This window comes from Mirounga angustirostris, unplaced genomic scaffold (genome assembly GCF_029215605.1).
Source record: "Mirounga angustirostris isolate CCGP_5_RB_7025 unplaced genomic scaffold, mMirAng1.0.hap1 SCAF_5, whole genome shotgun sequence".
Classification (NCBI taxonomy): domain Eukaryota; kingdom Metazoa; phylum Chordata; class Mammalia; order Carnivora; family Phocidae; genus Mirounga; species Mirounga angustirostris.
In genome coordinates this window covers 173,692,595-173,764,683 of record NW_026991713.1, presented here as the reverse complement: position 1 = coordinate 173,764,683, position 72,089 = coordinate 173,692,595, and the positions used below count along the sequence as shown (strand labels likewise).

Sequence of the window (72,089 nt, the reverse complement as noted above, 5' to 3'; positions counted from 1 at the left end):
CTATTTCCTTCCCCAAATTAGGGAAGTTCTCTGCTATAATTTGCTCCATTATACCTTCTGCCCCTCTCTCTCTTTCTTCTTCTTCTGGGATCCCAATTATTCTAATGTTGTTTCATCTTATGGTATCGCTTATCTCTCGAATTCTGCCCTCGTGATCCAGTAGTTGTTTATCTTTTTCTCAGCTTCTTTATTTTTCATCATTTGGTCTTCTATATCACTGATTCTCTCTTCTGCCTCATTTATCCTAGCAGTTAGCGCCCCCATTTTTTATTGCACCTCATTAATAGCCTTTTTGATTTCTACTTGGTTGGATTTTAGTTCTTTTACTTCTCCAGAAAGGGTTTCTCTAATAACTTCCATATTTTTTTCAAGCCCAGCTAGTATCTTTAAAGTGATGATTCTGAACTCTAGATCTGACATCATACTAATGTCCGTATTGAGTAGGTCCCTGGCAGTCGGAACTACCTCTTGTTCTTTTTGTTGAGGTGATTTTTTCCGTCTTGTCATTTTGTGCAGAGGAGAATAGATTAATGCGAGAACAAAATGCTAGCAGAGTAACAACGTCCCCAGAAAATATACTCTAAACAAATCAGGAAAGACCTGAAGCAGTGGAAAAAGAAATGGAAAGAGAGAAAAAAGAAAAAGAAAAAGATAAAGATAAAGATAAAAACAAACAAAAACAAGCAAAACAAAACAACAACAACAAAAAAAAACCAGAATGTGATCAAATATGATCAGGCTGGTATATAGATCAGTGCCACACACTAGATTTGGGGTGTATTTTGGTCTTTTAGAAGAAAGTGCCTCCCAAAATTTTAAAGAAAGAAAAACTTATATATGTACAAAAATAAGGGTTGATATGATGAAGGGATGGAATATGACTGTAAAGATGGAAATTATAAAAAATTTTATAAAAGGAATTGATAAGAAGTTGTTTGAAAGAAGAAAGAAGAGGATTTAAAAAAAGAGAAAAAAGAAAAAAAAAAGGAGAGAATGTGATCAGGCAGGGGAGTAGAAAAAAACCATATACTAGAGATTTAGGGTATATTTTAATCTGTTAGAAGAAACTATCTCAAAATTTTAAAGAGAGAACAACTTATATATATATGCCAAAAATACGGGTAACTACTATGAAGGGATAGAATATGACTTTAAAAATGAAAAATAAAAATGTCTTTTAAAAAAAGGGATTGATAAGATGTTGGTTGAAAAAGGGAAAAGGAAAAATTCAAAAAGAAAAAAAGACAGTTAAAAAAAATTAACTTTGAAAGACTAAAGAATCATGGTAAAAAAGCCATGAATTCTATGTGCAGTATTCCCCTAGCGCTGGAGTTCTGCCATTCCCGTTGATCGGTAAACTTGGTCTTGGCTGGCTGTTCTCGCTGATCTTCTGGGGAGGGGCCTGTTGCCGTGGTTTCCAAATGTCTCTGCTGGAGGCGGAATTGCCCCGCCCTTGCCCCCTCCCGGCTAAGTCATCTGCTCAGGTTTGCTCTCCGGGGCTTTTGTTCCCTGTGAGCTTTCCGTACAGCTTTGGAGGCAGAGAGTGAAAATGGCGGCCTCCCAATCTCCACCCCGGAGGAGCCAAGAACTCAGGGCCCCGCTCCTCAGTGAGCCCCCAGAGAAAAGCCGTCAGTCACTCCCGTCTCCCCGGTCTCCGGCCGCACTCCATGCTCGCCCGGCCTGTGACCGCGCGTTTCTATCTCTGGCCCCCGACCCCGGGTGGAGTCTCCAAACCCAGCAGATCCCTGCGGTGCGCTCCCGCACCTCTCCTCCCGGGGGAAGAAGGTGAGTCTCCCCGGATCTGCCGCTTGTTGGGTCCCTGCTGGAGGAGCAGGGGCCCGACTGGGCCGTGGATCACGGTTTATGGCAACCCCGAGCTGAGAGCCCGCGCCTCGGCTCCGCCTCTGCAGCCGGCTTCCCTGCTCCGTTACCTGGGAGCTCTGCCACACTCAGGCACCCCCGGTCTTTCTGTGACCCCGAGGGTCCTGAGACCACACTGTCCCGGAGGGTTCCACCCCCGCTTAGCCACCAGAGTGACGTCGCTCAGCGGAGCAGACTTTTAAAAGTTCCGATTTTGTGCTCCGTCGTTCTATCACTTGCCAGAAGTGGCCGACGGAGGCCCCTCCCCCGCCATCTATCCTCCCGAATATCGCCTCGGATTCACTTTTCCACACGTCCTACCTTCCAGAAAGTGGTCGCTTTTCTGATGAGAGAGTTGTTGCTCTTCTTTTCTTCGATCTCCTGTTGAGTTTGTAGGTGTTCAGAATGGTTTGATCCCTATCCAGCTGAATTCCTGAGAGGAGACGAAATCCAGGTCTCCTACTCCTCCGCCATCTTGCTCCACCTCCCCGCCCCCTCCCCAAGATGACCATTTAAAGGTCGTTTGAAATTCCCTGTTGGCACTAATGCGTTATCTGCAGGATAGAAACCCTGCAAGTCCATCCCCCAGAATGAAGGTGTCCTGGCCTGAAGCAATGCTTTCTTTTCTCTCTGTGCTCTTTCTGCCCCACCCTCCTCCCTAGAAAACCCTGCATTTTGTACACCTCCTGGGAGCATCTGTCTAGCTGGCAGGTGGGATGGTGCCGATTCATGAATCACTTAATAAAACCAATTAGATGTTCAACTTGAGTTGCTGGAATTTTGTTTTTTAACAAAAGGCAGAGACAAACTAAGGAAGCGGTCCAGATTGAAGTAAAGAGACAAAGGAGGGGTGACATGTAACCTCAATGTGTGAGTGGGGTCCTTCTGCTATAAAGGACATTGTGGGGACAGATGGGGGAATTGAGCGCTCCGATTGTTACTTGGAGTAATGTGTCAGTGTCCACTTCCTGACTTTGTGGGAGAATGTCTTTGTAGGAGTTACAGGGGATTATGAAAAATAGCAGGTCAGCATTTACTCTGGGATGTGTCAGTAACATAGTTCTTGGAAGAGACCCTTCTAGAAGGTTGTGATTGTTTTTGGGAGAAGTGGGTCACAAAAGCAGCTTGAGCCTACACAGATCTTCCCGTCCCTTGCCTTAGTCTGACTTGTATTATTTAATACAACAAGGCAGCACCACACAGTGATTGAGAGATGGGGTGCTCTGAAGCTGAAGCTCCTGTGGTTTGAATCCCAGCTCAGTCCAGGGCTGAGTCTAGATCAATCAGTAGCTTTGGGTAAATGAGGAAAAGGTGTCCCCTTTGCATAGCTGGACCCACAGAACTTGGGCCACATTTCAGCACCTGTATGCCCCTTAGCTGAATGCCACTGTGCACAAATTAGCTTGGGCTTTGTCATTGTCTCAGGTCAGGTCCCTAAAAGTAGAGCCTGAGGTGGGGGCTCTGGAGCAAATGGTCTACTGCGAGAGTGCTCTCAGGAGAAAGGATTGAGGGGAGCTGGGTAGGGCAAGAGGACAAGCTGAGCAAAGCTGTGGTCAGGGTAGCCCGATCTCATGGGGAGCTCTGGAGCCAGAATTGTATTACAGAGTGGATATGACTGTGAGGCAGGGGCTGGCATTTTGTACCCCATCAGTGGATCATCATAGACTGCCCTCCCAACCCCAGGAGGCACAAACTCCTAGGTGAAGTGGATTCAGTTTGGCTAAGAGTGATTCTCCAGAGAGTGGGGCAGCTGTGAACTCGTAAGAGTGAATACTGCCAGCAACTGGGGATGAGTATGCTGCCCAGCGACAGGAGTCTGGTACCTTCCTCCTCTACGTGGGACCTCGAGCTAATTAGTTAACACTTCCCGCCTTGGTACTTAGTGCCTCAGGTTGTGTAAAATAGGGGCATAATGCCAGTGCCTATCTGACATGACAATGAAACCAGATGATGTATGTGTGAGGTGTTTAGGACACAGACCTCGGAGCATGCGGCGAGCACGTAATCAATGTCAGCTATTACTTTCATAGCTGTATTATCCTCTGTCCTCAGGAGGCCATGTTCGTTTGGACATTTGGGTTCCATCCCTGTCGAGTCCAGCTTCAATCTGCCATTTGAGAAAGTAATTGCAGACATCTTTCACAAAGGTTTAACTATGAAGATATGAATGTCTCAGCTGATGTTGTCCAGGAGTTTTCCAAGAACAATATAAACATCCCCCTTTTAGAAGGGCCTTTGTCAGATGATAATCAATATGTGAACCTCACTGAGATGGAGTGGGGAGGTTTCAGCAGGGGGCGCCCTCACGCCCTACCAGCCAGACCCAACAGGAAGTGATGGACTTGACCTCACAGGGATTTGACCTGGCTCTACCTTACTATCCCAGCTGGAGGAAGAAGGGCTCTCCTTGTCAGCACAATCCACCCCCTCTTCTCCCCAAGAAGAACTCTGCCAATGAGAAGCCACCACACTTCTCACTCCCGTGTTCTCCAATGGACTCCAGTTTGTAACAGCCTTCCCAGCTTCCCCTTTTCTCCTGAAAAACATACCTCCCCTTTGTTCTTTAGACTTGGCTGTGGTTGCTGCAGCCTGTTTGTTCTGGATTGCAATTCTCATTTATTCCTGATTAACCCCCTTTTGGCTGGTAAAACAACGGGCAGTTTTTAGTTTTATGGTTCATAGTCATCACAACTAGGAGTGGGCAGTCTTGGGGGCAGGGATGCACTGCAGTAAAAGCTCCGCTGTGTTCAGATGGGCTCTCTCCAGCCCTGACTTAGAATTGTTTTTCTGGTGCCAGAGTTCTGCTCAGTGTGTCTGGTCATGTCCAGGCTGCGCAGTGTCCAGGATGCATGAAATGCTCGATGAAAGCTGCTTAAATCTTTGGGGGTCAAACATAGGCAGGACCAGAGAAATGTCGAGTCAAAATTAGCTAACCCAGGGGTTTGTTTCCTCTCCTGTGACAGACTGGCTTCTGCAGAGTAGGTGACTGTCCATGGGGCTGGAAGGCCCTGTTGGGTATGTGAACTTCCATATTCACTTCTTTTGGCCAAGAATTGCCCTCTCCGTGGAATCTTGTTTGAAGATGCAAATTCTTGTTTGTAAGTGTTGTACTGTAAGTTTGTATGTAAGTGTATAGGATTCTATTTATCATCTACTTACCTGTCTCTGTCTCTTTATCATCTAATCATATTTACCTATTTACCTACCTGTCATCTATATCTATCTCTATCTCTCTGTCTATGTATCTATCTATCTATGTTTCTATCTACTATCATTCTATCTATCTATCTATCATCATGGTATGTATCTACAAAGGCAGAAGTGCCTCAGGAGCCCCAGGCATTCCAAGCCCAGCTGTTTGAGTGTCTCCAACCCCGACATATGAAGAGAGCCTTCAGGATGACCCCTGTCTGCAACCACATGAGACTCCAAACAAGGGCTGGCCATCTGAGTCCAGTCCATTATTTCATGGGTAAAATAAAAGATTGTCCAAACCTTTTGGGTGGTCTGTCATGCCACATTAAATCAGTGGAGTCAGATGTATAGGATCCAGAAGAGAGGTGGTAATTGGGGTAAACTGGAGGAAGCCATCAGCTTTCAGTTCCTGTGAATCAAGGAGGCAGCAGTGTGGTTGTGGGTGAGCGCAGAGAAAGGAGTGTTGGTGTCTAAGAAGTTGGTGTCCAAGTAGGTGTCTTGGAGTCCCATGGATCAGGACAAAATGGAAGAAGGGAGAGGACTGATTTTATTGAAACCTGTCACATGCCGGGCCTCCTTGACACCAAGGCTTTGTGCCCCTAGCATGCTGTAGCTGGAGGGGTAGCCAACTTTGAAGAGCACCCCAGTGTCTCTCCTCCTGGTATGTAGTCTCCACCCCATGAACAGGGCTGGCCTGGGAAGCCAGAAGGATATTGTGGACATGTCGGTGTGTGACTCTCAGCCGAGTCATAAGAGAAAAACATGCCTCCACCTTGCCCCTCTTGGTCACTTGACTGGGGAAAGTCGGCTGCTATGTTGTGAAGACAGTTAAGTGGCCACGTGGCATGCACCTGAGACCTCCTGCTACAGTTGGTGCTGACCTGCCAGGTCCACGAGTGAGCTACCTGTGATGTAGCTTCCAGCTCAGTCCAGCATGCAGATGATGGCAGCCCCAGCCAGTAGCTTGGCCACAGCCTCATGAGAGTAAGGTCAGAGCCACTCAGCTGAGTCACTTCTGAATTGCTCACCCACAGATTCTGAGATAATAAAATCATTGTTTTATGCCACTGTGTTCTAGGGTAATTTGTTACAGAGTAATAACTAATCCAGAGACAGAGGAGCTGGGCTATCTTGGATGCTACAGCAGGGAACTCAGCAGACTGTCCAGGGGTTGACTGTCAGCTGGGCTTGCCAGGTAGGGAGGGAAGTGGTGGTGGTGGTGGTGGTGGTGTGTCTGTGTCCAGGGGTGTGTGTGTCTAGGGGTGTGTGTGTGTGTGTGTGTGTGTGTGTGTCTGTTTCTGTACAAGGGTGTGTGTGTTTAGATATGTGTTTGAATGTACAGGGGAGTGTGTGTGTCTAGAAGTTGTGTGTTTGTGTGTACAGGATGTGTGTACATGGGGGCATGTGTGTTTGTGTGTAGGGGTTTGGGTACAAGGGAGTGTGTGTGTGGGGTAGGTATACACATATGTAGAGAGGTAGGGTCCCAGCAATTGCTCTGTTAGAAGGCTGAATATTACTGCCACCACTAGGCTGTGCTGATTGAGGGGTGGACTTTGCCTGGATCCCAAACCCCCTGTGCCAAAAAGAGATGGGGGATCTAGTTATTCAACCCTAAGGGCCTCAGTTTCCCCATCTGTGATGCAGGGATGATAATAGTGGGCCTGCACATGCCTGTCAGAGGTGGGCTGGAGAACACACAGCAGTGACCTTACACTCTCAGCAAAGTGGGGGGACGGTGAGGCTGGGACCCGGAGACCAGTGAGAAAGGCCCAGGTCAGTAGGGGCAATTCCCAGTCCTTATAGAGCCATGAACACAGCCACAGACCATCAAGGGCCTCTGTAGAACCAGGGCAGAGAGCAGGTGTCACTTGTAAGGTCCAGGGCAGAGAGAGGGTCTGAGGCCCACTTCCCCAGCCCAGAAGTCACATCCCCAGACATCCTGAGCTCATTCTGGGAGGAGCAGGGAAAGAGAAATGGCAGGTGAGGATCAGAGAGACTGAACTCAGAGATGCTTGTTACCTAAGTGAGACCAAGAAGTTGTTTTATGATAATAAGAAATCCTCGTCATACAAAGAAATGGAAAAATGTTCCATGCTCATGGATTGGAAGAACAAATATTGTAAAAATGTCTATGCTACCTAGAGCAATCTACACATTTAAAGCAATCCCTATCAAAATACCATCAACTTTTCTCAATGAAATGGAACAAATAATCCTAAAATTTGATGGAACCAGAAAAGACCCCGAATAGCCAGAGGAATGTTGAAAAAGAAAAGCAAAGCTGGTGGCATCACAATTCCAGACTTCCAGCTCTATTACAAAGCTGTATCATCAAGACAGTATGGTAATGGCACAAAAACAGACGCATAGATCAATGAAACAGAATAGAGAGCCCAGAAATGGACCCTCAACTCTATGGTCAACTAATCTTCAACAAAGCAAAAAATGTCCAGTGGAAAAAAGACAGTCGCTTCAACAAATGGTGTTGGGAAAATTGACAGCCACATGCAGAAGAATGAAACTGGACCATTTCCTTACACCACAAACAAAAACAGACTCCAAATGGATGAAAGACCTAAATGTGAAACAGGAATCCATCAAAATCCTTGAGGAGAACACAGGCAGCAACCTCTTCAACCTCAGCCACACAACTTCTTCCTAGACACATTGCCAAAGGCAAGGGAAGCAAGGGCAAAAATGAACTATTGGGACTTCATCAAGATAAAAAGCTTTTGCACAGCAAAGGAAACAGTCAACAAAACCAAAAGACAACTGACAGAATGGTAGAAGATATTTACAAATGACATATCAGATAAAGGGCTAGTATCCAAAATCTATAAAGAACTTATCAAACTCAACACCCCAAAGAACAACTAATCCATCAAGAAATGGGCAGAAGACATGAACAGACATTTCTGCAAAGGAGACATCCAAATGGCCAACAGACACATGAAAAAGTGCTCAACATCACTCGGCATCAGGGAAATCCAAAACCTCAATGAGATACCACCTCACACCAGTCAGAATGGCTAAAATTAACAAGTCAGGAAATGACAGATGTTGGCAGGGATGCGGAGAAAGGGGAACCCTCCTACACTGTTGGTGGGAATGCAAGCTGGTGCAGCCACTCTGGAAAACAGTATGGAGGTTCCTCAAAAAGTTGAAAATAGAGCTACCATACGACCCAGGAATTGTACTACTGGGTATTTCCCCAAAGATACAAATGTAGTGATCTGAAGGGGTACATGCACCCCAATGTTTATAGCAGCAATGTTCACAATGGCCAAACTATGGAAAGAGCCAAGATGTCCATCAACAGATGAATGGATAAAGAAGATGTGGTATATATGTACAATAGAATATTATGCAGCCATCAAAAAAATGAAATCTTGCCATTTGCAATGACGTGAATGGAACTAGAGGGTATTATGCTAAGTGAAATAAGTCAATCAGAGAAAGACAAGTATCATATGATCTCACTGATATGAGGAATTTGAGAAACAAGGCAGAGGATCATAGGGGAAGGGAGGAATAAATGAAACAAGAGGAAACCAGAGAGGGAGACAAACCATAAGAGATTCTTAATCTCAGGAAACAAATTGAGGGTTGCTGGAGTAGTGGGGGGTGGGAGGGATCGGGTGGCTGCGTGATGGACATTGGGAAGGGTAGGTGCTATGGTGAGCGCTGTGAATTGTGTAAGACTGGTGAATCACAGATCTGTACCTCTGAAACAAATAATACATTATATGTCAAAAAGAAGAAGAAGAAGGAGGAGGAGGAGGAGGGGAAGGAGAAGCAGAAGAAGAAGAAGCAGAAAGAAGAAGAAGAAGCAGAGGAAGAGGAGGAGGAGGAGGAGGAGGAGGAAGAAGAAGGAGAGGAGGAGGTGGGGCGCCTGGGTGGCTCAGTTGTTAAGCGTCTGCCTTCGGCTCAGGTCATGGTCCCAGGGTCCTGGGATCGAGCCCCGCATCGGGCTCCCCACTCAGCGGGAAGCCTGCCTCTCCCCCCTCCACTCCCCCTGCCTGTGCTCCTCTCTCAATGTGTCTCTCTCTGTCAAATAAATAAAAAAATCTTTAAAAAAAAAAAAAGGAGAGGAGGATAGTAGGAAGGGAAAAATGAAGTGGGGGAAATCGGAGGGGGAGAAAAACCATGAGAGACTATGGACTCTGAGAAACAAACTGAGGGTTTTAGAGGGGAGGGGGTGGGGGGATGGGTTAGCCTGGTGATGGATATTAAGCAGGGCACATATTGCATGGAGTACTGGGTGTTATACGTAAACAAGGAATCATGGAACACTACATCAAAAACTAATGATGAGGGGCACCTGGGTGGCTCAGTCGGTTGGGTGGCTGCCTTCAGCTCAGGTCATGATCCCAGGGTCCTGGGATCGAGCCCCACATCAGGCTCCCTGCTCCGCAGGAAGCCTGCTTCTCCCTCTCCCACTCCACCTGCTCATGTTCCCTCTCTCGCTCTGTCTCTCTCCGTCAAATAAATAAAATCTTTAAAAAAAAAAACCCCAAACTAATGATGTAATGTATGGTGACTAACATAACATAATTAAAAAAAAAAAAAAGAAATCCTCGTCGTGTTCCTGATCTTTTCCCCATTCAGAATGATATTTGCTGTGGGCTTTTCATAGATGGTTTTTATGATTTTGAAGAATGTTCCTTTTATCCCTACACTCTGAAGAGTTTTAATCAGGAAAGAATGCAGTATTTTGTCAAATGCTTTTTCTGCATCAATTGAGAGGATCATATGGTTCTTGTCTCTTCTCTCATTAATGTGTTCTATCACATTGATTGATTTGCAAATGTTGAACCACCCTTGCATCCCAGGAATAAATCCCACCTGGTCGTGATGGATAATCCTTTTATTTAATGTACTGTTGGATCCTCTTGGCTGGGATCTTGTTGACTATTTTGGCATCCATATTCATCAGGGATATTGGTCTGTAATTCTCCTTTTTGATGGGATCTTTGCCTGGTTTTGGGATCAAGATAGTGCTGGCCTCATAGAAGGAGTTTAGAAGTTTCCCTTCTGTTTCTGTTTTTTGAAACTGCTTCAGAAGAAAAGGTATTATTTCTTCTTTGAATGTTTGGAAAATTCCCCTGGGAATCTGTGAGGCCCTGGACTCCTGTTTTTTGGGAGGTTTTTGATCACTGCTTCACTCTTGTTACTGGTTATTGGTCTATTCAGATTGTCAATTACTTCTTGTTTCAGTCTTGGAAGTTTATAGGTTTCCAGGAAGGCATCCATTTCTTCCAGGTTGCTTAATTTGTTGGCATATAGTTGTTGATAATAATTTCTAATAATTGTTTCTATTTCCTTGGTGTTAGTTGTGATCTCTCCCCTTTCACTCATAATTTTATTAATTTGGGTCCTTTCTCTTTTCTTTTGGATAAGTCTGGCCAATGGTTTATCGATCTTATTAATTCTTACAAAGAACCAGCTTCTAGTTTCATTGACCTGCTCTACTGTATTTCTTGTTTCTAATTCACTGATATCTGCTCTAATCTTTATGATTTCTCTTCTCCTGCTTGGCTTAGGCTTTATTTGTCGTTCTTTCTCCAGTTCTTTAAGGTGTAAAGTTAGCTTGTGTTTTCAAGGTTTTTCTATTTTTTTGAGTGAGGCTTGGATGGCTATGTATTTCCCCCTTAGGACCGCCTTTGCAGTATCCCATAGGTTTTGGACCAATGTGTTTTCATTCTCCTTGGTTTCCATGAATTGTTTAAGTTCTTCTTTAATTTCCTGGTTGACCCAAACATTTTTAAGCAGGATGGTCTTTAGCTTCCAAGTGTTTGAATTCCTTCCAAATTTTTTCTTGTGATTGAGTTCTACTTTCAAAGCATTGTGGTCTGAGATTATTCAGGGGATAATCTCAATCTTTTGGTATCTGCTGAGACCTGATTTATAGCCCAGTATGTGGTCTATTCTGGAGAAAGTTCCAGGTGCGTTCGAGAAGAATGAGTATTCTGTTGTTTTAGGGTGGAATGTTCTGTATATATCTACAAAGTCCATCTGGTCCAGTGTGTCATTCAAAGCTCTTGTTTCTTTGTTGATCTTCTGCTTAGATGATCTGTCTATTGCTGAGAGTAGAGTGTTGAGGTCTCCTACTATTAAAGTATTATTATCAATATGTCTATTTTGGCTAACAGTTGGCTTACGTAGTGGTCTGCCCCCATGTTGAGGGCATCGATATTTACAATTGTTAGATCTTCTTGTTGGATAGACCCTTTAAGAATGATATAGTGTCCCTCTGTACCTCTTACTACAGTCTTTAGTTTAAAATCTAATTTGTCTGATGTGAGAATTGCTACCCCAGCTTTCTTTTGAGGTCTGTTGGCATGAAAAATGTTCTCCATCCCCTCACTTTCAGTCTGGGTGCATCTTTAGGTTCTCTTGTGTGTGAGTCTCTTGTAGACAGCATATGGATGGGTCATGTCTTCCTCTCCAATCTGCAACCCTGTGCCATTTCGTGGGAGCATTTAGGCCATTCATATTGAGAGTGACTATTGAAAGATATGATTTTAGTGCTACCATGTTGCCTGTGAAGTCCCTCTTTCTATAGATTGTCTCTGTAAATTTCTGGTCTATATTACTCTTGGGGTCTTTCTTCTTTTATAGAATCTCCCTCAATATTTCTTGCATGGCCAGCTTGGTGGTCACATATATTTTCAGTTTCTGCCAGTCCTGGAAGCTCCTTGTCTCTCTGTCAATTCTGAGTGACAGCCTTGCTGGATAAAGTATCCTTGGCTGCATGTTCTTCTCATTTAGTACCCTGAATATGTCTTGCCAGTCCTTTCTGGCTTGCCAGGTCTCTGTGGACAGGTCTGACGTTATTCTGATGTTCCTCCCTCTGTATGTAAATCTCTTCCCCCAGCAGCTCTCAGGATAGCTTCCTTGGCTCTTAGATTTGCAAGTTTTACTATTATATGCTGGGGCATTGGTCTATTCTCATTGATCTTGGGAGGGGTCCTCTCTGCCTCTTGGACATGAACGCTTGTTTCCTTCCCCAGATTAGTGTAGTTCTCAGCTACGATTTGCTCAAATATACCTTCTAGTCCTCTCTCTCTCTCCACCCCCTTAGGGATCCCAATAATTCTGACATTGGAATGTTTCATGGCATCATCGATCTCTCTTAGTCTGATCTCATGGGCTTTTAGCTGTTTATCCCAGGCCTCCTCAGCTTCCTTCTTTTCTCACATCTTATCTTCTAGCTCACTAATTCATTCTTCTGCCTCATTTACCCTGGCTGTCAGGGTATCCAGTTTAGACGGCATCTCATTCATAGCAGAAGTCTGCTGAGTGCAGAGCTTGACCCTGAGATCATGACCCTGAGATCATGACTGAGCTGAAACCAAGAGTCAGACAGTCAACTGACTCTGCCACCCAGGTGCCCGTAAGAGACCTTTCTGCTGTGATGCAAATGTTCTGTATCTGTGTTGTGCAATATGGTTGCCTCCAGCCACATGAAACTATCACACACTTGAAATGTGGCTGGTGTGGCTGAGGAATTCCATTTCTAATTTTATCTATTTTTAATAAATGTATATTTAAATGTAACTTGCCACATGTGTGTCCAGGGGCTGTATATTGGACGGTGCAGTGTATTGGCTTTTCACTCTGGAGACCGTGGTTCTTCAGTCCTGGGAAATTTTTTTGTATTATTTCTCTTAGTTTTAATTTTTTTTTTGTTTTTTTTTTGAGAGAGAGAGAGAGCGCACATATGAATGGTGGGGGGAGGGCCAGAGGGAGGGAGAAAGATAATCCCAAGCAGGGTCCATGCCCAGTGTGGAGCCTGATGCAGGGCTCGATCTCACAACCCTGAGATCATGACCTAAGCCAAAATCGAGTCTGACAGTTAACCAACCAAGTCACCCAGGTGCCCCATGTGTCTCATTTTTTTTCTATTCTTTCTTTGGAAACCCCTGTTAGTCAAATGATGGAACTCCTGGAATTATTCTCTAGTTTTCTCCTTCCCATTGTTTTTTGTAGCGATACATATATCTATATCTATATAGATACAGATATAGATATATAGAGAGAGGGAGAGAAAGAGAGAGAGAGGTTGTAAATGGTCAGAGACTTTGTGTCTTTATTTATTTATTTTTTAGTTTATTTATTTAGTTTTTTTAATTATGTTTAGTTAGCCAGCATATAGTACATCATAAGTTTTTGATGTAGTGTTCAGTGATTCATTAGTTGCATATAACACCCACTGCTCATCATAACACATGCCCTCCTTAATACCCATCACCCGGTTATCCCATTCCCCACTCCCCTCCCTCTGTAACCCTCATTTTGTTTCCTGGAGTCCAGAGTCTCTCATGGTTTGTCTTGCTCTCTGACTTCTTCCCATTCAGTTTTCCCTCCCTTCCCCTGTGGTCCTCCATGCTATTGGTAATGTTCCACATATGAGTGAAACCATATGATAAATGTATTTCTCTGCTTCACTTATTTCACTTAGCATAATCACCTCTAGTTCCATCCACGTCAAAGCAAATGATGGGTATTCATCCTTTCTGATGGCCGAGTAATATTCCATTGTATATAAGGACCACATCTTCTGTATCCATTCATCTGTTGAAGGGCATCTTGGTTTCTTTCACAGTTTGGCTATTGTGGACATTGCTGCTATGAACATTGGGGTGCATGTGCCCCTTCTTTTCACTACATCTGTATCTTTGGGGTAAATTCCTAGTAGTGTAATTTCTGTGTTGTAGGGTAGCTCTATTTTTAACAGCTTGAGGAACCTCCATACTGTTTTCCAGAGTGGCTGTACCAACTTGCATTCCCACCAAAAGTGTAAGAGGGTTTTTTATTTAAAATTTTGATATTTTATCCCTTATTGTTTTAATATTGACTTTTAAAAATATTATATTCAAATAAAGTATATCATTTATATGATTACTGAGATTTTGGCAATTTTGCCCTCAAGTGAAATGTTTCACTCTCCTCTCTGGTCCCAGCTCTGCCTAGAAATCCTAATTGAATTTTATAAAAACACTGTATTGGTAAAGAGAGAATGAGCTCTCCTTACTCCTGTGGTTGGTTCTTTTGGGTTTTAGCTATTATTGACCCACAAGGTACTCTACTTGGGGAACTGTTTAGAGACAAATTCTGCCCACTAGGAGGAGGAGGAGAAGTGCATTCTCATCCTATAGGTGGTTTAAGTCCTAGGGGAGTGGGGAGAAGTGAGGTGTCATGGTCCTGCTCCCCACCATGTATTTACGCTGCTGGACAGACATGGCAGGCTCCAATTAGAATCCACGATGAAGTCTCTGATCATGTATAACCTTAGTGCCTCCTCATAGAGCAAGAGGTAGAAAGAGCCATTTAAACATAATCCATAAGAAGAAAAAAAGTAAGCAGTCCACATCCAGCAAACTCCAAACATTTACATGTGTTTGAACTAAAACTTGAATTTATGTCTCCTCCCCCTGCTAAAAGAAACTACATTGCATCATTTGGGGTTACTCTATAACTCTTGTCCTCTCTTAGCCACCAGTTGAACTGTTTATGAGTTCATATTGAGTGAACATTTCTAAAAGGCTTGTAAGGGTCAGCTATCTGGCTGGGCAAAGTCACCAGATATACCAAAACCATTACTTTATAGATTTTTTTTTAAAGATTTTATTTGAGAGAGAGCACAAGTGGGTGAGGGCAGAGGGAGAAGCAGACTCCCTGCTGAGCAGGGAGCCTGATGCAGGGCTCCATCCCAGGACTCAATCCCGGGATTCTGGAATCATGACCTGAGCCAAAGGCAGAGGCTTAGCCGACTGAGCCACCCAGGCGCCCCTATAGCAGGTCTTGATTTATAGCTCCATAGTTGTGTGGTTATTTGTTTAGTGTCTCTCATCCCTTTAGAGTGTCAGGTTCATAACACAAGGATTTTGACTTTTTAATATTTAGTGCTTGGCCCATGGACTGAATGCAGGAGGTAGAGAGACCAAACAATACCGAATGACAATGGGAGAGGGGCCCACCTTCTCCAATGGCAGGAATGTCACTTACCTCACCACTGCCACACCAACCACAGGACCCAGCCACCAACACTTAGATACCACCTGGTTATCCAGAATTGGCAAGATTAAGTTTGGCCTTACTGAGAAGAATAGGAGCTTGACAGCTTAGGAACAGACACATAATCTTCCTTTCATTTTTGCACACTTGAGATTGTGACCTGTGAAAGTTGAATGAGATGCACAAATCATTCCAGAACAACACTGGCTCTCCTACTGTGAGCAGTTCTCTTGGCCAGTAGAAATCAGGCCCAGCTTCTGAGAAGGGGTGCCATGTGGGCTCACGATACAAAGAGATGGAACTATTAGACAGCCAGGGCTCCTTGCATCACTGAGTTTTGGCCAACCTGTCCACCTACACTGATATCTGAGCCTAAGGCTTCCCTGAATGGTATTTGAGATTCAGTTTTGACCGGTAGCTAGGGAGACTGAGAAAGCAGATAAATCCTTCACTGTTGAGGAGGAAGCAGTTACTTTTCCTTGGCTGTGCTATAATTATGTTAGATTCCTCTATCTTCAACCGGAATGATGTCTGGGTCTTAGTTATATTTTTATCCCACATATTTAGAGTAGAGTATGGAAAGTACATGATGAGCATGTTAGTACAGGAAGGAGTAGATGAGAGCCATGGGGTGTTTGACACAGTATCTTCCTTCACACCTTCTGTACAACTCTGAGGATGTGAGTCTCCTTGTGTCAGGTGTTCCTTCTGGGGAAGGATGGGGAGCAAAGTTCATGCCTCTATTACTTCCCCTTGCAGACAAGGCCATCTGTATTGGTCTGGTGCCAGCTGCATTTTAGTCCCCAGCAATGACTAGCCTGTCACTGTTAGAATAGATTCTAACCAGCTGGAGTAGATCCTCAGGTGAATAGGGCAGGTGGATGCTCATATTAGACTTAGTTATGAAATCATCATAGCTGAGCAAGCATTTTGGAGAAGGATGAAACCACATTAGTTCCCACAGAGGCCTGATTTCCAAGTAAAATAAGAAAAGCTTTGTGTTTAGGTGAGAGAATAAAATTGTCCAGATTATCAGATGACAGGAATCTTCCTTGTTTGTTTGTATTCTGTGTACTTCTCTGCTGGGAAACATAGGGAGGCAATCCCATACAATACCCTTACTATCATCTTGACTAGCATCTGTCTTCCCTGCTGAGATGAGGTGGAGTCTTTGTTCTGGAAGACCCACAGGGAAGCTGCTGTGCAGATCGCCATGGAGTTAGGGACAGAATTTTAACCAGTTTGCTGTTGCAGCTTGGGTCTCACTATTTCCTGTAGGGACCCTTATCAGGGAAGGGCAAGCATTGAATACTGGTGTTGTCGAGCACAGACTTTTCAGTCTCTCTTCATGTTTGCTTATTTACAATTTGTTCTTGTGATCAGTGGCTGTTGGAAACCCAATGCAGTCACTGAGTATCAGTTTCCACATCTGTAAACAGGGATAATAGCATGACCCCACTGAATGGTGCCCAGTGAAGGCACCAAAAGGGGGCAGAAATATTTCAGAATTCCTGGTCTCTCTCTCCTACTTTACCTGGGGGTCATCTTCCTGCTTCCTATGTCTGTCCATTGTTGCTATCCAAGATTGCAGCCACTTCTTTCTTAATTATCTATTTTTTAAAAGATTTTACTTATTTATTTGAGAGAGAGAGAGCACACACAAGAGTACAGGTAGGTGGAGCGGCAGAGGAAGAGAGAGAAGCAGACACCCTGCTGAGCAGGGAACTTGACATGGGGCTTGATCCCAGGACGCCAGGGCCACGACCTGAGTCAAAGGCAGATACTTATCCAGCTGAGCCACCCAGGAGGCATTAATTATCTATTTGCAGGGCTCCATTGTCCCATGGATTCCATAGGTATGCTATATAATCTACAGTTTCTCAGGCCATGCAGACACAATTTCACCTATACCAACTCAACTCCACCAACCTTTCTGGATGCCCCCTGAGCATATAGTGCTTTGTGAGGGACTAGGTTCATAATGTTGATGAGTACACAGACTGTGCCCTTGAGAAGCTCTCTATCTAAGGCTGATAGGTGTCCAGGGCTGGAGGGTAGAAAGGGTAATAATAGAACTGGGGCTGGGGGGACAGAAGTTTCCCAGAGGATGAAGTGGTTATATCTGTTCAAGGAGGTTGGTGAGGGAAGACTCTAACAGAGGGGATTCTGTCGGAGCTGGGTCTGAACGATGAGTAGGATCCTTGTAGGGGGCACAGGGACATTTTTAGGCAGAGGAAACTACATGGGTAAAGATGTGTAGATCTACACATTCTTGTTTGAAGAGTTTCAAGTATTTAGGGGTGCAGGGAGCCATGCTGACAAGGATGGGTTAGAGATTTAAGGACAGTGACTTTAATGAGTTTCTGTAACCTTTGAGATTACTGATAACACTGAGTTATTTATTGATTTCCCACAGAGTATGAACTCATTGGAGGTCAAACTGGGAGTATGCAGGATGCCTTGCCAGCACACATGACTGGGGGGCACCTGCGGGTGGAGCTCGGGGCGGGGGGGGGGGGGGGCTGCTACTGGCTGTAGCTCCAGCCCCGCCCCCTTTTCAGTATATACATTCCAGGCTCACTGAATCACCCCTGGTGGGAAGGGAAGCTCCACACACACAGGCAAGCAAAGACTAGCACACACTGCTGAACGACAGTAGAGAGAATTCATAGAGGAAAAGTGGCCATGGACCTGATCCCAAGCTTTTCCATGGAAACCTGGCTTCTCCTGGCTATCAGCCTGGTGTTCCTCTACCTGTGAGTAACCGTCCAGGCTCATTGCCTCTGGAACCCTGGACTTGGGTTGCTGATCAGCATCCACCCCCTTTTCCTTGTCTGTTTTGAGGATCAAAAAAGTTAACAAAGGGGAAGTTGCTTAAGTGTTGGGTGCTTCAGATATGCTAGGAACACATAAAGGGTTATTATTGACCTCACCAGATCTGCTGATCTGCTGAAGGCCCCACACCCCAACTCCAATTTCTGTAGCTAGGAGGTAGAGTGACATTATTTGCTCCTAGGGATGATCTGATTGACTACCAGCTGGGACCTAGACTAATCAAGCAGAATTCAGCAGAGGCAGAGTAAAATAAACAGGCCTCGGTGCTCTGGGGTCCTCACCCTCTTCCAAGCTGTGGGGATTCTGGAGGCAGAGGGAATGGCTTGGGTCTTTGTCTCATTATCTTCACCTTCTCCTCTCTGTCTGCTGCAGGAGACGTGTAGAAGGACTGGGCCTGTGTCACTCAGGTGGCTCTTACTCCCCTCTCTCCACCACCAGGCATCATGTACACAGGGCACCTGGTGCACCCAGACTTCCAGGGGAGTTGGAGATGCCTTGCCTTCCTCTCCTGACTGGGCTCTTCCCTCTTTTCTGCCCTTCTCCTGGCCATTACCACCCTGCCCCCCATAATATACAGAACACTTTACCCCTAAATGAGCATCTTTAGAGCTGAGGAGACTTTGCAGATTGCTTAAAATTTTATTCGTTTCACCTTTTCTTTCCAGTCTCTAGGTGGGTTAGCATCAGTATGGAGATTTCTTTACCCATGATATGAAATCTTCCAGCAGCCACAAAGACAGAGCCCTGAAAGCCAATTTGGATTTTAAATATGTTTTTGCCTTTATGTTACAGTACAATAGGAAGACTCAACCCATCTAGCAGAGGAATTCCTTTCAGTGGTGAGATTTCCGGCATCATGGAACAGGTTGGGAAAGACTTAGTTTCACAGTGTGGGTAGGGACAGACCCTCCATGTCACATTTAACCTCTGTCTCAATTTCACTTTCTTTAAGTGTAGGAAATCATGAGGACATGAGCATAAACATAGAGACCTCATTTTCATTTTCTGAGAAAAAGGTTAGGAATGCCAAGTATTGTGGCAACACGTTTTCTGTGTGATGACATTTAAGATGAATTGATATGGTTTAATTTCATTCTATTTAATAATAGGTTTTCTACTGGGATAAGACTATTTCCAGCATGTTCTTTCTGAACGATACAACAAGGCTGTTGGTTCAGCTTTTGTGACTATAAAGGTACATAGATAACCTCAGCCTTCTAGAGTGATGTTGGCAATATAAATTTGGTATACCCATACATACTTTTATGACACAGATTGTCTATTTTTTAAATACATGGGCCCAGCAGATTATTTTAACCTCTCAGCACAGGTGAGTAGTGAGACTGTGAGCTCGTACTGATGTGAGAGGCATCCAGGTAGGACTCGGGGCTGGAGTGGGAGAATATTCCTCCCTCAGAGCAGACCTCTGAGAGATACTCCTTGATCCTTTTCCTACAGAAGGTTGTCATGGGACTGCAGGGTTAGCATCTCATCTGCTAGAAGCCAGGGGGCAGGACCACCATATAAGCCACACTGTGTGTAGTCTGTCTCGCAGTGGGGCTGTCACTGGATATTGTCACCACCAGGCAAACAACCCTGTAGACTTAGAAGACACTGGTGTAGCCAGGTGTCATTGCCTGTAGACAGTGCCCTCTGCATGCCAGTGCAATATAAAGGCAAGAAGAATGAGTGGCTTTATTTTAACCCCTTCATTTGTACCAAAAGCAACATGACTCTACCAAGAAGAGGGAAGCTGGAAAGAATCAGAAAAATTCACCCACCCATCCTCTGCCTTCTTATGGAGCCATGTGAGTTTAGACCAGATCTTTCCTTGGGTCACATCACTAGTTGCTTGGCCTCACTTGGGAGTTCATGGAGCATGTCGAATGTTCAGAAACAGGAATTGATATGTTGTGCTGGTGATGGCAAGGAAGGAATGGAGGTGGGACTAGGCCACCAGCTTCTGGCAGTAGGTGCTCCTGCGTCCACTGTTCTGGAAAAAGGATCCAAACACCCAGCTGGGCCAGGCTGAGGTGCCTCTGTTGGTCCCTCAAACCCAGGTCCTTTTATGCAATTTTGGGGGATTATTTGATTACATAATATACAATTTGCTGGATTTGTACAGAATATCTGGAACCTGTACTATCTTAAAGGCTCACCTCCAGAGAAGAGGAGACAAGGTCTTAATCCCAGTCTTGGAACATTTTATCATTACTCATTTTATGTTGCATAACATGTATTCTGCTGTTGACTGGAGGTATCTGGACTTTGGAAGGTCCCCTATCAGTTAGCTGAAAACACCTACAGGGCTTGTTGAGCCATTTCTACTTAGCATCCTTTCCCACCATACTTTCCTAATTTACCTCTATGGGGTTAGCCTTGTAGGCCTAGCAAGTTCATGGGTAAAATGGTTTCTGGCAGCTTCTTCCTTCAGCCTGTCTTCTTCCTCCACTCTGCCATCTCTCAGCAACACCTAAGTGGAAGGCTTGCAAGGATGCAGAAACCCAGTTGTGGGATTCCGCACATGACCCATGAAAGATGATTGTAGACAAGCCTGCCATAGGGAGCACCATCTGTAATGGACTTCTGAGACAGTTGATGCACAGAGTTGATAAACTAACTGCTTTGTGAGTGACCATCTTGGAAAAAAAAAAAAAGTGTACCTGGCATGCTGAGCAGGTGAGTATCACAGGTTGAGGGACCAGATGCCATGAGGGGAAGAATGGTCTGGAAATGGATTGTTCCCTTACTGATTCTTTTATATGGTATCATTTAGGGCACATATGGGTCAGTCCCCCTTCTCTGCAGCTCAGGAGAACCAGAGTACCTGACAACAGAGACTTGGGTGGAGCTGAAAGCATCTCACTTTTCAGTGAGGCCAGTGGAGACTTGGACACAGTTTTCATTGTACAGAAATGAGAATACTGTCGTTGCTCAAAGAGTCTCAATGAACATAGATTTAAGAAGGACCAGATCTCACACAGCGATAGGTCCTACAAGGAAGAAAAAACACAAAAGTCTCTGAGCAAACTGCAACACACTTTCATGGTAGGCTCTCACAAACCCTCTATTATTGAGTGGATATAATTAAGCAAAATCTCATCATTGGAGCAGAAAGAAATTTTTTCTCTTTCTCCCTAGAGAAAGTTACAGAAGAGTCATTTACTAAATGGGCATGAGTGGATTTCCTGGAAGAGATCAGCATGACCCTTTTAGGAGCACTCAAGTGTGGAAACACTTACCAAGTCTTCACTTTAGGATTGGGACTGTGAAGATTTCAGCTGCCCTTAGCTAATCATCATTATGTTTTGTGGGTCTCACAGTGGAGGTGGGAAAGGAGATGATGAATGAATGTAATTATTGTCGTTGGAATTGCTCTTATTATTTCTGGCCTACATGTTACCTCCCTCCCTTGCCTGTCCAGTTCTGTGTCAGTGACTGCCAGCCTCAGCACTTATTCCACCATCCCTGTGACCTGGCTTTCTCTTTCACTTTATAGATATGGGACCTCCACACATGGACTTTTTAAGAAGTTGGGAATTCCTGGGCCAACACCTCTGCCTTTTGTGGGAACTGCTCTGGCCTACCGTAAGGTGAGTTGCTTGAGCTCCCTCTTTTGCTTCTTATGATTGTCAATCCCAGCTTAGTTTCATTGTAAATATGCTCGTCCTCAGGAGGAAGTGCTTAGGTTTCAGACTTCCCAGAAGTGGTGTCACAGGCCCCACCCAGCACATGGCCAGGTCTACCCCAGGGCTCTATTGTCTGCTGTTGGGAGCCTCAGGGTTTGCCTCAGTGGGCAGCCCAGCTCTCTGGCTGCTTCAACCCAGGACCTGATGTTCTAGCTTGTGAGCATCGAGAAGAGGCTTTTGTTTCTGGCAGGTGCAGATTCCCAGGAAGGCATAATCATACTTGGTATGAGGAGAAGAGCATCAAGGGGGTCCACGCTAGTGGTCCATTAGGCTGTGTATGCTAGAGTCAGACTTTTCTGTTCATAGTACAAGCTCTGGGTAGCCTTTTGTTTGGCTGGATAGCTCTGGAACTTCAGTTTATTGGGCAACTCAAATTCACCTTTGGGGAATTTGCACATACTTGAATTCTCTCAAGAATTGCCAACCCCCTGCATTTATTTCCAAGCTCTAACTCACCCTTTGCTAATGGTGACATCTCTTGGGATTTGAGAGGTTGACCCAGAGCTCTCTGCTTTACTTCTCTACCTTCATTGTAGGCACCTTCTGGGTGAGTTGAGCAGGGAGGAAGTTTTGCTGAGGGGAAGTGGTGCTTCTCTATTGACTTCAGATTTTAACCTTTGATCGAGTTTTGTGTATATGTGTGTTGTTTTTCACATGAGGTACAACTGCTAATGCAATATCCCTATTGACAAAATTATTAAGAATTTAATGTACTGAGTGGAATGTATTAGCGGACACATAGACTGATGGTGGAGCCATTGTGGCTCATCCAGCTCTGATGGCTTGTCTGAGGCCTAGCCGCCCCTGGACAGAAGGTTAGGAGCTCACATCAGAAGGCCAGCAGACAGAGTCTCACGTGCAGGCTGCTCTCTGCTGTGGCGTCCTTTCCCCCAGACCTGAGGCTTGTTTCTCAGATCCCACTTCTCCCTGCTGAGACCCTCGGTGTCCAATTACCACCTAAGAACTTCCTGGACTTTTTCTTTCCAAAAAAGCAATAATTTTCTTTCCTCTTTTCCCAGATCAAGTCCTTAGTACCAGCACCCCAAGATCCACATTTCTGAGACCCTGTTTTGCATGGTTAGAACATCAAAATCACAGCTAAAACTTAGGGACAGGAAGTTTTGTTGTTTTTTTCTTAAGTGAAAACTCGTATCAAGTATTTTAATTTGTTCTGCCCTTTGTGGAGTGGTGGCATGGTCCCCTCTTCTGTGTTTGCTGGATGATTGGAAGTCAAGTCCAACTTGTCATTCATTCACTCATCTCTCACTTACTCACTCAACAAACATGTCTTAGACTTCTGTAAATCTGCTAGACTAAAAGAGGTCACTGGTGTCTTAATTTCCTAAATCCCCTGGAATTCTAGTAGGGCTCCTGAGATCAATGAACAGGATGCTGACTGGGGGTTCAGAGAGTGCAGGCCACACGGACTTTCCCTCAGCTCCAGTTTTCCCAAGTGGCCCTGAGGTAATAATTCAGAGGATTCTGAGATTTAGAGAAAACACAGGCACAAGCCAAATAGGGCAGAAATACAGATGTTCTGTAGTCCTCACAGACAGGGTAAGTTGTTCAGTATCTGCAATACTTGGAGAGGATTCAAGAGGGACTTGAATTTCTCCATTTCAATATCCTCTTGTTTTCTCTCCTTTCCAGTAAGACACCTGTGAATAAGAGCTTCCCTCTGACTGCCAGTGAGAGGTAGTAAGCTGCATTTCATGTGATCTGAGTCCTTTTCGTCCCTGTAGGAGGTAGGGCTCAGATTATTTAGATTAGTAATATGTTTTGTTTCTTCTTGCAGGGTTTTTCTGGTTTTGACGAGAAATGTTTTAGAAAGTATGGAAGATTTTGGGGGTGAGTATTCTGGAAACTTCCATTGGATAAACTTATTATGATGAAGCCCCTGTGGTGTGAACAGTCTCAATCGAGAGCCCCTTGGGTTGAAGCCTGCTGTAGTAAAGCTTCTGGAACCTCTGCTTCCTGGGATCCCATAGGTGTCACCAGGTGTGCAGGTCTAAGTGTGAATCAGGCCTGGAGAGGTATAGTGTGGTGCTGGGCTGCTCACAGCCAGTGTTGTACCTCTCCATACCTCTTTCTTTTCTCTGGTCATGTCCTCAGAAACCATCGTCTCTGAGTGGCATTGGCTATAAGCAATATGATGGCATAGAAAGAACCCAGATCTCTGGATCACCACTGATTCAGCTCCACTGCCCCTTCCCACATTCAGTACTGGTCAGCTCTGGATAAAGCCAGTCTTACATCGTGGGCCCCAGTTCTGTCCTTAGTACATGGTTCTCATGCTTGGCTGTGGGTAAGAATCACCTGGGAGAGCTTGTTAAAAATGTAGATTCTTGGTTTCCATCCCCCGGAATGCTGAATGTGGAGGATATGGGGTGGGTCCCAAGAATCTGAATTTAACTGGTAGTGGAAGCAATATTAGGGCTGTGTGAGATCATGAATATAAAGGGTTAGTGCAGAGGATCATAGGGGAGGGGAGGGAAAACTGAGTGGGAAGAAATCAGAGGGGGAGCCAAACCATGAGACTCTTGACTCCAGGAAACAAACAGAGTTGTGGAAAGGGAGGTGGGTGGAGGGATGGGGTAACTGGATGATAGGCATTAAGGAGGGCACGTGATGTGATGAGTACTGGGTGTTATATGCAACTAATGAATCATTGAATACTACATCAAAAACTAATGATGTACTATATGTTGGCTAATTGAATTTAAAGAAAACAAAGCTAAGGTAAAAGATGTCCTAAAAAAAGGGGGTTACCCTAAAGCACTGTCCCTTGTCCACCCACATGTTTTTGAACAAACATAATGGGACAAGGGGAATCCTCCAATAAATATGATCAGGCTGCTGGGAAAGCAGACCTAAGTGCCACCTCAGTAATTTCTATCACCACTTCAATACTAAATCTACTCGACCCCCACTAAAACCTTCTGAGTTTTAGAATACTTTTTGGAGATGGGTAGTATTTAGTGTAGTGGTCTCATCCATTTTTTGATGTGATCATTAAACCATTTAAAATTCCCCTATGACATCAAAGAAAGAATAAGGTCATTAGCCATCAGGGAATTCAAGTCAAAACCACATTGAGATATCACCTTACACCAGTTAGAATGGCAAAAATTGACAAGGCAAGAAACAACAAACATTGGAGAGGTTGTGGAGAAAGGGGAACCCTCTTACACTGTCGGTTGGAACGCAAGTTGGTACAGCCACTTTGGAAAACAGTGTGGAGGTTCCTCAAAAAATTAAAAATAAACTACCCTATGACCCAGCAATTGCACTACTGGGTATTTACCCCAAAGACACAGATGTAGTGAAAAGAAGGGCCATATGCACCCCTATGTTCATAGCAGCAATGTCCGCAATAGCCAAACTGTGGAAAGAGCCGAGATGCCCTTCAACAGATGAATGGATAAAGAAGATGTGGTCCATATATACAATGGAATATTACTCAGCCACCAGAAAGGATGAATACACAACTTTTACATCAACATGGATGGGACTGGAGGAGATTGTGCTAATTATGTGAAATAAGTCAAGCAGAGAAAGTCACTTATCATATGGTTTCACTTATTTGTGGAACATAAGGAATAGCATGGAGGACATTAGGAGAAGGAAGGGAAAAATGAAGAGGGGAAATCAGAGGGAGAGATGAACCATGAGAGACTATTGACTCCAAGAAACAAACTGAGGGTTTTAGAGGGGAGGGGGGTGGGGGGATGGGTTAGCCAGGTGATGGGTATTTAGGAGGGCACGTATTGCATGGAGCACTGGGTGTTTTAAGCAAACAATGAATCATGGAACACTACATCAAAAACTAATGATGTACTGTATGGTGACTAACATAACATAATAAAAAAAAAGAAAGAAAAGAAAGAATAGGGGACTTGTGGAAAATCTTTCATTTTTTTCTCGTAAATGCAAATGATGTATAGTGGAAACAAAATAAATTTTATTTATTTATGGTATAATTAAGCTTAAAGTAAACCTCATGCTGGGGACAGATTCCCATTAAAGGCCATAGGGGCAGTCAAGTCAGGCTGGATAGGGATGGATCACATATAAAGAGTCAGCTTTGTGTGAGACATGTGCAAAAGTGGGCTTGCCCCGCTGCTTAGGGATGTCACACAAAGCCCAAGGAACTCACACCTGGGACCCACATATAAGAATAAATATAAGTAATAAAAAGGAAATATATCTAAAGAGTTATATATTTTTTTCTGTATTTCTTTTTTCTCTTTTCTTTTGTTTCAAAATTTTCTGACTTAATGCTATCAAGGACTTCTCTCGATATTAAAAATAATATTTCCTTTCACATGTAACTGGGAAGCATAATTTAGTAAATAGGGTAAAGAAATAATTCATAATTTTGCCATCACTTTTTGAGCATTCCAAGTCTTTTCATTTGCAGACACATCTTACATATATGTGATCAGTGTATGCACAATTTTCATCTAATATTCTCTCCTATGCCTTTCATGTGTTTGATATATCTTCAAAATTATAATTTTTAGTGACTGGGTAGACAGACTCTCCTTCATTATTTTTTTTGTTCCTAGATAATTTACTTGCCTTCAGTTATTTACCACCCTAACTTCCTTTTTGTTAATATAGATAAATTATTTGAAATGTTTGACCTACTTCTAAAATATTTGAAGCATTTTAAACATATAAAAAATTATGGAGAATGGTCCAGGAAATACCCATGTGCACACCTAGACTTAATAAATGTTCTAATGTTTTTTCTAACCATGATCTCAGAGAATGGATTAGGTACCATCAGGATAAAAGTCTAGACTTCCAGGCATGGCTGCAGCTGCAGAAACTGTCATGTTAAGTGTAATCAGGTCTATTTTCCCCACACAGGTTTTATGATGGGCGACAGCCTGTGTTGGCTATCATGGACCCGGACATGATCAAAACAGTACTAGTGAAAGAATGTTATTCTGTCTTCACAAACCGGCGGGTAGGCATTGGTTTAGTCTTAATTCACAGACTGACTGATTGATGGATTGATTTATATAGCTTTTATTTTGAAATATTTTTAGATTCATAGGAAGGTGTCTCGGGAGGTTCCATGTCCTGTGGCCTTCAGGCTATTTCCCCTTAGGTAATATCCTGCATAACTATAATATAGTATGGAAATGGAAACTGATACTGGTTCTAGCCACAGAGCTTATTCAGATTTCAAGTTTTATGTGCACTCATTTGTGTGTGTGTGTTGCTCTCTGAATATTTATCTTACATGTAGATTTGTGTATCCACCACCCCAGTGACGTTACAGGGCTGTTCCATCACCAAAAAGTCTCCCTCTTACTATTCTTTTATAGGCACAGTGTGAGCTTGTCTCTTATTATCTCAGGGTTTTCAGCAGAGCACACAGTTTTGTTTTGTTTTTGACAAGGTCAATTTATCCTTTTATCCTTTTATGGGTTGTGACTTTGGCATCAAGTTTGAAAAATCTTCACCTAGCCCTAAGTCCCTAGGATTTTCTCCAAGTATTTACTTTTTTGTTTTACATTTAACTATATAGTTTTATGTTTTATATTTATGATGTAAATCCTATATGGTTTTATGTTTCGCATTTAAGTCTGTGATCCATTTTGTGTCAATTTTTAGTGTTAATTGTGAGGTGTGAAGTGTAGGTCAAAGATCTTTGTTTGGGGCGCCTGGGTGGCTCAGTCATTAAGCGGCTGCCTTCGGCTCAGGTCGTGATCCCAGGACCCTGGGATCGAGCCCCACATCGGGCTCCCTGCTCCGCGGGGAAGCCTGCTTCTCCCTTTCCCACTCCCCCTGCTTGTGTTCCCTCTCTGGCTATGTCTCTGTCAAATAAATAAATAAAATCTAAAAAAAAAGATCTTTGTTTTTGGCCTATGGATGTCTAATTGCTCCAGCACCATTTGTGAAAAGGCTATGCGTCCTCCATTGAATTGCTTTTGTAGCAGTATCAAAATTGAGTTGGGCTTATATGTGTGTATGTCTGTTTCTCATTCTCTGTTCTGTTCATTGATCTCTGTATCTCTCCCTCCACCAATGCCAGGCTCTCTTGATTACTGTAGCCATATCGTAAGTCTCAGCATCATGAACAGTGATTCCTCCCATTTTATTTTTTGTTGGAATTATTTTAGGTCTTTTAGCTCCTTTGCTTTTCCATACAAATTTAGAATTACCTTCTCTGTGTTTACATAATATTTGCCCCCCTTTTCATTTTTTTTTATTGTGTTATGTTAGTCAGAGGCAATCCACAAAATGGGGGAAGATATTTGCAAATGACATTACAGATAAAGGACTGGTCTCCAAGGTCTATAAAGAACTTAGCTATAGTTTTTAAAATTATTTGTTTTAAGCTTTCACTAGAGTTATAAGTAATTTGTACATCACCAGTTTATAATATCACTGTGTTCTGAATTTATACATTTATATTTACCAGTGAGATTTATACTTTCATGTGATTTCATGTTCCTAGTGAGTGCCCTTTTTGTTTTTCAGCTTGAAGGACTCCCTTTAGTATTTCTTGTAAGGCAGGCTTAGTGGTAATGAATTCTGTCCACTTTTTTTTTTTTGAGATTTTATTTTATTTTTTATTGTTATGTTAATCCCCATACATTACATCATTAGTTTTAGATGTAGTGTTCCATGATTCATTGTTTGTGCATAACACCCAGTGCTCCATGCAGAACGTGCCCTCTTTAATACCCACCACCAGGCTAACCCATCCTCCCACCCCCCTCCCCTCTAGAACCCTCAGTTTGTTTTTCAGAGTCCATCATCTCTCATAGTTCGTCTACTCCTCCGATTTCGCCCCCTTCATCCTTCCCCTCCTGCTATCTTCTTCTTTTTTTTTTTTCTTAACATATATTGCATTATTTGTTTCAGAGGTACAGATCTGAGATTCAACAGTCTTGCACAATTCACCGCACTTACCAGAGCACATACCCTCCCCAGTGTCTATCACCCAGTCACCCCATTCCTCCCACCCCCCCCCACTCCAGCAATGCTGTTTGTTTCCTGAGATTAAGAATTCCTCATATCAGTGAGGTCATATGATACATGTCTTTCTCTGTTTGACTTATTTCACTCAGCATAATACCCTCCAGTTCCATCCATGTCGTTGCAAATGGCAAGATCTCATTCCTTTTGATGGCTGCATAATATTCCATTGTATATATATACCACATCTTCTTTATCCATTCATCTGTTGATGGACATCTTGGCTCTTTCCACAGTTTGGCTATTGTGGAATTCTGTCCACTTTTGTTTGTCCGGAAATGTCTTTATCTCTCTCTCATTTCTGAAAGCCTTGTTTTTCTGGGTAAGGTATTCTTCGTTGGTATTTTTTTTTCAGCACATTAAATAAATCACCCACTGTCTTCTGCCTTTCACGATTTCTGCTGAGGAATCCACTGACAGCCCACGATGTTCCCTTGTATGTGATGAGCTCCTTTTCTCTTGCTGCTTTCAAGACTTTTTCTTTGGGTTTAATTTTTGAGTTTTATTATAATGTCTCTTGGAGAAGTCTTTTTCAGATTCAGTGTTATTGGGGACTTTAAGCTTCATGTCCCAAGATTTCCATACATTTCGCTAGGTTTGAGAAGTTTTCAGCCATTGTTTCTTTCAGTAAGCATTCTGTCCACTTCTCTCTTCACCTACTGGGACTCCCATCATATGAATATTGTTTCACTTGTTGGTATCCCCTAAGTCCTGTAGGCTTTGTCCCCCAGTTCTTTTCATTTTTGTACCTCACTCTGACTGGACAATTTAAAATAATCAGGAGGGCGTGATTGGTTCAGGCAGTTGGGGGCCACAACTTCAGCAGCTGCATGATCCTTGGCAGCAAGAGCCGTGGAGGGTTCTTTGTGGCTGCAGTGGCTGTTGGGGTCTTCAGCAGCACCACCAGATCCAGCGCCAGGAGGCTGGGGAAGGAGAATGGTGGCAAGAGTTGGTGCTATGCACACACCCATCTGTCATGGCTGAAAGCAGGCTCACGCCCAAAACAGAGCTAGTGCCAGTGGTGGGGACTGTCCGCCTGTGGGCACACAGGGAGCCTTGAGTGTCTGGGCTGTCTGTGTGCACTCACATGGCTTCAGGGCTAGCCAGTGCATGCGCAGCAGCTGGGGGCTTATGAGTGGAGTTCAGGCCGGCCGTGTGAAGGTGCACAGCTTCAGGGTTTAGCTGTGGTCTCATGTGGCAGTGCAGTGGCAGGAGTCAGGCCTGGCCTCAGGCACCTGAAAGCTGCTGGGGCCTGGGCTGGTGTTGTACGTGTGCTGAGTTACAGAGGCCAGACTGGCTGGTGGTGTAGATTCTGGGGCTCACAGTGTTGGTGGTGGCACGGCTGAGGCAACTCCAGTGAGTACAGATGGGACACAGCAGGACTGAGGCAGCTGGAGTCTGCAAATGTGAAAACCTGGGGGACTATCAGCAGCAAAATCTTAGAGGGTGCACAGTGCTCGGCTGGCTATTGGTTCCTCAGCCGCTGAGGCTGCTAGGGTCTTCTGCAGAGCAGGACACAGAGAAACATGGTCACTCATGCCCGGTGGCCGGTAGTCCTGCCCTTCTTTGTTCCTAGCTGTGTCTAGATGTCAGCCATGCCAGTCTCTGGGAGGTTTGAAACCAAAACAGGTCATTTGTGCTGTGCCCTGAAGGGCTGGGGCTAATAGTCGTTCACCCTTCTGCTGTTCCCCAGGAAGGGGAACTGTCTCAGTCAGGGAGTGTCCTCTTGGTGCTGAGCAGTGCTGGCCTGGGTCATGGGGTGATGCGGGCAAAATGAAGTTATTTTCCTTGCACAGTTATTCTCAGGAGTTTTCTCCACTCTGTTGTTGAAACTTCTTAAATGGACTCCTAAGCTCTTGGGCCTATTTTTGTTTGTGGATAGCTGTCTAATTGTTGTTCTTTGTGGGGTGACAGAGGCTGGAGTGTCCTGTTCCATCATCTTAGTGACATAATATCAGTCTTTCCTCACTGAGGTGATGTTAGCTGTAAGGTTTTTAGATGCTCATTATTAAGTTGAGAAATTTTTCCTCTCTTCCTAGTTTGTGAGTTTTTATCATGAAATGGTGTGGGAGATATCCATTTTATTGTAATTAAAATTTTGGGGGGATGGATGCCTGGGTGGCTCAGTCAGTTGAGCATCTGCCTTGGGCTCACATCATGATCCTGGAGTCCTGGGATCCAGTTCTGCGTTGGGCTCCTTGCTCCGTGTGGAGGCTGCCTTTCCTTCTGCCTGCCACTCCCCCTACTTTTGCTCTCTCTCTCTGACAAATAAATAAATAAAATCTTGGGTCGCCTGGGTGGCTCAGTTGGTTAAGCGACTGCCTTCAGCTCAGGTCATGATCCCAGGGTCCTGGGATCGAGCCCCACATCGGGCTCCCTGCTCGGCAGGAAGCCTGCTTTTCCCTCTCCCACTTATGTTCCCTCTCTCACTGTCTCTCTCTCTCTCTGTCAATTAAATAAATTTTAAAAAAACAAACAAATTACATCTTAAAAACTTTTTAAAATTTAAATTCAATTTGATTGATATATATTGTATTATTCGTTTCAGAGGTAGAATTCAGTGATTCATCAGTTGCATACAACATCCAGTGCTCATTACATCAAGTGCCCTCCTTAATGCCCATCATCCAGTTAGCCCATTCCCCCACCCCCCTCCCCACCAGAAACTTTGTTCCCTATAGTTAAGAGTGTGTGAGGGTTTGCCTCTGTGTTTCCCTCTTATTTTATTTTTCCTTCCCTTCTCCTATGTTCATCTGTTTTGTTTCTTTTTTTAATTTAATTTAATTTTATTATGTTATGTTAGTCACCATACAGTACATCATTAGTTTTTGATATAGTGTTTCTTTTTTTTAAGATTTTATATTATATTATATAAATATTATATATAATATAAATATACAATATAATAATTGTGTAATATTATTATATTATATAAATATATATTTAAGATTTTATATTGTATATAATATAAGACTTTATATATACCAAGTCTTCGTTATCCATTCATCTGTCATGGACATCTGGATTCTTTCTGTATTTCGACAATTGTGGACATTGCTGCTATAAACATTGGGGTGGATGTGCCCCTTCAAATCACTATGTTTGTATCCTTCTGATAAATACCTAGTAGTCCAGTTTCTGGGTTGTAGGGCAGCTCTATTTTTAAGTTTTTGAAGAACCTCCATACTGTTTTCCAGAGTGGCTGCACCAGTTTGCATTTCCACCAAGAGTTTCCATTTCTCAGCATCCTTACCAACATCTGTTGTTGCCTGAGTTGTTAATCTTAGCCATGAAGATATCCATTTTAAAACAAAATATAGTTTTGGAAAATGGAAGAAATATTCAAACTGGTTGGCTTGCTAGGCCAATCCCAAGATGGGAAATAGAATTATTTCTCTCTTTTTCCTTATTATTTCCTTATGTATATATTTTTCCTTTGGGGAAAATATAGAGGGAAGAGATTTCCATGTTACTGCACCATTTCTTCACAAGAGCAAATAGATTCCTAATCTTTTTAGTGTTAACTATGATGTTTTTTTTAAAAAAATCATCATATCAAGATATCCATTTTTCGAGTTTCTCATGCTGTGGATATATGCAAAGTCAGAACTGGTCTGAGGCAACATGCAGTTTTCCAGGCTATCTGGCTGTCTTCCAACAATCCAATTCTACTCTGCACAGCTGAGGAGACTATACTAGGTGTTAATCCTCTGTATTCCCCTGGAGGAGTAGTTTCCCTGCCAAATTTTCCCATACCACATTTACATTGAAAAGGAGGTGGACTATAAAGGCTGGAAAACACATCAGGTGGCTGGATGTGTCCTCAGTCTTGCAGAAGGCTAGGCATTGGGGATAAATATCTGTTGCTCACCTACCACAGGACCTACTATTAAGTTGATAATCACTAAATATTTGTTGAGTAATTTCTGCCTGTTTAACAAATTTTCCACAACCTTAGAGACCTCCAAAACTTATGTAGGGCAAATTGTGTTTTTCTTTGACTCTAGTGTTTTGGTCCAGTGGGATTTATGAAAAGTTCAGTTTCTTTGTCTGATGATGAAGAATGGAAGAGAATGCGAACATTGCTGTCTCCAACCTTCACTAGTGGAAAGCTCAAGGAGGTAAGAAAAGAAGAGGACTTTCAATGAGAAAGTTAAGGAATACATCTGGGGGCTGGTAGGAAATAAGATCATATTCCATCTTTAAGGGGTAGTATGCTAAATTTGGGCTTCCTAAAAATGGTCTTTATCTTCATGTCCTAGGAAAGACATGATAAGGTTTGTTATTAAATGTCCCTTACTGCCACGTGCTTATGAAAGCCACATCATTCTTGGACTTCATTTTCCAATTTAACTTCAGGTGGTGGTATATTTTGTGTGTAGATGTTCTCCATAATTGGCCACTATGGAGATGTGTTGGTGAGGAACCTGAGGAAGGAGACAGAGAAAAGCAAGTCCATCACCTTGAAAGAGTAAGTAGGAGTACAGCTGCTGGGATTCCAACTCTGTCACAACACTTTCTAGCTGTTGCCTCAGAGCCAAATCCCCACTGTTGAGTTACTCCAGCAAAGAAACATGTGGTATCACAATGCCAGTAGGTCATCCAAGAAGAGGTAGTTCACCTAAAAAGGTAGGGCCACCAGAAAAGAAAGGGTCTTCTTTTGTACACACGAGGCAGGATTCATTTATCTGCTTAGCTGTCACCTAGGATATTCTGGAAGATAAAAATACGTGGTTGAAAAGAAGACACATGATTGTATCAAATCTTTGAGTGTAGAGGGTATGGAATGGTGGAAGGGGAAGGCACTTGGTACATATTGGTGGGCACTGGGTGGGGCAGGAACATTAACATGTGGAACTTGGAATGATGTAAACCCCTTCTCAGTTTTGTTGAGGGTATTAGCAAAATACTAAATATTAACTTTTATGACCACTTGTCCTTCTTTCAATCTCAAAAGAGAGAAAGTCCTGCCCATGGGATGGGTAGGGTGACCATATTTTTTTGTGTAAACTGAGATATTTTTTAATTTTACTAAATGAAGAGATGTATGTTGGTACTCTCCTGGGAAAACTAGTGGCATGTGATCACATATGTCATCCCCTAAATCAATTTTGGATTGATTTATTTAATGTATATTTTTAAAGTAGGAATGTTTTAGGTTCTTACATTTTCTAGAAATGAGTGAGCCCTCAGAGCGAGCTAAGATCGCTGGAATTGAGACAGAGTGGGTCTTTCAGGAGACTTAGCAGGGGTGTAGAGAAGAAGGGATGGTGTTCCTGGCATTACAGAACAGGGTGTTGGTGTTCTGTCATGTGCTGAAGAGGAATCAGCTCTGAGCGTAGATACTGTGGTGAAAGAAGATCCAGATCAGTTTCACCTTTCTTGACTCCCTGAGGAAACGTTAATTATTCCACCCTTGGTCCTGCTCAGACACAGTGCTTACCCACCTTCTACTGCCCATACACAAAAGACATTACTGTAATTTGTCACACTTTGGGTCTCTATCACTCCATGACTGAGCTCCTTGAGCTCAGAAATGTGTCTGATTTGCTCTAGTGTCCCCATCACCCTAGCACAAGGCCAGCTCTATCACTGCCACCTCATGAACACCACATGAGTGAGTGTGATGGCATATAGACTTTTCAGATGATGCAGTAGGTGGTTCTGAAAGTGTGGCTCTTGTCTTGCCTGGGCATGGGTATCTACATGCACTTCTTGCTGCATGTGTTGGATAAGGATAGTAAAGAGGTGTTGATCTTAATTATCCATGTCTTTGTTTCTCTCACAGCATCTTTGGGGCCTACAGCATGGATGTGATTACCAGCACATCATTTGGAGTGAACATTGATTCCCTCAACAACCCACAAGATCCCTTCGTGGAAAATATTAAGAATTTCTTAAAATTTGATTTCCTTGATCCATTATTCTTCTCAGTGTGTACGTACAGTACCATTTTTCTTTTTATCGTCCCATCCCTTTTTTTCCCTTCCTTCCTTCCTCCCTCACGTCTTCCCTTCCTACCTATCTACAACAATTTTACTGAGCTATAACTTCATATAACATATATGTCCCCCATTTATTTATTTATTTATTTATTTATTTATTTATGTTAGTCACCATACAGTACATCACTGGGTTTTGATGTAGTGTTCCATGATTCATTGTTTGTATATAACACCCAGTGCTCCATGCAATACGTGCCCTCTTTAATACCCATCATGTGAAATAAGTCAAGCAGAGAAAGTCACTTATCATATGGTTTCACTTATTTGCGGAACATAAGGAATAACATGGAGGACATTAGGAGAAGGAAGGGAAAAATGAAGGGAGGGAAATCAGGGAGATGAACCATGAAAGACTATGTCCCCCTTTTAAAATGTACAGTTCAAATTTTACAGTCTGAGTGTTCATCATCCAAGGAATGGATAATGAAAATGTGGTATGTATATACCATGAAATCTTATTCAACCATAAAAATGGAAGGAAATTCTGTATTTGGGCAACATGGATGGATCCTGAGGGCATTATGATAAATGAAATGAGTCAGACAGGGAAAGACACATATTGTATGACCTCAATTACATGTGGAATAAAAAAAAAAACAATATAAGAAACCAAGTCATACAAAAAGGAGATCAGATTTGTGGTTATCAGAGGCAGGGGTTGTGGGGTGGGACTTGAATGAAGGTGACCAAAGGTACACACTTTCAATTACAAGATAGATGAGTCCTGGACTGGTAAATACAACATGATGACTATAGTTAACACCGCTGTATGATGTATTCATAAGTTGCTAAGAGAGTAGATTGTAGAAGTTCTCATCATAATGGCAGAAAATTTTGTTTTTATGACTATATGAGATGATGGATAACTAATCTTATTGTGGTAATCATTTTTTTTTCTCATTGCTGTCAGTGGGAGAAATTCTTTTTATTTTATTATGTTATGTTAGTAATCATTTTTTATATATGTATGTCAAGTACATGCAGTACACCTTATCTTACACAATACTGTATTACTGTATGTCAGTTATAACTCAATGAAACTGAACTCTGCTTGGTGCATTCAAAGATATGTGTAACATTTAGTTCAGTCAACTGTTGGAATATTGTTATCAACACAGAAATCCTGTACTTTTTTACTATCACTTCCCACTTTCTTTAGCCCTAAGCAGCCACCAATCCTCTTTCTGTCTTAATAGATTTGTCTCTTCTGGACTCTTCATACAGATAAAATCATGTAACGTGTGATCTTTGTGGCTGCCTCCCTTCATTAGCATGATGTTTTCAAGTTTCATCCATGTTGCACTATGCATCAGAATTCTCTTTTTATGGTCAATTAATACTCCATTATATGGACATATTGCATTTTGTTTATCCTTCCATCATTTGATGGACATTTGGGCTGTTTCCAACTCTTGGCTACTGTGAATAGTGCTACTATCCACATTCATGCACAAGGTTTTTTAAAAAAAATTTTTATTGTTATGTTAATCCCCATACATTACATCATTAGTTTTAGATGTAGTGTTCCCTGATTCATTGTTGTGCATAACACCCAGTGCTCCATGCAGAACGTGCCCTCTTTAATACCCATCACCAGGCTAACCCATCCTCCCACCCCCCTCCCCTCTAGAACCCTCAGTTTGTTTTTCAGAGTCCATCGTCTCTCATGGTTCGTCTCCCCCTCCGATTTCCCCCCCTTCATTCTTCCCCTCCTGCTATCTTCTTCTTCCTTTTTTTTTTCTTAACATATATTGCATTATTTGTTTCAGAGGTACAGATCTGTGATTCAACAGTCTTGCACAATTCACAGCACTCACCATAGCACATACCCTCCCCAATGTCTATCACCCAGCCACCCCATCCCTCCCACCCTCCCCCAACTCCAGCAACCCTCAGTTTGTTTCCTGAGATTAAAAATTCCTCATATCAGTGAGGTCATATGATACATGTCTTTCTCTGATTGACTTATTTCGCTCAGCATAACACCCTCCAGTTCCATCCACATCATTGCAAATGGCAAGATCTCATTCGTTTTGATGGCTGCATAATATTCCATTGTATATATATACCACATCTTCTTTATCCATTTATCTGTCGATGGACATCTTGGCTCTTTCCATAGTTTGGCTATTGTGGACATTGCTGCTATAAATACTGGGGTGCATGTACTCCTTCGGATCCCTACATTTGTATCTTTGGGGTAAATACCCAGTAGTGCAATTGCTGGGTCATATGGTAGCTCTATTTTCAACTTTTTGAGGAACCTCCATACTGTCTTCCAGAGTGGCTGCACCAGTTTGTATTCCCACCAACAGTGTAGGAGGGTTCCCCTTTCTCTGCATCCTCACCAACATCTGTCGTTTCCTGACTTGTTAATTTTAGCCATTCTGACTGGTGTGAGGTGGTATCTCATTGAGGTTTTGATTTGGATTTCCCTGATGCTGAGCAATGTTGAGCACTTTTTCATGTGTCTGTTGGCCATTTGGATGTCTTCTTTGGAAAAATGTCTGTTCATGCCTTCTGCCCATTTCTTGATTGGGTCATTTGTTCTTTGGGTGTTGAGTTTGATAAGTTCTTTATAGATTTTGGATACTAGCCCTTTATCTGATATGTCATTTGTAAATATCTTCTCCCATCCTGTCGGTTGTCTTTTGGTTTTGTTGACTGTTTCCTTTGCTGTGCAAAAGCTTTTTATCTTGACGAAGTCCCAATAGTTCATTTTTGCCCTTGTTTCCCTTGCCTTTGGCTCTGTGTCTAGGAAGAAGTTGCTGCAGCTGAGGTCAAAGAGGTTGCTGCCTGTGTTCTCCTCAAGGATTTTGATGGATTCCTGTTTCACATTTAGGTCTTTCATCCATTTGGAGTCTATTTTTGTGTGTGGTGTAAGGAAATGGTCCAGTTTCATTCTTCTGCATGTGGCTGTCCAATTTTCCCAACACCATTTGTTGAAGAGACTGTCTTTGTTCCATTGGACATTCTTTCCTGCTTTGTCAAAGATGAGTTGACCATAGAGTTGAGGGTCCATTTCTGGGCTCTCTATTCTGTTCCATTGATCTATGTGTCTGTTTTTGTACCAGTACCATGCTGTCTTGATGATGACAGCTTTGTAATAGAGCTTGAAGTCCGGAATTGTAATGCCACCAGCTTTGCTTTTCTTTTTCAACATTCCTCTGGCTATTCGGGGTCTTTTCTGGTTCCATACAAATTTTAGGATTATTTGTTCCATTTCTTTGAAAAAAGTTGATGGTATTTTGATAAGATTGCATTAAATCTGTAGATTGCTCTAGGTAGCATTGACATCATCACAATATTTGTTCTTCCAATCCATGAGCATGGAATGTTTTTCCATTTCTTTGTGTCTTCCTCAATTTCTTTCATAAGTATTATAGTTTTCTGAGTACAGATTCTATGTCTCTTTGGTTAGATTTATTCCTAGGTATCTTATGGTTTTGGGTGCAATTGTAAATAGGAATGACTCCTGAATTTCTCGTTCTTCTGTCTTGTTGTTGGTGTATAGGAATGCCACTGACTTCTGTGCATTGATTTTATATCCTCCCACTTCACTGAATTCCTGTATGAGTTCTAGCAGTTTTGGGGTGGAGTCTCTGGGGTTTTCCACATAAAGTATCATATCATCTGCAAAGAGTGAGAGTTTGACTTCTTCTTTGCCAATTCAGATGCCTTTTATTTCTTTTTGTTGCCTGATTGCTGTGGCTAGGACTTCCAATACTATGTTGAATAGCAGTGGTGATAGTGAACAACCCTGCCGTGTTCCTGACCTTAGGGGGAAAGCTCTCAGTTTTTCCCCATTGAGAATGATATTCGCTGTGGGTTTCTCATAGATGGCTTTTATGATATTGAGGTATGTACCCTCTATCCCTATACTCTGAAGAGTTTTGATCAAGAAAGGATGCTGTACTTTGTCAAATGCTTTTTCTGCATCTATTGAGAGGATCATGTGGTTCTTCTTCTTTCTTTTATTAATGTATTGTATCACATTGATTGATTTGCGGATGTTGAACCAACCTTGCAGCCCAGGGATAAATCCCACTTGGTCGTGGTGAATAATCCTTTTAATATACTGTTGGATCCTATTGGCTAGTATTTTGGTGAGAATTTTTGCATCCATGTTCATCAGCAATATTGGTCTGTAATTCCTTTTGATGGGGTCTTTGTCTGGTTTTGGGATCAAGGTAATGGTGGCCTCATAAAATGAGTTTGGAAGTTTTCCTTCCATTTCTATTTTTTGGAACAGTTTCAGAAGAATAGGTATTAATTCTTCTTTAAATGTTTGGTAGAATTCCCCTGGGAAGCCATCTGGCCCTGGGCTTTTGTTTCTTGGGAGATTTTTGATGACTGCTTCAATTTCCTTAGTGGTTATAGATCTGTTCAGGTTTTCTATTTCTTCCTTGTTCAGCTTTGGTAGTTTATACATCTCTAGGAATGCATCCATTTCTTCCAGATTATCTAATTTGCTGGCATATAGTTGCTCATAATATGTTCTTATAATTGTTTGTATTTCTTTGGTGTTGGTTGTGATCTCTCCTCTTTCATTCATGATTTTATTTATTTGGGTCATTTCTCTTTTCTTTTTGATAAGTCTGGCCAGGGGTTTATCAATCTTATTAATTCTTTCAAAGAACCAGCTCCTAGTTTTGTTGATCTGTTCTACTGTTCTTTTAGTTTCTATTTCATTGATTTCTGCTCTGATCTCTATTATTTCTCTTCTCCTGCTGGGTTTAGGCTTTATTTGCTGTTCTTTCTCCAGCTCCTTTAGGTGTAGGGTTAGGTTGTGTATTTGAGACCTTTCTTGTTTCTTGAGAAAGGCTTGTATTGCTATATACTTTCCTCTTAGGACTGCCTTTGCTGCATCCCAAAGATTTTAAACAGTTGTGTTCTCATTTTCATTTGTTTCTATGAATTTTTTAAATTCTTCTTTAATTTCCTGGTTGACCCATTCATTCTTTAGTAGGATGCTCTTTAGCCTCCATGTGTTTGAGTTCTTTCCGACTTTCCTCTTGTGATTGAGTTCTAGTTTCAAAGCACTGTGGTCTGAAAATATGTAGGGAATGATCCCAATCTTTTGGTACCGGTTGAGACCTGATTTGTGACCTAGGATGTGATCTATTCTGGAGAATGTTCCATGGGCACTAGAGAAGAATGTATATTCTGTTGCTTTGGGATGGAATGTTCTGAATATATCTGTGAAGTCCATTTGGTCCAGTGTGTCATTTAAAGTCTTTATTTCCTTGTTGATCTTTTGCTTAGATGATCTGTCCATTTCAGTGAGGGGGGTGTTAAAGTCCCCTATTATTATTGTATTGTTGTCCATGTGTTTCTTTTCTTTGTTATTAATTGGCTTATATAATTGGCTGCTCCCACATTAGGGGCATAGATATTTACAACTGTTAGATCTTCTTGCTGGATAGACCCTTTAAGTATGATATAGTGTCCTTCCTCATCTCTTATTATAGTCTTTGGCTTAAAATCTAATTTGTCTGATATAAGGATTGCCACCCCAACTTTCTTTTGGTGTCCATTAGTATGGTAAATGGTTTTCCACCCCCTCACTTTCAATCTGGAGGTGCCTTTGGGTCTAAAATGAGTCTCTTGCAGATAGCATATCGATGGGTCTTGTTTTTTTTATCCTATCTGATAGCCTGTGTCTTTTGATTGGGGCATTTGGCCCATTTACATTCAGGGTAACTATTGAAAGATAGGAATTTAGTGCCATTGTATTGCCTGTAAGGTGACTGTTACTGTATATTGTCTGTGTTCCTTTCTGGTCTGTGTTACTTTTAGGCTCTCTCTTTGCTTAGAAGACCCCTTTCAATTTTTCTTGTAGGGCTGGTTTCCTGTTTGCAAATTCCTTTAGTTTTTGTTTGTCCTGGAAACTTTTTATCTCTCCTTCTATTTCCAATGACAGCCTAGCTGAATATAGTATTCTTGGCTGCATATTTTTCTCATTTAGTGCTCTGAATATATCATGCCCGTCCTTTCTGGCCTGCCAGGTCTCTGTGGATAGGTCTGTTGCCAATCTAATGTTTCTACCATTGTAGGTTACATATCTCTTCTCCTGAGCTGCTTTCAGGATTTGCTCTTTGTCTCTGAGACTCATAAGTTTTACAATTAGATGTTGGGGTGTTGACCTATTTTTACTGATTTTGAGGGGGGTTCTCTGTGCCTCCTGGATTGTGATGCCTGTTTCCTTCCCCAAATTAGGGAAGTTCTCTGCTATAATTTGCTCCATTATACCTTCTGCCCCTCTCTCTCTTTCTTCTTCTGGGATCCCAATTATTCTAATATTGTTTTGCCTTATGGTATCACTTATCTCTCAAATTCTGCCCTCATGATCCAGTAGTTGTTTATCTCTCTTTTTCTCAGCTTCTTTATTTTCCATCATTTGGTCTTCTATATCACTAATTCTCTCTTCTGCCTCATTTATCCTAGCAGTTAGAGCCTCCATTTTTTTTTTTAAGATTTTATTTTTTTATTTGACAGAGAGAAACACAATGAGAGAAGGAACACAAGCAGGGGGAGAGGGAGAAGCAGGCCTCCTGCAGAGCAGGGAGCCCAATGTGGGACTTGATCCCAGGATCCCAGGACTTGATCCATGGGATCATGACCTGAGCCGAAGGCAGACGCTTAATAACTGAGCCACCTAGGTGCCCCTAGAGCCTCCATTTTTGATTGCACCTCATTAATATCCTTTTTGATTTCAACTTGGTTAGATTTTAATTCTTTTATTTCTCCAGAAAGGGTTTCTCTAATATCTTCCATACTTTTTTCAAGCCCAGCTAGTATCTTTAAAATCGTCATTCTGAACTGTAGTTCCAACATCTTCCTAATGTCCATATTGATTAGGTCCCTGGCAGTCGGTACTGCCTCTTGTTCTTTTTTTTGAGGTGATTTTTTCCGTCTTGTCATTTTGTCCAGAGGACAATAGGTGAATGAGAGAACAAAATGCTAACAGGGTAACAATGACCCCAGAAAAATATACACTAAACAAATCAGAAGAGACATGAAACCAGGGGAAAAGAAAGGGAAAGAAAGAAAAAAGAAAAAAAAGGAATATGATCAAATATGATCAGGCTGGTGCATAGATCAGTGCCACACACTAGATTTTGGTCATATTTTGGTCTGTTAGAAGAAAGTGCCTCCCAAAATTTTAAAGAAAGAAAAACTTATATATGTACAAAAATAAGGGTAAATACAATGAAGGGATGGACTATGACTGTAAAGATGAAAATTATAAAAGATTTTATAAAAGGAATTGATAAGATAAGAAGTTGGTTGAAAAAGAGAAGAGGAATTAAAAAAAAGGGGGGGGGGGAGAGAACGTGATCAGGCAGGAGACTAGAACAAAGCCACACTAGAGATTCAGGGTATATTTTGGTCTGTTAGAAGAAACTGTATCCCAAAATTTTAAAGAGAGAACAACTTATATATATATACACCAAAAATAAGGGTAACTACTATGAAGGGATAGAATATGACTCTAAAAATGAAAAATAAAAAAGATTTTTAAAAAAGGGATTGATAAGATGTTGGTTGAAAAAGGGAAAAAGAAAAATTCAGAAAAAGAAAAAAGAAAGAAAATTTTAAAAATTAACTTTGAAATACTAAAGAATAATGGGGGAAAAAGCCATGAATTCTATGTGCTGTATTCCCCTAGTGCTGGAGTTCTGCCATTCTCATTGATCAGTAAACTTGGTCTTGGCTGGCTGTTCTTGCTGATCTTCTGGGGGGAGGGGCCTGTTGCCATGGTTCCCAAATATCTTTGCCGGAGGCAATTGCCGGGCCGGACTAAGTAATCTGTTCGGGTTTGCTCTTGGGAGCTCTTGTTCCCTGCAAGCTTTCCGTACAGCTTTGGAGGACGTGAGTCAAAATGGTGGCCTCCCAATCTCTGCCCCGGAGGAGCCGAGAACTCGGGGCCTCGCTCCTCAGTGTGCCCCCAGAGAAAAGCAGTCAGTCACTCCCGTCTCCCGGGTCTCCGGCCACACTCCATGCTCACCTGGCCTGTGACTGAGCGTTTCTATCTCTGGCCCCCAACCCCGTGTGGAGTCTCCAAACCAGCAGATTCCTGTGGTGAGCTCTCACACCACTTCTCCTGGGGGAGGAAGGGGAGTCTCCCTGGATCTGTCGCTTGTTGGGTCCCTGCTGGAAGAGCAGTGGCCCAACTGTGCTGCGGATCCTGGTTTATGGCAACCCCGGGCTGAAAGCCCGCTCCTCGCCTCCGTCTCTGCTGCTGGCTTCCCCGCTCCGATACCTGGGAGCTCTGCTGCACTCAGGCACCCCCGGTCTTCCTGTGACTCCGAGGGTCCCGAGACCAGAGTGTCCCAGAGAGGGTTCCACCCACTGCTTAGCCACTGGAGTGAAATCCCTCAGCAGAGCAGACTTCTAAAAGTTCTGATTTTGTGCTCCGCGGCTCTATCACTTGCCAGTAGCCGGTGATGGAGGCTCCCTCCCCCCGCAGTCTATCTTCCTGAATATCACCTCAGATTCACTTCTCCACACATCCTACATTCCAGAAAGTGGTCGCTTTTCTGTTCAGATAGTTGCTGCTATTCTTTTCTTCAATCTCCTGTTGAGTTCATAGGTGTTCAGAAAGGTTTGATCCCTATCTAGCTGAATTCCTGGGACCAGACCAAATTTAGGTTTCCTACTCCTCCGCCCTCTTCCTCCTCCCCACCCCAGCAAGTTTTTATATGCTTCTTGTCTATTTCATAACTTCTTCAGATAGATGTGTGTTCAAATTCTTGCTCATTTATAGTTCAGTCATTGCTCTGTTTGGTTTTGGGTTGTAAGAGTTCTCTGTATCTTCTAGATAAAAGTCCCTTATCAGATATATGACTTGCAAATTTTCCCCCCATTCTGTAGGCATCTTTTCACTTTCTTCATAGTGTTCTTTGTAGCATGAAATTTTTAATTTTGATGATGTACAATGTACGTATTTTTCCTTTTATTGTCTGTGACTTTAGTGTCATATTTAAGAATTTATTGTAAAATCTGAGGTCATTGACTTGTCCCAGCACCATTTATTGACAAGACCATTTTTATTCCATTGAATGGTATTGGAAGCCTTCTCAAAATTCAGTTGACTGTAAACACATGGGTGTAATTTTGGACTCCAAATTCAATTCCATTGATCTTTATGTCCCTCCTTATGCCTGGACCACAACGTCTTGATCATTATAGCTTTGTGGTAAGTTTTGAAACTGGAAGTTGGAGTTCTACAATTTTATTCTTTTTTCTTTCAAGATTGTTTGGCCATTCTGGGTCCCTTACGATTCCATATGAATTTTAAATTCAGTATGTCAATTTCTACAAAGAAGCCTGCTAGGATTCAGATAGGGAATGCATTAATCTGTAGATCAGCTTGAGGAGTATTGCCATCTTGATAATATTAAGTTCTAATCCATGACCATTAGATGTTTTTCCATTTACATAGATCTTTGTTAATTTATTTCAACAATATTTGTGGTTTTCAGAGTACAGCACTTCTTTTGTTAAAGCTATTCCAAATTTCCCAATTAAACCATTTGGCTCTCAGCTTATATTTATGGAGAGATACCAATAAATACATTTCCTTGTTATAAGAAAAAGCTACTCCTAAGTATTCTGTTCTTCTTGATGCTTTGTAAAGGAGTATATTCCTAATTTCACTTTTGGATTTTTTATTGCAGTGTGTGAAATGCAATTGATTTTGTATGTTGATCTTGTATCCTGAAACCCTGCTAAACTGGTTTATTAGTTCCAATAGACTTCTATTGCATTCCTTTAGATTTTCTATGTACAACATTATGTTCTCTAGTAATAGAGATGCTTTTACTTCTTTATTTCCTCTATGAATAACTTTTGTTTCTTCTTTCTTTCTTACCTTTTTTTTTTTTTTCACACATTTCCTGGCTAGAACTTCTAGTACAATGTTGAATAGAAGTGGTGATAGAGACATCCTTGTTTTGTTTAATCTTAGGGGAAATTGTCCAGTCTATATCCATGAAGTGTGGTGTTAGCTCTGAGTTTTTCATAGATGCCCTTTATCAGGTTGAGGATATTCCTTTCTGTTCCTAGTTTGTTGAGTGCTTCTATTGTTAAATGCTGTTGGATTTTTGTCAAATACTTTCTCTGCCTGTATTGAGATTACCTTGTGGTTTTTAAAAAATTTTGTTGTTTTATTGTATTATATGACCTGGAGTTGCTGGGATAAACCCCTCTTGGTTATGGTATAACCTTCTTTTGATATGTTGCTGGGTTCAGTTTGCCAGTATTTTGTTGAGGATTTGTGCATCCGTGTCATAAGACACATTGGTCTGTAGTTTTCTTGTTCTGTGTTATCATTGCCTGGTTTTAGTATCAAGGTAACACTGGCCAGGTAGAATGAGTTTGGAAGTGTTCCTACCTCTTCTATTTTTTGGAAGAACTTGTGCAAAATCGGTATTGACTGCACTTTAAATATTTGCTAGAACTCACCTGTGAAACCATCTGGAGCTGAGCTTCTTTTTGTCAGTAGTGTCTTCACTACTAACTTAGTCTTTTTGTCTTTCAGATTGCCTGTGTTTTTTGTATGTCATTTTCTAATTCATCTTTTTCTAGGAATTCTTCCATTTCATCTAATTTATTGGCATTCAATTGTTCATAGTATTCCCTGTAGTCTTTTTTATTTTTGTAATGTCCTCTTTCACTTCTGATGATAGTAATTGGAATCTCTTCTCCTTTTTGCTTGGTCAGTCTAGCTAAAGGTCTTTTGAAAGAATCAGCTTTTCTTTGTTTGAATTTTCTCTTGTTTTTATTCTCTATTTCCTAAGTTTCTGCTCTTGTCTGTATGATGTGCTTCATTCTGCTTGCTTTTGGTTTAGTGTGCTCTTCTATTTTCGGCATGTTTTTGAAAGAAAGCTGGGTCATTGATTTGAAATCTTGGTTCTTTTTAAAGGTAGGCATATATAGTAATAAATTTCTTCCTGGTCATTGCTTTTGCTACAACCATGAGTTTTGGTATGTGGATTCTTCATTTTTTGTATTCTCCAAGTAACTCTAAAGTGCCCTTTTGATTTCTTCTTTGCCAAGTGGCTGTAATAGGAGTGTATGATGTAATTTCCACAGATTCATGAGTTTCCATGTTGTTTGTGTTCTTGTTTTCTAATTTTATTCCATTGTAGTTGAAGGGCATACTATGTATTATTTCCATCCTGACACAATTTCTTAAAAAGAGTGATTAATTAAAGTAGCTTATTATGGTCTGGTGTTTCCAAAGAGGCTCTAGTCCAAAAATAAAAGGCTAAGAGATCCAGGAATGTAATCCTGTTCCCTTGGTCACTCCAAAGATGTGGCAGGAGACACTGATCTGACTGTTCTAGTGGTGGCCCATATGTGTGACTTGCTCTGGCTCAGACATTGGCTTGAAAGTTCAAGTAAAGGTCATAGAGGGAATAACTCCGATATGAATGAATCCTGATGTTTTTTAATCCTCAGGTTAGTAGACCAAATTATAATTGCTCCAGGGCAATTTTGCATTTTCACTGATATTTCCATTGTTTTTTTTTTTTCCCTTATAGTACTGTTTCCATTCCTTATCCCAGTTTTTGAAAAATTAAATATCTCACTATTTCCAAAAAGTGTTACTGATTTTTTCATGAAATCTGTAAAAAGGATGAAGGAAAGTCGCCTCAAAGATAAACAAAAGGTAAATCTGGTGGTGGTTACATGTGCATGTTCACTTTTGATCTTTTATTGAGCTGTATTCATCTGATGTGCACACTACTAAGTATGTTTTTATTGTAGGTAGAGAACTATAGGGTTTAGAGCAGGAGACTTCTAACATTTTAGAGAGAATGAAGAAGGTAGCGGTCAGGGAAGGAGATAAGAAGATGAGTCAGAGAGACAATGTTTAAAATTTAAGAATAATGTTTAAAATTTAAGAATAAGCATGCCAACGAGTATGTCACTGCATAAACTTTGGTGAGAGAAAAACTACCACTTACCTTAAGTGGTAAATTGTCAAAGCATAAAAATTACTGTGTACAATCATTTTCCTGGTAGTATGATTTTGCCAGATCTTACATTGGCAAAGGATCCCTTCAATTCTAAGCCTCGTTTCTTACACATTCTCTAGTGGAAGTTCCCCTCAGGCACCTAGTTATGTTAAATTTGAGGATATCATAGTGTGGAGTGAGCAGGTGTCTTCTTTGGACCCTGAGGCTGCAAGCTGGCCAAGTAGGCTTTGCCTTCCTGAGGCCTGGCGGCCAGCACTAGGATGGATGTAGGACAGGAAGACAGGGTTGGTACTCCAGCATGTCTCTGAAGATTGTACAGAGTTCTGGGAGGGTGGGGCATTGGAAGATGTTGACATGGAAGCTGCCCGTGGACTCTGCAGAGGTCAGGGGATTGGTCTATGTGGGCATTCATTAAGAATTGAGGCTGGAAAAACAAAAGGACTGAAGTCGGGCACTTTCTCCTAAGCTAGTAGGTATGACAGGAGAGGGAGCAGGCAACTCTTGGGCCAGTCAGCTGTGTTCAAAAGCCAGAGAAGCTGAAGATCAGAGAGAGCAAGAACCAAAAAGCAATGGGACATAATGGCTGGATTCCTGTAAAAGAAATATTGTGCTCTCCAAGATTTGTAGCTGGATGTAATCATCAAGACAGTATGGCACTGGCACAAAAACAGACACATAGATCAATGGAACAGAATAGAGAGCCCAGAAATGGACCCTCAACTCTATGGTCAACTCATCTTTGACAAAGCAGGAAAGAATGTCCAATGGAACAAAGACAGTCTCTTCAACAAATGGTGTTGGGAAAATTGGACAGCCACATGCAGAAGAATGAAACTGGACCATTTCCTTACACCACACACAAAAATAGACTCCAAATGGATGAAAGACCTAAATGTGAAACAGGAATCCATCAAAATCCTTGAGGAGAACACAGGCAGCAACCTCTTTGACCTCAGCTGCAGCAACTTCTTCCTAGACACAGAGCCAAAGGCAAGGGAAGCAAGGGCAAAAATGAACTATTGGGACTTCATCAAGATAAAAAGCTTTTGCACAGCAAAGGAAACAGTCAACAAAACCAAAAGACAACCGACAGGATGGGAGAAGATATTTACAAATGACATATCAGATAAAGGGCTAGTATCCAAAATCTATAAAGAACTTATCAAACTCAACACCCAAAGAACAAATGACCCAATCAAGAAATGGGCAGAAGGCATGAACAGACATTTTTCCAAAGAAGACATCCAAATGGCCAACAGACACATGAAAAAGTGCTCAATATCGCTCAGCATCAGGGAAATCCAAATCAGAACCTCAGTGAGATACCACCTCACACCAGTCAGAATGGCTAAAATTAACAAGTCAGGAAACGACAGATGTTGGTGAGGATGCAGAGAAAGGGGAACCCTCCTACACTGTTGGTGGGAATACAAGCTGGTGCAGCCACTCTGGAAGACAGTATGGAGGTTCCTCAAAAAGTTGAAAATAGAGCTACCATATGACCCAGCAATTGCACTACTGGGTATTTACCCCAAAGATACAAATGTAGTGATCCGAAGGGGCACATGCACCCCAATGTTTATAGCAGCAATGTCCACAATAGCCAAACTATGGAAAGAGCCAAGATGTCCATCAACAGATGAATGGATAAAGAAGATGTGGTATATATATACAATGAAATATTATGCAGCCATCAAAAAATGAAATCTTGCCATTTACAATGACATGGATGGAATTAGAGGGTATTATGCTAAGTGAAGTAAGTCAATCAGAGAAAGAGAAAGTATCATATGATCTCACTGATATGAGGATTTTGAGAAACAAGAAAGAGGATCATAGGGGAAGGGAGGGAAAAGTGAAACAAGATGAAACCAGAGAGGGAGACAAACCATAAGAGACTCTTAATCTCAGGAAACAAACTGAGGGTTGCTGGAGGGGAGGGGGGTGGGAGGGATGGGGTGGTTGGGTGCTGGACATTGCGGGGGGGATGTACTATGGTGAGCGTTGTGAATTGTGTAAGACTGATGAATCACAGACCTGTACCTCTGAAACAAATAATACATTGTATGTTAATAAAAAATTTTAAAAAAAGATTTGTAGCTGGACATTTTTGTTCATTGATGCCTCTGAACACTAGTAACTTCTGGATGTAAAGGGGCCATATTCTCAGGAAAGAATTTAGGTACTGCACCCCTGTTTTATTTTTGACTTCACAAGTGACTTTTTGTCATTGAAATATCTCTTTCTGTTTCTAGCACCGAGTAGATTTTCTTCAGCTGATGATTAACTCCCAGAATTCCAAAGAAATAGACACCTATAAAGGTAAGTAAAAAGAGGTTCAGATGGCTCTTGATGGGGCGATTCAGAGAAAGGGGGTGGTTCTGAGGTATATGGAAGATTTTCAGCAGATGGAATATCAGAATATCAAAGAAAGACACATGTTCAGATACAAATGGTAGCCAGAGCATTTTTCAGAAGAACACAGCCACAGTTTGTTCATAGCTTGAAGAGCAATGATAGACAAAGCTGTCAGTGCTCTGCCACATGGGAGCTTGTTTCCAATGTCAGTCCTCCAGCCTAATCCAGATCCACTGAATCAGACCCTCAGCCTGAAAATTCACATCAAGGCTCATCACATCAGGAGGTACCTGACCCCAGTGTTGGTGACCTTCACTTGGAACACTTGGTTAAACATGTGTTCACTGGCTTAATCTATTCCAATTTTTTTTTCCTTTTGTAATTAAGAAGTAACTTGTGCAGGATGCCTTTGTGATTGTGCACATAACGGTGTTTGTCTTTAAACCATCACCTACTACTTTTACCATCCATGGATGGTATTTGACTAAAACCATTATTACTATGATGGTTGCAAAATGATGACTTTCTACTTCCACCATTTCTTCTACATTTGGAGTGATAGTTCATTGTTAGGGTGAGCTTTCCATTCATCATCATTATTATATTTATTTATATATGCCAGTATGATCTTAATATTAATAACTTAGTCTCTTACATCATTTTTTTAAATTTAGATTGTCAATTCTTTCAGATTTGTCCTCTAGAAGCCATTTAAGTGGGCTCCTATACCCATTTTTTTCGTTCTTCTTTTTTTTATGTTTTCTATAGACTTTGTTTTTTTATAGCAGTTTTATGTTCGCTGCAAAATTGAGTGAAAGACACAGAGATTTATCCCATATTCCTTCTGCCCCACCTACCTATAGCATCTCCCACTATCAAAATCCCTCACGTTGTGGTAATTTTGTTACAATCAATGCCCCTACAATGACAGATTATTACCACCCAAAATCCATAGTTTAAATTACAGTTCACCCTTGGTGTTGTACATGCTGTGGGTTTAGACATACTTATAATGATGTATATCCACCATTACAGCACATAGAGTATTCTGTATCCTTTGCCCATTTATTTTCTGAGCATTTCCTTGCATTCTGGTGTGAGACATTCCAGGTTTCTCTTCTGTTTCCCCTGATGAGCCCTGGAATCAGCCATTTCTCCAAGAAGCTCTGTTTCCTTTTAGTGAGAAGTGGTATTTAGAAAGCAAAATCTGGGATCTAGGAGTGCTCATTGCTACAAGGGTTTCTTTGTTTCTATTTCCTCTCAGTGGGCCAAGCAAAGAACATCAAATATATTTACACAGGACTGATGAAGATAAATATTTCTATATCCATAACCAGTGATGTAATTATGGTCTCTGCATCTGAAAGAAAAAAGGAGTCTTGATTTATAGTTGTTTCTATGACCGAAATATTCCCATTGTGGTCAATTTTAAGCTATCTATGGTTTGACAACCATCTCACAAAATTCTTGAATATATAACAGTTGATTCTAGAGAAAAATGATGGGGTTACTCTATCACACCACTAGTATATAATATATATAGAGAGAGATAGATAGATAGATAGATATAGATATATATAACTATGTCTACTTTTATTCTATCTAACCATCTCTCTATCTATCTAGTTCTACTACTTTCTGTGATGAAGGAAATATTCTATATATGCTTGGTTCTATGAACCACTACACACATGTGGTTATTGAGCACTTGACATGTGGCTAGTGTCACTGAAGATCTGAATCTTATATTCTATTTAATATAATTAAGTAAAACTTAAATATAAATAGCCACATCTGGCAAGTGGCTACCTTATTGCACAGCACAGCTCTAAAGTTTGATTATCATGGGGTTCATGGTAATCGAGAGCAAGAATTTGATAGTTGAATTTATCTACAGCAGCATCACAGAAAGTATGACTGGGAAATCAGAACTCTATAGACCTTTCTTACACTTTTTTATGGTTTTTAGTTGTGAATTATGTGTTTGTGGCAAGTGCCAAGTTCATTTCAGTGCTCTACATATCTAAATGTCCTGATACAGTTCTGATCAAAGAGATCAGAGCATGACCATGCTGTGTTTCTGCCAGGAGAAAATCAAAGGAGATGCCAACTTATATTCAGAGTGGGGCCGTTCACTAAGGAAGGTCACTGATTCAGGCCATGATTGAATAGGCATTGCTAATTCCATTCACTGCATTCAGCTTGTCTATATTTCTTGTCTGCCAGTACCCTGCTATTGACACATTCTTTCTTCTGCTCCTTTAATGGCATGGATTATCCTAGTTCTGTCCCACTCTTCTCACTTTGTCTGTGTCATAGTTTCTGTACACCTTGGAGATCATCCACTTGAGAAGTTGTGTGCCAGGTCTTCTATTAGCTGAGACCTCAGAAAGGTATAATCTGTGCTTCTCAAGGTAGGTTGTGCACACAAATCACCACATCTCATGAAAGGTCAGATTTTGATTTGATACTTTTAGGGTGAAGTTTGAGACTCTGCATTTCTAATAATCCCAGATGCTGCAGATCCCACACTTTGAGCAGCAAGAGTTTATCTGTAGCTCAATTGTGTTCTCTTAAGTTCCTGCAAATATGTTTAGATGAAAGATCATTCATTTTTCCTGACAATTAAGCCTTAGCATTGCAAACTCTCTAATGAGATTTAAGTTCTGTTTAAGCTGGAAGGATTTAAATTTTCCTGGGGGAGAATGTTATCCCATGTGACTTAGGACTGAAGTCCTTTTAGGATTCTGGATACTGAAAACTCTGTGTACATTAGACAGAAATGCCAGCTCCTGAAATTACCTATCTGTGTTGCTGGGGAGGGTGGCATAAGCAGGAGCAGATGGCCAAGAATAGTATAGACCATGGGAATAACCAGATCAAGACAACTTCTAGCTTTTCTGGCTCTGAAAGGTAGACATCAGAGTGAAAATCACTGTGAGTTTGATTCTGAATTGCTTTTACATTTTTCCCCAAGGGAATTGGGAGTTTCCAATAGATTTCTCATCATCTAAACTGTGATGTTTTATATTCACCTGCTCTAGCTAAAATGTCTTTGCTTCTTTTAGCTCTCTCTGATCTGGAGCTCGTGGCCCAATCTATTATCTTTATTATTGCTGGCTATGAGACCACTAGCACTTCTCTTTCCTTCCTTGTATATGAATTGGCCACTCACCCTGATGTCCAGCAGAAACTGCGGGAGGAGATTGATGCGACTTTCCCCAATAAGGTGAGCGGTACCTACCTGAAGAGGGAGTCAGGATAGGCTTGGTTATGTCTCAGTGACACACTAGCCCTCAAACCAAGTGGGTTTTCATAGAAAGGTTTACTTCTAACTCATTAGCATGTCCAGCATGGGGGTGAGTCTGCTTCATATAGTTATTCAGTGATACTGGGGAAAGAGGCTCCACTTTCTTATACCTGCATTATCTGGAACTTGGGGACTAATTGTTGGCTGGGGAACAAGGAACTAGTGTTGCTCTCTTGCTTTTCAAATGTTTGGCCCTGAACTGACATCCATCTCATCAGTTCACAGCCGATTTGCATAGTTTCCCTTAAGTTCCCATGGGCTGGGAACTATGGGGGTCTTCATGGTTATTGGGTGGACAGTGAGTGTCTCTGCCACACACCCTATGAAATGGCAACCCTATTATTTCCATGTAACAATTCAGGAAACTGGGCTACAGAGAGACATCATAACGTTTTAAATTATCATATAACTAGTGGTGAAGAAGCCAAGCTAGGAGCCAGGGTGCCTAGATCCTGATCGACCTCTAACCTCTACAGTGTTGGCTCTTAAATATAACACCACACCTGGGTGGCTCTGTCGGTTAAGGGTCTTCCTTCGGGTTGGATCATGGTCCCAGGGTCCTGGGATCAAGTTCCACATCGGGCTCCCTGCGTAGTGGGGAGTCTACCCTCCCTCTGCCCCCCGCCCCTGCTTGTGATCTCTCTCTCTCACTCTCTCCCTCTCTCAAGTAAATAAAAAAAAAAAAAATATATATATATATATATATTTTATATCACCAAGTGATAGGCACATATTGACCACACTGTTTACCAATCCCTGCCCAACCTGGAGTTCCCTACTTAGGAAGAGACCTGGCCTCTCGGGCTGGAGTGGCTTATTTGGCAAACAGTGAAACCCTGAAGCAACAACAAGGAGACCCTTCCAGCAACAGAGGGTGGACTGAGAGTAGGGTTCTGATCCTCTATATAACGTTCCATAGAACTGAAATTGTGTGTCCACATTTGGTAGCATCCAATCTTACCCTTCTTTTGCCCTACTTGGGTTGAAAGGAAGTAGTGTCTCCCCCAATTATTTATACTTTTTATATAATAGAGTGTTTCTCTCTAAATACTGTAAATATAATTGAAAAGCTAGGAAGCAGGATATTTCCGCTAGAAGAATTTATGTGAAAGAGGGGATATTTTGTGTTGCATGTTCTTCTTCCATAGTGCAGATGTGTGACCCCTGTTTTGAAAGGGAACAGTGACTTCAACATATTTCACTTAAGACTAAGGGTCATAGGGAAGGACAAATAAAATAAGAGAAAAACAGAGAGGGAGGCAAACCATAAAAGACTCTTAAGTATAGGAAACAAATTGAGGGTTGCTGGAGAGGAAGAGAGGGAATGGGGGGATGGGGTAACTAGATGATGGGCATTAAGGAGGGCACCGGATGTAATGAACACTGGGTGTTATATGCAACCAATGAATCACTGAATTCTACCCCTGAAATTCATAATACACTCTATGTTAACTAAATTGAATTTTTAAAAATTTTTTAAAAAGATTAAGGTTCACAATCTATTAGTCACTTTAGTTCACATGAGGAAGAAAAACCATACCTGGTATTGGGAAGGATTCAGGTCCTGTTTAGGGGGTTGTCCCTGCAGTCTCCCCTTGTCATTACTATTGCACACATGTCAGTGGGCCATTGAGCAGGTCAAAGGACATGGTAGACATTAAAATGTCCATAAATGCCCTTTATCAAAGCAAATTATTCTTAGGTGTTCCTAACTCTTCAGTAGCAGTGTGTAGAGTGAGTTGAACGTTGATCCCAAATCTCAATGTATCAAAATCTGTTTCTTTCCTTCCAGGCATTGCCCACTTATGATGCCCTTCTACAGATGGAGTATCTGGACATGGTGTTGAATGAAAGTCTCAGATTATACCCAATCAGTGGTAGACTTGAGAGGGTCTGTAAGAAAGATGTGGAAATCAGTGGTGTATTCATTCCCAAAGGGACAGTGGTGATGGTGCCGGTCTTTACTCTTCACCGAGACCTGGATCTCTGGCCAGAGCCTGAGGAGTTCCGTCCTGAAAGGTACAGGGAACCCTGGAAAGGGGAACCCACCCTCATGTTGAAGGATATTCTGATATTTCCTTAGTATAGATGACAAGCATGTGGTTGTACAATTATTTATTTGTACATCTTTTTGTTTTTAGAAGTATTTTTCTTATTACAAAATGATCATTGTTGTCAAAATTTTGCAAACTGTAGTTGAGAAAAAAGAAAATTAATGTCATCACCAGTCACATACATCATTATTAATCATGTGATATATGTCCTTGTGGATATTTTTCTGTGCATACATAGATTACTAAAAGTTAGGATGGCATTATATATTTTTTGAACTACTTACTTAATGTAACAGTAAGCTATAAAAACATACTATATTTGTGTTTGTGATTATATGCATATACCATAATATACTTCACCATTATCTCATTTAAGAAAATGGGGCTTTTTTTCCCTTTAAGTTTTTCTGCTCTGTCTAGCTCTCTGAATTTACTCCTCACATTCTCACATTCCATTTTTGTAACCCTGGACCACAGATTCTGATAGCTGTAGTGTGAGAGCAGAGGCTGTTGAGCTGAGTTCACATCGCCGGCAGGAGGAACAACCTCCTGAGGACGGAGGTGTGCAAAGGTCCTGTGCTGTCTGTGGCTGCAGTCCTGTGTCAGCTCCCACCTCTGTCAGGATCAGGGGTTCATCCAAAGCAAGCTCATCTGCTCTCTAGCTGTCTGAGACATCCTCCTTGGAGGGTTCTTGAGCTTTCTGTTCTGATCATTCAGAGCAGAGTGTGGCTTTGGGTGCAGCTTGAATTCTGCTAAAGTCCGTGCTTTCCTGTTTATTGTATTGGTGAGCAAAATTTGGATGAACTTTTTAGGGATCTAGACGTTTAGCCCCTACCCCTAACTCCCTGCTGGCAGAGCCCTTCTCCTGTTGCATGGTGTCCCTAGTGCTAGCAATACATCTACACATAGTACTTGCTGAAAGAACTCAAGAATGACCAAGTCATCCGTTTTCTAGACCAGGAGACCTGATGGTTCCCATAAGCTCAGGAGTTCCCTCTCCTGTAGCTTCTCGAATGGAAACCAGAGAGCACTCCTGGTACTTGTCTGTGATTGATTCAGCCACGAGAGGAAGTGCTTACCTATGTGTGTCAGGGACTGTGCCAGGCGTATGAAATCCATGTATTAAAAGTGCCTATTATGGATAATTTTATTAAAGATTTTATTTATTTGAGAGAGAGAAACAGAGAGAGAGAGAGACGGGGGAGAGGTAGAAAGAGCACAAGTAGGGGGAGGGGCCGAGGACCAGAGAGAAGCAGACTCCCCACTGAGTGGGGAGCTCAAGGTGGGGCTTGATCCCAAGACCCTAAGATCATGACCTGAGCCAAAGGCAGACCCTTAACCAACTAAGCCACCCAGGTGCCCCTACTGTGGAGAATTTTTGACATATGCACAAGCATATTCTATAGAGACAAGTCTATGAAATACTTTTAATGAATCTCTATGTGCCCATCACCTGCCCAACAACCACTAACCCATATCAGCTGCCCCATCCACACACCATTATAATTCCTTATCTGTTTTCCGTATTACTTTAAGCCATATCATCTGTAAACATTTCAGTATCTTCTCCATAATATAACAAGGTTTTTTTTCTTTTCATTCATCTCCTTTTTTAAAAAAATTTTTATTATGTTAGTCATCATACAGTACATCATTAGTTTTTGATGTGTTCCATGATTCATTGTTTGCATATAACAGCCAGTGCTCTGTGCAATACTTGCCCACCTTAATACCCATCACCAGGCTAACCCATCCCCCCACTCCCCTCCCCTCTAAAACCCTCGGTTTGTTTCCCAGAGTCCATAGTCTCTCATGGTTCATTTCCCCCTCCAATTCCCCCCCCCTTCATTTTCCCCTTCCTTCTCCTAATGTCCTCCATGCTATTTCTTATGTTCCACAAATAAGTGAATCCATATGATAATTGACTTTCTCTGCTTGACTTATTTCACTTAGCATAATCTCCTCCACTCCCATCCATGTCGATGCAAAAGTTGGGTATTCATTCTATCTGATGGCTGAGCAATATTCCATTGTATATATGGACCACATCTTTATCCATTCGTCTATTGAAAGGCATCTCAGCTCTTTCTACAGTTTGGCTATTGCAGACATTGCTGCTATGAACATTGGAGTGCATATGGCCCTTCTTTTCACCACATCTGTGTCTTTGGGGTAAATACCCAGGAGTGCAATTGCTGGGTCATAGGGTAGCTCTATTTTTAATTTTTTGAGGAACCGCTACACTGTTTTCCAAAGTGGCTGTACCAACTTGCATTCCTACCAACAGTGTAAGAGGGTTCCCCTTTCTCCACAAGCTCTCCAACATTTGTTGTTTCTTGCCTTGTCAATTTTTGCCATTCTAACTGGTGTAAGGTGGCATCTCAATGTGGTTTTGAGAATAGACCACATACTGGGTCACAAATCAGGTCTCAACTGATACCAACAGATTGAGATTATTCCCTGCATATTCTCAGACTATAATGCTTTAAAACTGGAACTCAATCATAAGAGAAAATTTGGAAGAAATTCAAACACTTGGAAGCTAAAGACCACTCTGCTTAAGAATGTTTGGGTCAACGAGGAAATCAAAGATGAACTTAAACATTTCATGGAAACCAATGAGAATGAAAACACATCGGTCCACAACCTATGGGATACTGCAAAGGCAGTCCTAAGGGGGAAATACATAGCCATCCAAGCCTCACTCAAATAAAATAGAAAAGTCCCGAATTCACCAACTATCTTTACACCTTAAAGAACTGGAGAAAAAACAACAAATGATGCCTAAGCCATGCATTAGAAAAGAAATAGTTAAGATTAGGGGCACCTGGGTGGCTCAGTCATTAAGCGTCTGCCTTCGGCTCAGGTCATGATCCCAGGGTCCTGGGATCAAGCCCCGCATCAGGCTCCCTGCTCAGCGGGAAGCCTGCTTCTCCCTCTCCCTCTCCCCCTACTTGTGTTCCCTCTCTCGCTGTCTCTCTCTCTCTCTGTCAAATAAATAAATAAAATCTTAGAAAAAAAAAGCCCTACTATTAAAAAAAAATAATTAAGATTAGAGGAGAGATCAATGAATTAGAAACCAGAAATACAGTAAAGCAGATCAACAAAACTAGAAGCTTGTTCTTTGAAAGAATTAATAAGATCGATAAACCCACTGGCCAGACTTATCCAAAAGAAAAGAGAAAGGACCCAAATTAATAAAATTATGATGAAAGGGAGAGATCACAACTAACACCAAAGAAATAGAAACAATTATTAGAAATTATTATCAACAACTATATGCCAATAAATTAAGCAACCTGAAAGAAATGGATGCCTTCCTGGAAACCTATAAACTACCAAGACTGAAACAGGAAGAAATTGACAACCTGAATAGGCCAATAATTCAGTAATAAAATTGAAGCTGTGTTCAAAAACCTCCCAAAAAACAAGAGTCCAGGGCCTGATGGATTCCCTGGGGAATTCTACCAAACATTCAAGAAGAAATAATACCTATTCTTCTGAAGCTGTTTCAAAAATAGAAACAGAAGGAAAGCTTCCAGACTCATTCTAAGAGGCCAGCATTACATTGATCCCCAAATCAGGCAAAAACCCCATCAAAAAGGAGAATTTCAGACCGATATCCCTGATAAATATGGTTTCCAAAATTCTCAACAAAATCCTAGCTAATAGGATCCAACTGTACATTAAAAGGCTCATCCACCATGACCAAGTGGGATTTATCCCCAGGATGCAAGGGTGGTTCAACATTTGCAAATCAATCAATGTGATAGAACACATTTATAAGAGGAGAGAGAACCATATGGTCCTCTGAATTGATGCGGAAAAAGCATTTGACAAAACACAGCATCCTTTCCTGATTAAAACTCTTTAGAGTGTAGGGACAGAGGAAACATTCCTCAAGTTCATAAAATCCATCTATGAAAAACCCACAGCGAATATCATCCTCAATGGGGAAAAGCTGAGAGCCTTTCCCTTAAGATTAGAAACATGTCAAGGATGCCCACTCTCGCCACTATTGTTCAACATAGTACTAGAAGTCCTAGCAACAGCAATCAGACTACAAAAAGAAATAAAAGGTATTCAAATTGGCAAAGAAGAAGTCAAACTCTCTCTCTTCACAGATGACATGATACTTTATGTGGAAAACCCAAAAGACTCCACCCCCAAATTACTTGAACTCATACAGCAATTCAGTAAATGTGGCAGGATACAAAATCAATGCACAGAAATCAGTTGCTTTCTTATACACTAACAATGCAACTGTAGAAAGAGAAATTAGAGATCGATTCCATTTACAAAGCACCAAAACCCATCCATAAGATACCTTGGAATAAACCTAACCAAAGAGGTAAAGGATCTATACCTAAGGAACTACAGAACACTCATGAAAGAAATTGAAGAAGACACAAAAAGATGGAAAAACATTCCAAGCTCATACATCGGAAGATTAAACATTGTTAAAATGTCTATGCTGCCCAGAGCAATCTATACCTTCAGTGCCATCCCGATCAAAACACCAATGGCATTTTTCAAAGAGCTGGAACAAACAATCCTAAAATTTGTATGGAATCAAATATAACGAGTTTTAAATAATACCTCACCACAATGCCATTATCACTTTCCCCAAATACACATGTTTCCTTGATATAAATATGGAAGAATGAATTTGGAATAAAGTGTAAGTCTAACCTTCAAGGAATTTATAGCTTTGTGGAACAGATAGACAAAAACTCAGTGATTATTCATATCCGTGAGTGTGATTATAGTGGAATAGCATCACGTGCCTATGTAAATCATCTGAAAATCTGATCTGTTTAAGTGGTTGGGGGTGGTCCTAGCAGGGAGGGTAGGGAAGTCAAGGGAAAAAATAACAATGTAAATCATGGGAGGCATTTCTCCTGCTTCCCTTTTCCATGGATAGATGACCAGTATCAGTCAGTGGAGGCAGGATCCTACCTTCAGTCAGGCTCATTTCTTGCTTGCCTTTCAGAGTGTGAACATCTCATCACCCTGAATATAATTCTAGTGTTTAAGATAAATCTTTTCAAAAGCATTCATCTCTCATCTCTTCAACAAGACTGAATGCTCTCATAGGGGAAGGGGTATCCAATGACCTGTAGCTTATAATTGTCACAGCAGATAAGCATACCAGGGTTTCAGTAACCAGCCCATCAAAATTTCCTATGTACGCCGGTTGAGAACCCTGAATATGTAGGTCTCATGGTTTTTATGTTTCAATGACTTGTTTCCAACTTGTATTGTGGAGCCAGGTTCAGTAAGAAGAACAAGGACAACATAAATCCTTATACACACCTGCCTTTTGGAACTGGACCCCGAAGCTGCCTTGGGATGAGGTTTGCGATCATGAACATGAAACTTGCCCTGGTCAGAGTTCTGCAGAACTTCTCCTTCAAACCTTGTAAAGAAACACAGGTCAGAGAGAGAACTTTCTGCAAAAAGAATGTTTTTTGGTTTTTTTTTTAAACTAAGAGATATGGAATAAAGGTCTGGGGGGGGGGGGCTCATTTATCCTTAGTAATTTGTTCTATCAGCCAGAGAATCTATCTGGAGTCATCTGTGACCTTGAAAGTTAGTTCAGCTCTTGAGTGCCACATCTGTGGTTTATGACCACCCAGTCATAAGGGTCATGTAGTCAGTACCATTCATGTGACATCATTATGCACAGACCTATGATCCTGAGCAGTATTTTAAATTTCTTTCAAGTCCACTGAAAGGAAGGGAACATGTTGTGCATAGTCATGACGTGCAGTGATAACCACGATGTGACTTTTGAAGGATTCTCTTCTCCACCATAACTTACAGATACTCTGGTGACCGAGGTTCTCAAACCCTCATTGTACATGGGAATCAGTGGGTTTGTTAAAAATCTGGATGCCCAGGTCATCTCAGAAACTCTAATGTAATTCTCCCAGAGTGTGGCTTTAAAAGTGCCCCCATGATTCTCAAGGGCAAGCAAGGTTGAGACTCAATGGTGTGAAGCATGTCTGCCTGATGTGAAGGACTCCCAGGGTCCAGGCCATCCTGGCTACTTGGCTCTACCTTCCACAAGCCTGGCTCCGGTCAGGCTGTGCTTCCATCCCATCCCAATCTGTCATCATGAATGGATGTTTCCATGGCAGAGGTGACAGGATGTTTAGCAGTGTGGATGTCCACACAATAAAATGTGTAATAAACACTCAGTATTCAACATATCAAAATTAACATAATAAAATAAAATTTAAAAAAAAGAAAGAAAATTAACTCTGGCACTTTTCAAAATTGTTTGCCATAATGGCTAAGAATCTGTTTTAAATTTTAAACACTCATCCTTTTTCCTTAAAATTAAAATAAAAAAAGAACACAAGCCAATATGAGTGTGTCTCCAGCCTGGTACAAAGTATTCAATAGATATTCTGTTGAAAGAGTGATGGATGAATGCTTCCATGCTCCAGTCTTGACAGCTTACAGAGTAATTTTAAAGAATCAGAGATAGATGAATCTAAAAATAGTATTTATATGTTTGTAATGCATTATTGTCCTTCATGTATCTTGCTTGCTTTGCTTCTGTTGTTGGCAGGGTTTCATTTGTTGGTTCTCATATACTTAACTGTTGCAGATCCCCCTGAAATTAAATTCACAACGGTTACTTCGCCCAGAAAAACCCATTGTTCTCAAGGTTGAGCCAAGAGATGGGAGTATGAGTGGAGCCTGACTTTCTCTAAAGACTTTCCCTTCGTTCTTCAAGAAGCTGTGTCCCAGATCACCAGAGACCTCAATTTCCTTTGTGAGTAAAACCCAGAAACGAAGATGGCCTTCATGTACTGCCCGTGATGGATGACTAGGGATTCCATACATTCATTTGGCTTTTTTGGTGTCTGTGTGGAGCATTATAGATTGTGGAGAGTGAAGGAGGTGGTAATAATTGCCGGAGATGTAGACTCAGCCTGTCTGGTTCACACAGACTACCCTCAGTTAGTGCCAGCTACTCCCCTGAGCACCGATCAAGAATAAAATTTTCTCAACAATTTTATCAACAAACTTTAATGAAAACAAGAATTAGTGTCATGACTGTGCTAGAGACATTTATATCATATGCCTTACTTTAAATATTTTACATTAACTATCACACTGAGCCAGTCAATCAACACCTCTTTACAAAAGTATTAACTGATGGTTTTGTGCACATTAAGGGGGAATCCGTAGAACTGATGAGTGAGAGCCAGCGACCATCACAGTCACTGGGTGGCTGGAGCTTGTTCAGAACTCCAATGTGGTATGTTAAGATAGGTGAGAGTTAACCCACTGTGACTTTGCCCATTGCTCAGAAAGTATATTCAGAGTTTAACTCTACAGGTTTTGGAGCGCATGTTTTTTATAACTCTCTATTGAGACACTTAGTATTATATGATTCATTTTCATCTCATCTGCCCTGCTGTTCCAGGAGGCAGGGAACATGCTTTCTCTTTGTGTTCCAGCCTCAGCTCCCAACTGTCCCGACACAATGAACATGGAATCAGAGGTGGTTGATTGGCCAGTTGATTGGACAGAAAGACTAAAAGCATTTGTCCATTTCAGCTGGTATCAGAAGCTGCACAGGATTCTTCCTTTTCCTTCCCTCCCCTCCCCACCGCTTCTTTCCCTTCTCCTCTCTTCTCTTCCTTTGCCTTCCTTCCTGGATCATTCAGTCCTAAAGCCATAGGTGGGGCACAGCCAGGTGGGCAGCCCCACATTGAGGGTCAGGGGCAGAGAAGGGAGTCACAGTGACTCCAAATTAGAGACTGAGTAGAGTGGAGAGGGTGTCCACATGAAAGAGCAGCCTGGCATGGGTGGGAGCCCAAGCTTAGTGAGAAGGGTCCCCACACAGAGGGTTGGTCTGGCAAGAACCCCCGGACCCTAACTACAGTGTGGAAAACCCAAGTAGCATGGTGGGGGCATACATGAGTGTGAAGAGATAGAGTGAGGGTTAGTTACATGAAAGGGGATTGATCAAATAAGTAAATATATTAAAGCTACATGGTTTCAGGGGTTTCTCGATGTTGGAGAAGTGTCATGCTTTCCTATGGATACATGATAGATTGGTAAAGAGAGATAGAAATGCGTGTGTTTGTCTTTGTGTAAAAACACATATCCCCTACCTCTCTCCACAGACAGTTCTTAGAAACATGACATTGTAAGAGCAATGAGCATACCTTGTGCCCATTTTTGGCTTATAAATGTCATTTTCGACTGCAAGGAACTAGGGCTTTTCAGAGAAATGGCTGATTCCAGGCTGGGAGAGCACATGATGAGCCTGAAGCATCTTGTGCTACACAGTGATGGGGACACATCCACAGGACACAGAGCTAATGTGAGGGGTTTCACCCACCCATCAGGCACGATTTGGGCATCATGGTCACTAACGATAGGAAGAGATTGTAACCCATTGAATAAAACTGGAAAATCGAGTACATACATGTAGAAAGAAATACAGGGATAGATTACAATTGAAGAGGACACTCACACAGTTTCAAAGTACTACAGCTGAGACAGCCATGAGTTACTGAGGAAAGAGCAGCTCACAGAGCGGAGACCTGGCAGACCAGTGAGCCTCATCAGGAACAGGAGGAAGTGATGGAGCATCACCTGAAGGATGTGGTGAAAGGAACCCAGCGTCACCTCGGGGATATTCTTGCCAAGGAGGCAAACCTGAAAAGAAATCCCAAGAATTGTCAGATAAACCAAAATAAAGGACTATCTACTCCTAATCTCTAACTGGTGTGTAATCTTCTACAAAGTCACAGTCCTGAAAATGATAAAAAAGAAAAAAACAAGCCAGGATTGGAGTCACTTGCCCCCCCAACCCCACCACACAGCAAACAATGCCTAATTACCTCGATAGAATATCCCAGGAAGATGATAATTTAAAGGTCGTCTGAAATTTCCTGTTGGCACTAACGAGTCATCTGCAGGATAGAAACCCTGCAAGTCCATCCCCCAGAATGAAGGTGTCCTGGCCTGAAGCAATGCTTTCTTTTCCCTCTGTGCTCTTTCTGCCCCACCCTCCTCCCTAGAAAACCCTGCATTTTGTACACCTCCTGGGAGCATCTGTCTAGCTGGCAGGTGGGATGGTGCCGATTCATGAATCGCTTAATAAAACCAATTAGATGTTCAACTTGAGTTGCTGGAATTTTGTTTTTTAACAAAAGGCAGAGACAAACTAAGGAAGCGGTCCAGATTGAAGTAAAGAGACAAAGGAGGGGTGACATGTAACCTCAATGTGTGAGCAGGGTCCTTCTGCTATAAAGGACATTGTGGGGACAGGTGGGGGAATTGAGGGCTCTGATTGTTACTTGGAGTAATGTGTCAGTGTCCACTTCCGGAGTTTGTGGGAGAATGTCTTTGTAGGAGTTACAGGGGATTATGAAAAATAGCAGGTCAGCATTTACTCTGGGATGTGTCAGTAACATAGTTCTTGGAAGAGACCCTTCTAGAAGGTTGTGATTGTTTTTGGGAGAAGTGGGTCACAAAAGCAGCTTGAGCCTACACAGATCTTCCCGTCCCTTGCCTTAGTCTGACTTGTATTATTTAATACAACAAGGCAGCACCACACAGTGATTGAGAGATGGGGTGCTCTGAAGCTGAAGCTCCTGTGGTTTGAATCCCAGCTCAGTCCAGGGCTGAGTCTAGATCAATCAGTAGCTTTGGGTAAATGAGGAAAAGGTGTCCCCTTTGCATAGCTGGACCCACAGAACTTGGGCCACATTTCAGCACCTGTATGCCCCTTAGCTGAATGCCACTGTGCACAAATTAGCTTGGGCTTTGTCATTGTCTCAGGTCAGGTCCCTAAAAGTAGAGCCTGAGGTGGGGGCTCTGGAGCAAATGGTCTACTGCGAGAGTGCTCTCAGGAGAAAGGATTGAGGGGAGCTGGGTAGGGCAAGAGGACAAGCTGAGCAAAGCTGTGGTCAGGGTAGCCCGATCTCATGGGGAGCTCTGGAGCCAGAATTGTATTACAGAGTGGATATGACTGTGAGGCAGGGGCTGGCATTTTGTACCCCATCAGTGGATCATCATAGACTGCCCTCCCAACCCCAGGAGGCACAAACTCCTAGGTGAAGTGGATTCAGTTTGGCTAAGAGTGATTCTCCAGAGAGTGGGGCAGCTGTGAACTCGTAAGAGTGAATACTGCCAGCAACTGGGGATGAGTATGCTGCCCAGCGACAGGAGTCTGGTACCTTCCTCCTCTACGTGGGACCTCGAGCTAATTAGTTAACACTTCCCGCCTTGGTACTTAGTGCCTCAGGTTGTGTAAAATAGGGGCATAATGCCAGTGCCTATCTGACATGACAATGAAACCAGATGATGTATGTGTGAGGTGTTTAGGACACAGACCTCGGAGCATGCGGCGAGCACGTAATCAATGTCAGCTATTACTTTCATAGCTGTATTATCCTCTGTCCTCAGGAGGCCATGTTCGTTTGGACATTTGGGTTCCATCCCTGTCGAGTCCAGCTTCAATCTGCCATTTGAGAAAGTAATTGCAGACATCTTTCACAAAGGTTTAACTATGAAGATATGAATGTCTCAGCTGATGTTGTCCAGGAATTTTCCAAGAACAATATAAACATCCCCCTTTTAGAAGGGCCTTTGTCAGATGATAATCAATATGTGAACCTCACTGAGATGGAGTGGGGAGGTTTCAGCAGGGGGCGCCCTCACGCCCTACCAGCCAGACCCAACAGGAAGTGATGGACTTGACCTTACAGGGATTTGACCTGGCTCTACCTTACTATCCCAGCTGGAGGAAGAAGGGCTCTCCTTGTCAACACAATTCACCCCCTCTTCTCCCCAAGAAGAGCTCTGCCAATGAGAAGCCACCACACTTCTCACTCCCGTGTTCTCCAATGGACTCCAGTTTGTAACAGCCTTCCCAGCTTCCCCTTTTCTCCTGAAAAACATACCTCCCCTTTGTTCTTTAGACTTGGCTGTGGTTGCTGCAGCCTGTTTGTTCTGGATTGCAATTCTCATTTATTCCTGATTAACCCCCTTTTGGCTGGTAAAACAACGGGCAGTTTTTAGTTTTATGGTTCATAGTCATCACAACTAGGAGTGGGCAGTTTTGGGGGCAGGGATGCACTGCAGTAAAAGCTCCACTGTGTTCAGATGGGCTCTCTCCAGCCCTGACTTAGAATTGTTTTTCTGGTGCCAGAGTTCTGCTCAGTGTGTCTGGTCATGTCCAGGCTGTGCAGTGTCCAGGATGCATGAAATGCTCGATGAGAGCTGCTTAAATCTTTGGGGGTCAAACATAGGCAGGACCAGAGAAATGTTGAGTCAAAACTAGCTAACTCAGGGGTTTGTTTCCTCTCCTGTGACAGACTGGCTTCTGCAGAGTAGGTGACTGTCCATGGGGCTGGAAGGCCCTGTTGGGTATGTGAACTTCCATATTCACTTCTTTTGGCCAAGAATTGCCCTCTCCGTGGAATCTTGTTTCAAGATGCAAATTCTTGTTTGTAAGTGTTGTACTGTAAGTTTGTATGTAAGTGTATAGGATTCTATTTATCATCTACTTACCTGTCTCTGTCTCTTTATCATCTAATCATATTTACCTATTTACCTACCTGTCATCTATATCTATCTCTATCTCTCTGTCTATGTATCTATCTATCTATGTATCTATCTACTATCATTCTATCTATCTATCATCGTGGTATGTATCTACAAAGGCAGAAGTGCCTCAGGAGCCCCAGGCATTCCAAGCCCAGCTGTTTGAGTGTCTCCAACCCAGACATATGAAGAGAGCCTTCAGGATGACCCCAGCCCCAGCCTGTCTGCAACCACATGAGACTCCAAGCAAGGGCTGGCCATCTGAGTCCAGTCCATTATTTCATGGGTAAAATAAAAGATTGTCCAAACCTTTTGGGTGGTCTGTCATGCCACATTAAATCAGTGGAGTCAGATGTATAGGATCCAGAAGAGAGATGACAATTGGGATAAACTGGAGGAAGCCATCAGCTTTCAGTTCCTGTGAATCAAGGAGGCAGCAGTGTGGTTGTGGGTGAGCTCAGAGAAAGGAGTGTTGGTGTCTAAGCACAGGTAGTTCTTGGAGTCCCATGGATCAGGACAAAGGGGAAGAAGGGAGAGGACTGATTTTATTGAGCACATGTCACATGCTGGGCCTCCTTGACACCAAGGCTTTGTGCCCCTAGCATGCCTCTCAGTAGGGCAACATTGTGGCTATAGGGGTAGCCAGCTTTGAAGAGCACCCCGGTGTCTCTCCTCCTGGTGTGTAGTCTCTGCCCCATGAACAGGGCTGACGTGGGAAGCCAGGAGGATATTGTGGACATGTCGGTGTGTGACTCTCAGCCGAGTCATAAGAGAAAAAGATGTCTCCACCTTGCGCCTCTTGGTTACTTGACTGGGGGAAGTCGGCTGCTATGTTGTGAGGACAGTTAAGTGGCTACTTGGCATGCACCTGAGACCTCCTGCTACAGTTGGTGCTGACCTGCCAGGTCCACGAGTGAGCTACCTGTGATGTAGCTTCCAGTTCAGTCCAGCGTGCAGATGATGGCAGCCCCAGCCAGTAGCTTGGCCACAGCCTCATGAGAGTAAGGTCAGAGCCACTCAGCTGAGTCACTTCTGAATTGCGCACCCACAGATTCTGAGATAATAAAATCATTGTTTTATGCCACTGTGTTCTAGGATAATTTGTTACAGAGTAATAACTAATCCAGAGACAGAGGAGCTGGGCTATCTTGGATGCCACAGCAGGGAACTCAGCAGACTGTCCGGAGGTTGACTGTCAGCTGGGCTTGCCAGGCAGGGAGGGAGGTGGTGGCGGTGGTGGTGGTGGTGGTGTGTGTGTGTGTGTGTGTGTTCAGGTGAGTGTTCATGTACAGGGGTGTGTTTGTATAGATTTGTGTGTCTGTGTACAGGGGGGTGTGTATGTACAGAGGTGTGTATGTATTTGTGTGTACAAGATGTGCATGTCTGTGTGTACAGGGGTGTGTGTTCAGGGGAGTGTGTTGGGTGTATGTGTGTGTTTGTGTGTGTGTATATGTATGGGGGTTTTGTACACACATGTAAAGGATTAGGGTCCTAGTAGTTATTCTGTGGGAGGATGAAGATTACTGCCACCAGTTGGCTGTGGTGGTTGAGGGGCAGACTCTCCCTGGATTCATTAGCCAGCTCTGCCAAAAACTGCTGGGGGATCTAGTTATTCAACCCAAAAGCCTCAGTTTCCCCATCCATGATGCAGGGATAATACTAGCATCTACTGGGGGATTTTGTGAGGATTGAGGGTGTTAATACAGATGATGTTCTGATAGGATTTCAGGCATGAGGCAAGCCCCCAACACTGCTGGCTGTGATCACTGAGATTCATACTTCCTGAGCAGGCTCTCATGAGCTACAGAAGGGAGAGAAGTCACCCAGTTTAGCACAGATCAATTTGCTGAAGAGCCAGAATGACTCAGTCACTGGATTCCTGAGTATACGTTCTGAGGTTTCAGTTCTTCCCCTACCTCTTACCTTTGTGATATGAAGTATTTTTCTGTAAGTACACTTTACTGTTTTATATGAGGTCTTATGTCCTGCCTTGACACCTGACAAACCCCTGCACTGCCCTTTCTTTGGCCCACCCCACTGCCCCCGTTCTGTGGGCACAACTGATGCTTTGGCGGGCTTTCCCATAAGCCCACTTTGTGGTTTTCTCAGTTTTTATGGAGTTACGCCTCTGTTTTGGTGAATTCACTCATCTTGAATTAAGAGCGAGAAGGAAGTACTGGCTTGGAGCAATCTACCCTCTGGTGTCAATGTTGTCATGGCCGTGGTCACATTGGCCAAAGCTTGACCTGCCCTATTCCAGTGACTTGCAAGGGCTTACATCTTTAAGCCTCATGACCTTTCTGTTATGCAACCAGGACTGGTACTGATGATTAATTAACTGGTCTATTTACAGAGTATGTGACTTCTGCACTCTCCATCTTACTGATATTTGAAGGTGGTTGTGCAAAAAGGAGATTATTCCATCATTCCTGTATGCCTTCAAATCACCATACATTATGGCACTCTTAGACCCAAGAATATAGAAAGGAGGAAGTTGTGGCTCCTACCCAGGAGGATCTCCTGAATTAATTTGAGAGACAGAAACATAAGTATTGTACAGCCAGTGAGCCCCAGGCCTCCTGCTCCAACCCATGAGAGAAGAATGGATCAGTATTAGTTTGCTGGGCGCCCGTAACAAAGAACCACTGATAGGGGAGCTTCAACAACTGAAATATATTCTCTCAGATTTCTGGAGGCTGGAAGTCCAAGATCATGGGGTCAGCAAGGTTGGTTCCTTCTGAGGTCTCTCTTCATGGCTTGCAGACGGCCATCCCCTCCCTGTGTCTTCATATGGTCTTCCCTTTGTGGATGTCTGTGTCCTGATCTCCTCTTCTCATAAGGGCACCAGTCGTGTTGGATTCGGGCCCATGCTAGTGACCTCATTTAACTTTCCTTTCCTTCTTAAAGGTCACATCTCCAACTGCAGTCACACTTTGAATTGATGGGAGTTAGGACATCAACATACAGATTTGGAGGGGACACAATTCAGCCTATGCCAGGATCTGTGAAGAGAACCCATGAGCATGCACATGGTTGCCACAGGAGGGCTAGGGGATCCACAGCAGTGACCGTGCACTCTCAGCAAAACTGGGTGGAGGGTGGGGCTGGGTCCTGGGTGCCAGTAAGAAAGGCCCAGGTCCGCAGGGGCAACTCCCAGTCCTTATAGAGCCATGGACACAGCCACAGACCATCAAGGACCTTCTGTGGAACCAGGCCAGAGAGCAGGTGTCACTTGTAAGGTCCAGGGCAGAGAGAAGGTCTCAGGCCCACTTTTCCCAGCCCAGAAGTCACCCTCCCAAACATCCTGAGCTCATTCTGGGAGGAGCAGGGAAAGGGCAGTGGGGGATGGGATCAGAAAGACTGAACTAAGAAAAGCTCATTACCTAAGTGAGACCAGGAAGTTGTTTTATGGTAGCAAGGAATTCTCCCTCCCCAATGTCACCCCAGAGAGGGTCTCATGGGGATGACGATGTCAAGGATGAAAAGTTAAAAAGCAACATTTTCTTTAGGCATCTGTTTTCAAAAGTAGTGTGTCTCTCATTTCTGCAGTTGGGACCATAACACAGTTGATTGATTAACAAAGAAGAAATGGAACAATCAGAGAGCTGGAAAGAGTCTCACTGTTTGAATCGAGGCTTTCATTTTACAGATTTCACATTTAATCCTCCTAACAACCCTCTGAAGAAACTGAGGCACAGAGAGGTTAATGACTTGCTCATGGTGAGAGAGTAGAAAAGGTAGAGCCCTCTGACCTGTGGCCTTGCTCATTATGCTGAGCTGCTTCCAGACAAGCTCATTAGTCCCAGTGCTGGGCTGGAGCCCACTGGCCCCCAAAGGACAGGGATGGCTTTGTGGCTAATGTTGACCCCACAGCTGTCCTCTCAGAGCCTACATACTACTGAACGCACAGTAGGCCTTCAGTAAAATATTGTGGCTCTTTGTGAAACACGTCTTGGAAACAGCACATGAACTCCACCAGTACTTCTATTGTTTTGTCACTTGGGCATTTCCCAACACCTGCTATCTGAGGTTCATCTGAACCTCAAAAATACCTAGAGGTCAGCAGGAAGGTTCTTGTTCTGGTTTTTGTTTAGATCCACAAACATTTCCTAGTTACCACTCTGGATCAGGTCCAAATGTGCCCTGTAGATAGGGAAAAGTCAGACCCATAGATAGATTCAATATGGCAGAAGGCCAGCTGCGGTGCTTTGAGAGCACAGAGAATGAACACTTGTCTCCAGAGGGGGCTGGGAAGAGCTGATACCTGGTCTGAGGCTTCTAAGAATCTATCTTTAAGAACGAATGTATAGATGTACATGCTTTAGAAAGTTAAACAGTACTACAGTAGTTATAACAAAGCTAGTGACACCTACTCCACCTGATCTCTTTCTTGGTTTTCTCTCTCATTTTGGCAGAGGCCATCTCCTTATAGCTTTCAGAATAGTGATGCAGAGGAGTAAATTTTTCTTAAGAATGTGTGTGTCTGAATATATCTCTACTCTACTGTCTTACTTGATGGCTGATTTGAGCATAGACTTCTAGGTGGGCTAGAATTTTCTCTGTGAACTTGAAGACCTAGAGACTTGTCTCTATCACTGTTGAGAAGATTAGTGGCCTTCTGGTTTCTGATTCCTTGTATGTGACCTGTGTCTTGCTCCCCTCACTCTCTGTGCAAGCATTTGGGATCTTCTTTTTGTCCCTGCTGTTCTGAAAGTAGATAACAGTGTGCCTTCGTGGATCTGCTATCATCCATTATGCTAGGCAGGAGTGTCTAAGAGGCCTTTCTGCAGTGATGCAAATGTTCTGTATCTGTGTTGTCCAACATGGTTGCCTTCAGCCACATGAGACTATTGCACAGTTGAAATGTGGCCGGTATGGCGGAGGAACTGCATTTCTGATTTTATCTATTTTTATTTATTTTTTATTTTATTTTAATTTTTTTTTTTTTTAAAGATTTTATTTATTTATTTGACAGAGAGAGACACAACGAGAGAGGGAACACAAGCAGGGGGAGTGGGAGAGGGAGAAGCAGGCTCCCCGCAGAGCAGGGAGCCTGATGCGGGACTCAATCCCAGGACCCCGGGATCATGACCTGAGCCGAAGGCAGTCGCTTAACCAACTGAGCCACCCAGGCGCCCTGATTTTATCTATTTTTAATAAATGTGTATCTAATTGTAACTTGCCACATGTGTCCAGAGGCTGTGTATTGGACAGTGCAGTGTATTGGCCTTTCATTCTGGAGACTTGCTCTTCAGTCCTGGGAAATTTTCTTGAATTATTTCTTTCATTTTATCTTTTCTTTGTTCAGCAACCGCTATAGTCAGATAATGGAACTCCTTGAATTATTCTCTAGTTTTCCTATTTTTTTCCCTCCCATTTTTTGGAGTGAATTACTTACATAAAATTAACTTAGTAAACATATCTTTATTTAAAATTTTGATATTTTACCCCTCATTTATTTTTTTCTGATTGACTTATTTTTATTTATTTTAGTTTCATATGTAGAGTTCAGTTATTTGTTAATTGCATATAACACCCATTGCTCATTACATCAAGTGCCCTCCTTAATGTCCATCATCTAGTTACCCCATCCCTCACCCACCTCCCCTCCAACAACCCTGTTTGTTTCCTATAGTTAAGAGTCTCTTATGGTTTGTCTCCCTCTCTGATTTCATCTTATTTTATTTTTCCTTCCCTTCCCCTATGATCCTCTGTTTTGTTTCTTAAGTTCCACATATAAGTGAAACCATATGATAATTGCCTTTCTCTGATTGATTTATTTTTCTTAGCATAACTATACCCTCCAGTTCCATTGAAGCTCAGATGTCCATTGACATCTGATGATGAATGGATAAAGGAGATGTGGTATATATACACAATGGAATATTACTCAGCCATCAAAAGGATGAAATCTAACCATTTCCCTCATTGATTTCTTTGTATTAATATTGATTTTTTTAAATATTGTGTTCAAATAAAGTGTGTTATTTATATGATTATTAAGAATTTGGCAATTTTGCCCTTAGGTGGAATACCTCACTCTCTTCGCTGGTCCCAGGCCTGCTTGGAAGTCCCAACTGAATTTTCTAAAACACTGTGTTGGTAAAGAGAGAATGAGTTCTCCTTACTCCTGCTGTTTGGTTCTTTTGGAGTTTAACTTTTCTTGACCTACAAGGCACTCCACTCAGGGA

The 72,089-nt window shown here is 42.3% G+C and overlaps 1 protein-coding gene across 1 annotated transcript; it reads left to right on the top strand.

Moving 5' to 3' along the window:
* Window positions 1–17,646: 17,646 nt before the first annotated feature.
* LOC129045735 (cytochrome P450 3A12-like) lies at window positions 17,647–54,344 on the top strand. Its single transcript, XM_064590332.1, has 11 exons — window positions 17,647–17,831; window positions 21,410–21,503; window positions 23,395–23,447; window positions 26,475–26,574; window positions 32,606–32,719; window positions 32,981–33,069; window positions 34,387–34,535; window positions 46,156–46,283; window positions 48,849–48,915; window positions 52,020–52,180; window positions 54,054–54,344. Exons 1-11 carry the CDS (start codon window positions 17,761–17,763, stop codon window positions 54,342–54,344), a joined length of 1,317 nt encoding a protein of 438 aa, XP_064446402.1. The 5' UTR covers window positions 17,647–17,760.
* Window positions 54,345–72,089: the final 17,745 nt, after the last annotated feature.

What these genes read in the sequence shown, in the direction of transcription:
- LOC129045735 (XM_064590332.1), top strand. Translation starts at nt 17,761, where the DNA reads ATGGACCTGATCCCAAGCTTTTCCATGGAAACCTGGCTTCTCCTGGCT. An exon ending in CTAGTGGAAAGCTCAAGGAG is followed by an intron (nt 32,720 to 32,980) that starts GTAAGAAAAGAA and finishes TTTTGTGTGTAG; the next exon opens with ATGTTCTCCATAATTGGCCA. An exon ending in AAGTCCATCACCTTGAAAGA is followed by an intron (nt 33,070 to 34,386) that starts GTAAGTAGGAGT and finishes TTTCTCTCACAG; the next exon opens with CATCTTTGGGGCCTACAGCA.